The 72,089-nt window shown below is 41.0% G+C and overlaps 1 protein-coding gene across 1 annotated transcript; it reads right to left on the bottom strand.

Moving 5' to 3' along the window:
* Positions 1-35,313: 35,313 nt before the first annotated feature.
* Positions 35,314-71,715, bottom strand: htr7c (5-hydroxytryptamine (serotonin) receptor 7c). The gene is made up of 2 exons (XM_049579970.1): positions 70,702-71,715; positions 35,314-37,502 (listed from the first exon to the last, which is right to left on the bottom strand). Exons 1-2 carry the CDS (start codon positions 71,151-71,153, stop codon positions 36,764-36,766), a joined length of 1,191 nt encoding a protein of 396 aa, XP_049435927.1. The 5' UTR covers positions 71,154-71,715; the 3' UTR covers positions 35,314-36,763.
* Positions 71,716-72,089: the final 374 nt, after the last annotated feature.

The raw sequence follows: 72,089 nt of genomic DNA, 5'->3' as shown, positions 1-72,089 counted from the left end.
TACAGAATTAAATTTGTCATAATGTGAAGTGTATGAAGTGGGCTGAGTTGACCGCTCACACTCACAGCATCAACCCACAACAAGTGTCTGACTCCCACACTTCTGTCAACACAGCGTCAACAATACAAATGATGGTTTTTCTAAGCTTTTTATACCTGGAGAGGGTTAGCTGACAAACTCTTATTATGTGTCAGTTTGAAAACAAACTCTACCTAATTATCTGTGTATTTGTTTCCATCTGTCTGCAGGGTCCAAAGATAACAATGTTGGTTGTTAAATTAATGGATAAATAATGTTGCTTGGAGCATCAAAAAACGCTGCTGCCCAGTGCATCTTTGTGCAGTGGTGTCCGACGCCAAGGTCCACTGACCAAGAGTGAGACTGGGTTGGTTTTGATGATCTATTGACTATCTCAAAACTATTAGCATGATTGCCATTTAATTTACTGGCTGCTCCCCTATAATCTCTGCCTATTTTGGTGACTGAATGATTTAATTTTAGGCTGCTTTCACAAACTGTTTGATAGGGTTCAGCCAAGGTTTAGTTTCCCTGGTTAGTGTGGTTTGTTTGCGGTGGTATGACACTGTTAGTTGTGCAGATGTAACAGCTGGACAAAGTGTGCTTGAAAAGGAGGGTCTCAGTCTGACTCCAAGCATGATCTGGTGCAGTTTGCCAGTGGTTTGAAACCAAATAGACCAACCACAGGATTTAATGATAGTGGATTTTTTATTTTAGCATGATGTCATGAGCTAAACCACTCATAAATCCATCTGCTGGTTGTGAACTGTTTAGGGGCTGATCTTATAATTGATCTGGAAAAACATGTTTACTGTATACAATCATTTGGTTACAACAGGTAAAACATATGTGTGTCACCACATGAGTTCAGTTCAGTTCAGTTCAGTTCAGTTCAGTTCAGTTCATTTATTGGTCTCCTTAGAGAAATTTGACTTAAAAATAAATAAATAAATAAATAAACACGTTACAACACATAGTCACCCAGTAGCCTCGGTGCATCAAATTAAATACATAATATATGCATCAGACACACTCCTCATTAATCAACTTGACTGACACTGGAATAAACGAATTCTTGTACCTGTTATACCTGCAGCATGGTACTCTGTACCTTCTTCCCAACTGCAATAACTCATATTCAGGATTCAGTACATGGTCATGATCAGATACGATTTTACGAGCTTGTCCTATCATTAATTGTTAGCTGGACCCCTAGCTCCGTGTCGTCGCAGAACGGAGTGTGGACAGGATAGGCCTAATTTTTGCAATATTACGCAGATGAAAGAACGCAGTCCATGAAGGAATCTGTGTTCCATGTGGTGTATTCTGTTAAGTCAGTATGTGTCAGTTTTGTTGTTTAGACCTCTGAAAATGTTACAAAGTAAAAGTAGGGTCTAGTAGTCAGAGGTTGGCTGGTGATACATATATTGTACATATATTCCAGAATACTGTTATGATAATCAATTTGAAAATCTATCAGGAGTCAGGTCAAATTAATTTAATCAGGGAAGCTGTGGTTGTTTTAAAATGTTGTCTGTTTCCACTCTATGATAGTTCATGTAAATTCGAAGACAGAGCAACCACAAATACAACCTCCTGTCTGCAAGAGGAGGAGCATGTACAGGTGCAGCCAAATGTAGTAATGGTTTGCCAACAGTTGAATATTTTCAGGAGCTGGATGAGATTGTTAAGGAGAAAAAGATCCAGAATCAGTCCAGTGCTGCTGGACCTGCCACCACCTATATGATGGACATATGATAAAGAAAACATGGGCCTATCATGCACATGGCAGCTTGAGGTTTCAGAGTATATTGATGCAGATGTACCTGAAATCTGCCTGGAAATCAAGCCTGGTACAGGTTACAGTCATCCAGCCCTAAACCAACTTTGACCGTTTTTGTACCTAAAACTAACCAAATCTTAACCATGGTGGTGTCAGATGAGAAAATAGTTTTATTTTTGCAAAGTGGTTGGCAACAGTTTTGAAAGGCAAAGACAAACCATGTCCTGCAGAAAGAGTCATCAGATCAGAAAACACTGTCCTTACAGAGGCCAACTGAACAACCTATTTTGTCATTTTGTTTGGAACACTTGTTGTTCCCAAGCCACTTTGGCACATAATCTCCAGCATTGATCTGCATGTGTAATGGTTATAAAAGTAAAAGTTAAATTAAAATGCTGTTAAAACACTAAAAAAATACTTATGTGAACATGCTAAAAACAGTAAGCAAAAGAATGCTTTAATTCATGAGAGTACATGGTTAAAAACAAAACATTATTCATCAAAGGTAAAAACTGATAAAGGTGAAATTCATAGTGATCTGCTTATTAAGTGATCTGTTACCTACTACTCTGGTCTCCCAGACAAATGAGTATACAGTGATAAATTAAAAAAAAAGGATAATCTGTGTTTAAAACATAAGTAATTCCTGGTGCTATTTTGGTTACTATTGCTATTCTGATTACTATTTTATATTGTTTGCTACAGTGATTCTTTTTCTAATTTCTTTGAAAGTTGTTTCTCTAATCATTGATCGGGTTTTGATTGCTTGCGTTTGAGCTAAATTGTAGAGGGGAAGATGTTGCTTTCATTTGTCCATTACAACACTGAACGTGACTGAAGTAACATTGTGTCTGTGTTTTTCCTTGTATTATCCCCCTTTACAGGGGTGTAACATTTTCTGGAGGCACCACTGGGATTGAGTGAGACGAGGTTCGACTTCTGCCAGCAATGGACGTCCCCAGCTCTCATTCAGTCCCCTTCAACTTACCCAGGCAGGCAGCATCCAGTGGCTTATACTGTGGTGTTGGAGTGTCTACAACAAAGAGCACAAGCAATCTGAGGTGAACTTAAAGTGCCAGGAGCGCTATTGCCAAGGTTTAGCACACAAACTACTACTTCTACAGAACACTGAGTTGTTGCTGCAAGGACAATGGCGTCAACTGAGATAGAGACAGTGCAGATGGAAATACTTGGACTTTTGTGTACACTGCCAGCAGACAATCTAAAGAAGTTATGTGACTTCCTCACTATTGCTGGATTAGCGTTCGAGCATGTGGAAGGAAAGAACAGGGTGATCAGTAATCGCCTGCAGAGGGAAGAGTTGCAAGAACTTGAGGATATGGGAATGAGTAGTATGTGTTGCTGTTACATGTACTGGACCTAGTACTTTATTATTTTCTTGGAAATGGTGCTATGAACGTAATGTAATGTTAGCAGCCTGGTGTTCGCCACGTTGTGTAGCATTGTGTACACGGTGTGAAGCAAGTGTTACTCTGTGTACATGGAAGTGCCGGCCTGTTTGTTGTAATAACGCATTATCCGCTGGGGGGGCGACAGAAGTTACGCACTATAGCTTTAAGTGAATGGGAAAAACTCACCTTCGATGATGATGGCATCTTGCGTTGAAAAACAGCCACACAAACACAACTTGTTCTGCCAGAAAAGTACAAGACAACCGTTTTGAAGGAGTTGCATGATGACAAGGGGCACCAAGGAGTTAACCGGGCCACCTCACTGGTAAGACAACACTTCTTTTGGCCTTATATGCAGCAGGACATTGAACACTATGTGGCTAGAAGCTGTTCATGTTTGAAACAAAAGAAGCCCAGCTAAGAGGTTAGAGCATACCTAACCAACATTGTCACATCTCAGCCCTTTGAATTAGTCTCCATCGATTTTCTAGATGTTGACAAGTGTGCAGGCGGATATGAGTACATATTGGCTGTTATTGACCACTTCTCAAGATTTGCCCAAGCTTACGCCACAACCTGCAAGTCAGCAAAAACAGTAGCAGACAAGCTATTTGGATTCCCTCAGCGCATCCATTATGATCAAGGAGGTGAATTTCAAGATCAGCTCCTCACCCAACTGAAGAAGACCTCTGGAGTGTTGGGTTCGAGAACAATGCCGTACCACCCTGAAGGAAGTTGAACGTTTCAACTGTACACTCATACAGATGCTGAGAACACTGACAGAGAAAGAAAAATCGCACTGGAAGGACTCATTAAACAAGTTGATTTTTGCGTACAATTGTACAAGATGTGAAGTCACTGGCTTTTCTCCCTTTTATCTTCTTTTTGGGAGGACCCCAAGACTGCCTGTTGACATACTCTTCCACTTGACACCAGAAACAGGGACACTTGACCACAGAGAGTACATGCGAAAGTGGCGAGAAGGGATGAAAGAAGCCTATGAAATAACAAAGAACAACGCGAGAAAGTCAGCTGAAAGAGGCAAAAGAAACCATGATTGCAAAGTAAGGAGCTCAGAGTTGGAACCAGGAGATCGCATTCTGGTTAGGAATTTGACCCCAAGAGGAGTAACTGGCAAGCTACGCAGCCATTGGGAAGGAACTATCCACAAGGTTGTTCGCAGAGTAAACAAGGATGCTCCAGTTTACAAAGTTGTACCGGAACAAGGAAAGGGGATAGATAGCAGGATACTACATCGCAATCTCTTGCTTCCATGTGATCATCTGCCTGTGGAAGTTCCCCTAAATGTTGCCAGACCACAGAGGAAAATTTTAAAACAGACACATGAAGGGACAACAAATACTCAGCAAGAGGATGACAGTGATGAGGACTCAGAGGATGACTGGTTCTATGACCTACCTCAACAGCTTTCTCAGGATACACATCCACAGGCATGTAATGAAGAGGAACATGTTGACCAGTCAGCAGACTCTGAACCTACAGGAGCACATGTCAGTCAAGGAGAGGAACAAGAAAGACTGACACAACTGAGGGAGGATCAAGGCGGGATTGAGTTTCTGGACAGGGATGAGGCACCAGATGGACTGGAAATTCTTGGAGACAACCCTGTCCAGCCACCTCTTTCACCTCAGCCAAGTGAAAGTCACAGTGACAACAAACAAGTGCAAGAGCAGCCAAGGAGAGAATGACGACCACCAAAGCTATTCACCTATAATGAGTTTGGTAATCCAGTTTGCTACAGCATGGGACTTCCAGGCAGATCCATGTATAGGTGTGACCCTATGCAACACTACAGAGCCTATCAACCAGGGACCATGTGGCCAGATTCTGTCCAGTTCCCCACATATCAACCTTTGCTCCTGCACGGGTAACCACAGACATTTCACGCACTGTTTAACACACATACACACACACTCACATGGACTCTTGTTGAGGTGAGTGCACATTCATACTGACACATTTGTTTCTTCATGGACTGTTTTCCAAGTGAAAGATACACATGAACACATACACATTCATGGACTGTGCAAAAGCCGAGTGCTAACACATACACATTCATGGACTGTGCAGCAGCCGAGTGCTGACACACACACACACACACACACATCCTCATACACTCATGGACTTTTGAGAAAACAGAGTGATACACACAGACACACTCATACTGGCCTGTTGAAGCAGCTTGGATCTGCCATACACATCACATGTTACACACACTCAAGGACTTTGGGTAGACAGAGTGTCTACATACGAACTTTTAGAATATGGACTGTATGCTATGCAACTGCCTTAATCATTCATGTCGAGGACGACATTTATGTTGAGGGGGAGTGTGTAATGGTTATTAAAGTAAAAGTTAAGTTAAAATACTAAAAAAACACAAAAAAATACTTATGTGAACATGCTAAAAACAGTAAGCAAAAGAATGCTTTAATTCATGAGAGTACATGGTTAAAAACAAAATATTATTCATCAAAGGTAAAAACTAATAAAGGTTAAATTCATAGTGATCTGCTTATTAAGTGATCTGTTACCTACTACTCTGGTCTCCCAGACAAATGAGTATACAGTGATAAATTAAAAAAAAAAGGATAATCTGTGTTTAAAACATAAGTAATTCCTGGTGCTATTTTGATTACTATTGCTATTCTGATTACTATTTTATATTGTTTGCTACAGTGATTCTTTTTCTAATTTCTTTGAAAGTTGTTTCTCTAATCATTGATCGGGTTTTGATTGCCTGCGTCTGAGCTAAATTGTAGAGGGGAAGACGTTGCTTTTGTTGTCCATTACAACACTGGACATGACCGAAGTAACATTGTGTCTGTGTTTTTCCTTGTATTATCCCCCTTTACAGGGGTGTAACACATGTTCAGTATATTCCAAACAACTCTGGCTCTCGCTCTGCCAATAAATTTCTGAATATGCAATCTCCACTGGAGCTTTGGAGCTCTGAGGAAGAAATGCTGTAGCACAGCATAGAAATTATTTTGTAAAAGTAGTGAAAAACTATGAGTGTAATAGAAGGTTTGTTTGTTTGGCTAAGCAGTGGTTATGCAGAGGCTTTAAAAGTGATGTCAGTGCATGATATCTGTTATGTTTCTTTGCAGTGCAGAGGAGGCTTTCCATAATATATCAAAAAATATAAAATGTATTCACCATCAGTAAACCCATCAGCCTTAATAGCCAACAAGAAGATGTTTTTACAGAAACAAGCCAAAGTAATTCAAAAATGCAGAGCGATACTTTCACTCAGTTTATCATTTCAAGTCCTGTGTAATAATCCCATAATGTTCCTGTCAGGATGGAGTCTATTAGGTTGTATTGCGTTTATACCAAGTGACTTTACGTTGCCATTTCCATTTTCTAACCTTCGGGAAAAGCCATTTGCTGCCATTCAGCTTTGTCCTCTACACTCACTCTCTGCCTTCACTGCTGATGACGTCCTCATATGCCTCAAGAATCTTTGTATAATTTCACTGTCCAGAACTGTTGGACCTGAAAGGGAGCAACATTTTCATGTGCATACCAGAGAGCAAACTGTGAGGGTTTTTGTGATACTTTCAAATCTCGCAAAAGCAAAGTGTGAAAACTGAAGGTGTCAAGCAGAGAGGTGTTATTTTTTTTCATGCAATTGTGTGATTCATCCTCTTTTGCATTTCAGCACTCAGCTCCATATCAGTGGAAGCAGGATCAGTCAGTTGGTAGCGAGAGATCAAGGTTTGTAGCACCTTTCTTAAAGTGATAATATGATAAAAAAAAAAATTCTACTAATACATATTTTTTATTGATAAGTTTCTACTCTGCATACCAAACCATACCGTAAATACTGGATTCTGAAAAAAATAAAAGAATTTAAAAAAAAAAAAAATAAGGTCAATGACAACATTCTATCTAGTGCCAACATTTTTCTAATTTTTTCTTTCTACAATATCTGCACATGGCAATTACAATATGGTTAAGATTAAGAAAAGATTGTGGTACAGAGAATAACCTTTAATAAATGCATGATGATCTTTATTTAACTTAAACAGCTGGTTAATGTAAGGAAAAGTTCATAATTACAGTTAATGAAAGGTGGACATTAACAGCAGAATTGTGGCAGGACAGGGTTAGGTTAAGTCTAATGTGTACACAGTGGCACTGGACATGAATTGTGAGGTGTGGAATCCTTGTTTAAACGCTTTGCTGAATTGGGAATGGTGCCATCTATATCACACAGTCAACAATAGCATATCTGTGGAATGGAGAAAATATAGGACAGTCTACCCCGGGGGTGTTGACGAAGTATTTTGAGGCGTAAATTGCATAAACTGACTGCAAAAGACACTTTGTCTTTTGCCTGTAATTGCATTAATTTGTAATTTGTCTGTAATTGCATGTTGGTCAGAATTGAGGGTAAAGCATATCTTTGTCATTGCGGTAGTTAATACTGTTGAGTTTTGCACCGAAATAGAGAGGGTTAAGCTTCATCAGAAGTGCTTGTTGGATGATTGAATAGAGATCTCCTCCCTTTATCTTTACAACTTAGGAACTGGGGGACTGTGTCCAACAATGTCTGTAACTTTTCGACAGTCACACCCACCTCATGCTATGATTGACCCGTTGTGTGGCCAAAGGGCATTATCCACATATTTATACAATACTGCATTTCACCCATCTTAATGACGACCGACTTTTCACTCTTGATTTCTGACAAGTGGACAGGTGAGACACATCACTGTTCACATCTGTACACAGTGATTTCCTTACTGCCTACGTCACTTAAGCTAGAGGTTCAAAGGGCCCGGCGCACAGTCATTATGTCCACACTCACTGCTATGCTTGCTAGTAATGTTAGCAGTTGTGTCAGTACACAGTGTATCTTGGTGGTTGGTTACACTTGTATTTAGCACTGTCCACTTGTGATCAGATAACCCAATGGGCATAGGCTCATAGTCATTTACGTGTCTATTTTTAGCAAACTTTTTCTTGCTTGTATTCCATAAATGTGACTCATCCATTTCCTTGGGTCAGTTAATGGATACTTGTTGGCTTGCTAGCCAGTTACCAAACAACCTAAATTCAGTCAGGTACATTACCACCACCCTCTGGGCTGGTGTGGGGCTTACCCAGGTTTGCATGTAGCCTGTAAGAACCACAATGTATTGCAATCAGATCAGTGATTTGGCCAATGGATTCGCATAAATTTGGCTAATTGTATACAACAAGTATATTAAATCACATCTGGATTTGATGTGGATATGCAACATTTGAAATGACAAGTGTAAATTGGGTCCTTGTGGATCAAAGGACACAGACCCAGATCAAGTGTTCACCTGGCCAGCCCATGAATATAGTTACCATTGCCCACGGGAAAATTAGACTATACATATTAAATTGCTGTAGGAGATGTGCAATGCATTTGCACATAGCAACAATAGTATGCATACATTAAATAGAGTGTGTGTGACTTGGACACATAATAATAACCCAAAAGTTAGAGATGCTTCTTTTTCTCTGCGAGCCATAATGCTATTTTAACTTTTTAACACTGAATGGAGGAAGTCACTCAGAGCAGTTTATTTTGAGGAACTTTTGCTTTGTGTGTTGCAAACAGGCACAGTTTACTTCCTCACTGTTAAATAAAGTGAATGTAGAATATGTTGTGGGTATTGTCAGCAATGACATTAATGGCAGAACCTTCATATTTAGTGGCACTCCATGGACCACAGTTATACAAGTACTGTAAATTTACCTCACTCAAAATTCAGGCAGCATGCGCGGCTCTTCGTGCTGGTAAGCACAGGACATTGAAGTCAGTTACACTAAATAATCTAAATTTGAGGCCCTAAAAAATATTACAGTAAAATATCTCCAGTTATCACAATGCAATGAACGGATTCTTTACAGAGCAGGTTCATTCTTAGATCATACAGCATACAACATCTTGTTGGTCTTTCTAAGCACAGCTGGATCTGACTGTCCAACTCTTCATTACGTAACCCAAACATGTCCAAACATTTGAGCTCTTTTGTGTCATTCCATGAAGGGTTGAGGATCTCTTACCTAAGCTGCTGTTCTTGTTTTACTGCTGCTCTGTAGTCAAGTGTCTCTGTGGAGAGCGAAAAAGCAAAGAACAATACCATGAATGCATGATGCACATTTTATCTCATTGTGAATCACATAGTCAGCTTAATCATGCATTTATTTTTTTAATGTTTAGTCTGACATTGGATTTAAAACTGTTTTCTCATGCATGTCAAGTAAACAGTGCAGGAATTGTAGCCCACTTATCTTCTTTGTTGATGCTCTGCCAGGTCTGCACTAAATCTATTCTAGTTCTTGTCTGGTTCAGGGGCTTTTCACCTTGAATCTGCTCTGCAGTGTGTGAAACACTTGCTCAGTTGGACTTGGGTGATGTGAATGGCTTGCTCAGTCAAGAACATACTATTGTTTAGTTTTTTTTAACTCTTTGGTTGCTTTGGACATATTGTTTTGGGTCAGTGTCCGGTTGCATTGGGAACCATTCATACAAAGAGCCATACTGTTTACTAGGGGCGAAACAAATTATAGTGGTATCATATTTGCCCTATAAACTATGAGAGAGCCAAAAATAATTAATCCCATTGCCAGTTACTCTTAATGTTATCATCTGGCATTAAGTGGCTTTGTCAGAGTATCCATGTTCTCTTTTACTTAAAGATAACATGCAAGCTGCATTCAGATGGCATGAATTTACAACTCACATTGATACTGAATGTGGAGAGGGTTTTTTTCAGATTGTGACCTTTGGCCACAAGCAGTCATTAAATAAACTCCATGACTGACGTCTGCTGTGACAACAAGCGGCAACTGACTGACTTCCGAACTTACCAGGAACTCTGCATGCTCTTATCACTCTCTGCTTTGACAATATTTGCTTAATCATTCTAAAATAAATTTCACAGCATACAGTATTGCTTTGACGGCAGAAACATGAGGTCATCTTTAAGTAGGTAATTCACTGAGTTTATTTCTCTGTTTATCTGTTTGTTCTCAGGTATAATTTGGTACAAATTGTGGAGGACTGTCTGAACACTCTCATCTTAAGCTGCTCTATTTCAATGAGGAAAATACACAGACAAGTCCAGATGCTGTACAGTCCCAAGCACACAGCTGGATCTGCAACATCAGCTGCGACTGTTACAGTCCTGATCTGCAGCTTTGGGGGAGCTGGCACTCTTCTTTATTTCAAGGCCTGGGGACTTTTCTTAATTCTTGATTTCACTTGGATATGCAAATATAGTGTGCTCAAGATTTTGCAAATCTACAAGCCCAGCAGAGGCTTTCAGGATCCCTTATGATCTGGGACCCCAAAGCATTACTTACTGTGGTGTCACATATATATTAGACGAGTACTACCAGACTACTAGTAGAAGGAGAACCTCAGAATAGCTGTAGAGAGGAGGAGGAGGGCCAAGAGCAATCAGGCCTTGTGGATTGGAATGTCATCTGAGCTGGTCGAGCCATTTTTTCAGTGCCACTGCTGCTTGACATAGAGGAGCTCAGTTTCTCAAATCTTCTGAAGCTGATCTCTGGTCAGTTCTGTGCAGACAGCTGCCATCTGTCCATGTTTTGGGAAATGATTATAATGAGGATACTCAACTGCCACCATCCTTATAATTTATAAGTGACCAGATCAGATTTGTGTTTTTAGACATTGTAGACATTAGAGACTAGTTGTCATAGTAACAGTGTAGTCAAGTGCTCCGTGACACAGAGCATGAGCTCTGTCAAACACCCCTGGATGCAGACACAAGCCAGTAACATGGATGTCTGGTCGCTAATTTGGATGGACCCCATCTCTGAACTGATTGTAGGATGCACAAGGCAAGAAAAATGTCTTTTCCATAAAGTATCAGAAAAATTGCAGTCAGTGTATACTTTGAGTATGTGCTTATTTGTTCCAAAGTAGAGCTTAGATTCTCTGCCCGGGCCCAAGTCGGGTTGGGCCAGGACCCCCCACCCCTCTGACGGGCCCAGGGGAGGGACAGCGGCTTTCCGTGCCTCCAAAAAATATGCCCTATTCATTCAGTGTTTACCCAACACGCTCAATACATGGACATGCAATGACAAATTGTCATTAACTTATTACATTATAAAAAAAACGATGAAAATATGGCCTTACCCATGTTTAAAATGACCTGTTGAAGTGAAAAAACGAGTACTGACGGGAACAGACGAGTGGAGTCGATATTTAGCCGGCGCAGAGAGCGCAGGAGAAATGCGCTGCCTGTGTGGACAGTCAAGCGCCTGCGAGTACACTCGCAGGACTTCCGCAGCACTAACACACTCAGTGTGTCCTTAGCGTTAATTATAACAGCCAATTTATTGAAAAATGTCGGGTTTCAGTCGGGCTCGGGCCCATAATTACAGTTAATTGGACGGGCCGGGCCAGGCCGGTCCCGGACATAACGTGCACGGGTCAGGCTGAATTTTTTGGGCCCGATCTAAGCTCTATTCCAAAGATCTACCAGTCCATTAACAGAGCAGAGAACTACCTTAAAGGATTATGCAGACTTTTGTGAGTTTGGCCTGTTATATAAAGAACCAAACTGGTCCTTTCTGTGTATAATGTAACCTTTTTATTGCAAATGGCATACTACCACATCCTCACTCCCAACTTGTCATGACATATGTCTCTAGTCTAGTATAGCATGTTACACATACTAGCACACAACCTTGTTATTAAATTAACTTAAATGACTTTTGTTTCCTCACAGAAAAGGAACAGTGGTCTCCCTGCTGAAAGTCCAGAGTTTGTTTGACCACATCCACATCCCTTTCTGCCCACAGTATATGGACTTTTTCACTCTTTATACTACAGCAGTTGCTCAGAGCATCACAAAATGCACACGACCAGCTTCTTCACCAGCTTATTTGATGAGTTAGGATTGAGGCTGGATTGATTGTGTTGAGGTGAACAGAAATCATATGCTGCTTGCAAGTTGGAAAAAAAACAGAAAATCATTTTTAATGTAGATTATACAGAGTTGTATTCACAGGCCTAAAAAGGCAAGGCATAGGCATACACACTGGCTTGTACTGATCCACAGCTGTCAAGTAATACTGTTATCCAGAAGATTGTTCAGAAATCCAGTGCCTTTTGAAAGTTTTTAAACAGAAAAAGATGTTCCTTAAATAAAATGCAGTGTCACGATGCTTGATGCTTTATTGTTGACACAAAGCTGAAGACAGGACTGTTTTGCTGAGCTCATTAAAGTCATTCTGAAGATAAATGTTTTTCATTGGACAGTGCAGGTAATTTTCTCCAAAATCATCATCAAGTATATTTATATACTTGTATATATGTATATTTTTGCAAATATGTTATTTACATATTGTGTGATTACAGAATAAAACCAGCTCAGGGAGATAGGGCTTTGGGGTCAGTTCTGTCATCTTTAGTACAGAGGCTTATCACAATAAAACACGTTTTGTAGGAGGAAGGACAAATGCCCCATGACATCAAATAAAAGTGATGGATAGTGGTATCCATGGTATCTGTGTTTAATTCCTCCCACATAATAACATGCACATTAACTGATTTTAGAGCACTGATGTCTATCAAATATGCATTATGCACAAGTCAGCTGACCCATTCAAGCAGCGCAGGGTTGTCCTTTGGAGGGTGAGTAATACAAGCTGAGCTATCAGCAGAGAGAATCTCAACTACTAAATCTGCTCTCCCGCCCTCGCCTCTTGCATGCAGACGGGGTCATAAATGGAGGCGACTCTAAACTAAATAAATCCTGATTGTGAAACATGCGTTGCCCGTCTCATCTAGGCTTTCTTACATCCCAGTACACCCAATAACCTTGACCAACATAATAGTTGCCACTGCTGACTGAGCCAGGAAGCCCTCACTTCTGATGATATCATGGGTAATGGATGTGGACAATTCCACCTCACACTCTCCAGGTTTGGGGGAAATGGAAGGAAATGGGAACATCACTGAATGAATAGACTGCAAGTCGTCAGCCCAGATGGACATGATTCATTAGTGAGGAGGGTTTGTTTTGTTTGGTGCATTTGAAAGAATGGAATAAAGGAACATTTGCTCATTCATTACCATCCTTACATGTATTGGCATTCAAGGTTTGTGTATAGGTCACTGAAAATACAGCAAAATAAAAATGGGTCTGTGCACTAACCTGTATTAAGGTTAACTCTAAATAACTCAAAATAACCAGTAGCTTTTCACCAGTGATGCCCCAAGAATTTTTTTTATGGGGATGGGCAGGTGTGGCCTCTGAAAATCTTAGGGTGACACACTAAAGCCAAAAGCCATAACTGAATCTAAGGAATACAATAATGCTGTTTTAGTAGTTTGTACAGGTCAGTTGAAAACATATCAATATGGAGAGTTAAGAAATCACATACTGATATACTTTGGTCACTTGTTTTACAGCTATTGTTAGTAGGTATCTGATGTGTATAGACTGATACCAGTACAGTTAACATTTTGAGTTCCACAGCAATCCTGTTTAAATGTTTTATGTATCTTTACATGTTTGTTGTTCTTCAAATAGGCTGGTTGTCCCTCTCAAAATCCTCTCAAGTTTAGGGGAGACTCGTGGGTACAAGGGGTGGGGGAAAAACTCAATTCTTAGGTGCATCGTGATGAGGACGTGGATGATTCAGCATTGATTCACAAATGTCAACAATCGATTATCTAAATGTTTATTAATAACAAGATATTGAAGGATGTAAAAGGGCAAAATTAAAGAAGATTAGTGTAGCCCCTGGACAGCATAACCTATAATTTCATCTTCATGAAAGGTAATGGTTGCAGTGCTCTAATTTAATGTCTAAATAATTACATTTGTCAGGTGAACATGAAATACATCATGAATACTCTCTGTGCCATCACCCAGAGACTAACGTTAATGAACAGTGCAGCAATCGGCATGTAAACCAGCTGACCAGCACATGCTGCAGCATTAACTAATTTAAAACACCTCTATGCCTTAGAAACCCCACACCTGGCCCACTCTGTGTCTTGGCTTTCCCCAGCGCTAATGGAGAGTGAGGCAGCAATTGCACCAGGGGGCCATGGCCCCCCTCTGGGGCCACCACTGTTTTACACCCAAAAATTACAATTGAAGGAATGTATGATGTGTGGAGTGGAATGTGTGTGTATGTAGAGTAGGACAATAAAGGTGTTGATTTGGTATCTAATAAAAACATTATATTATGTATATCTGGCTCACTGTAAAGGATTATAATTAAGAAAACTGCAGAGAAAAGGTTTCACGGTGAATAAGAACAAATCAGTCTGTTTCGTTGATAATGGGCTACAGCTCTATTGATTTTAAGAAAGACTAGGCCCTCTGTGTAAAAAACGCTGTCACCTTGCAGGCTTTGTGGTGCACTTGAATGAGGAGGCGGTTAGTTATTTTTGGTCATGGCTGTGAATCTGTATGCATCTAAGTCATTTTACAAAAACAGGAGAAAAAACCTAGCTTCAGGTAGACAGGGTTAGTGGAGTGTTTTTTTTTAATTTTCTATCCTGTTTATTACTACAGTATGATTGGGTCTGCTCCTCCAGGCTTTTAAATGAATAATCAAAGACCAGCTGACTTGTGCAAGATGCCACATGAAGGCTGAACCCAGGAGAACCAGCGTCTTGTGTCAGTGAGCATTGATTTCTTAAGATGGAAGCGGTAACCAATTCTGTCCTTTGAAGCTTGTGTCCTGAAGGTCATTTGGGCTGCACGAGTTGCGTTCAGCCTCTGCAAGGTACCACTGCCCACGCAAAGGTCATGAATGCAATACAAATATCACAAAGCCAGTGTGTCATCGACAGTATCAAAGCATGGAGAAGGACCTCATAGTGTCAAGGAAATCAATAAGGGGAAAAAATATTGCATTAAATGGCATGTCTGATCAGACAGAGACAACTTTAAAGCTCTAATCTACAAATCGCTTGTATTATTTTTTTTTTCAGCTTTGGGTGCTGTATACTTATTGCAGTGTACTTCTGCCATACAGTATCACTTATTAAACAAAGTGAATGGTAATATCTATGGATGTTCCTGTTCTTTGTCTCATCAGCTGTGATGGCTGGCGCTGCTCAGGTTAAATACTCATTTCCGTTGCCATGCTGTGGACTGGCTCTATGGCAACTTCAATGAGTCAGTCAGTCCACCACTTCGGCCCAGACTGATATAATATTGTACAGACATTCATTAATTAACATTCATGAACCCCAGGGGATGAATCCATAATGATCTCATGACTTTTCCTCCAGCGCCACCACAGGGTTGCCATTTTTGTTTTGTTGGTGGAATGTTGGATAGATTGCCATGAAATTTGGTACCTATCCATGGCAAATAGACAATAAGTCTGTCAATGTTAGCATAGCATACTAATGTACTAAAATGAAAATTAGAATGTTCAATGTTATAGTGAGCATGCTGACATGTGCATTTAGCTCAAAGCACCAACGTGCCTAAGGGCCCTAACACATCAAGCCGGATAAAATGTTGAGCTGTCAGTGAGCGTACGTTGACACTAGTCGGCCCTTGTCTGCTTTTTTCAGCCAATTCAGCCTGTTGAATCAACTCAGACCCAGCAGAGCCTATCAGTGAACTAAATTCCTCTGACTGGCAGTTCAGCTCAGTGCATAAGAGAGGAAACTTAAGTGAGGAAAGCAAACAAACCGCTAAAGTCAAGAGGGCATGAGACCGAAGCAAACTTGTTATGTGAGGTAAAATTATGTTTTTAGCCACTGAGCTCTTTAGCAGAAACAGTTTGTGTTATTGTTCACTAATAACTAGAGTGTGGCAAATATCATTTGTTCTTTCAACATAAGGTAGTGTGGGTAATGTACTAACTGACTAACTAGCATCTTGAATCCATCCTGGCTGTCTTCCAGTTTCCCTTTTAGAAGGGCTAAAGCAGTCTACCCCTGCCAACTGAAATGGAGAGTTATTTCCTCTTATGCAGGAGCAGAACGTACATACTACTTAACCACTGGCTGTAGTTGTTGTGATATGTTGAAGTGTAACTTTTTAGCCAAGGAGACATGAGACAACGCACCAGTCAGCCTTCATTGCCATTAATTCTTCAATTTTGGTTTGGTGTGTCTCGGCTTTAACAGCTTGTCTACACAGGAGATTTTCCAGCTATGTTTCTCACATGTGTCTGATGGAACGGACACGCCTCCATTTTCATCACTGCAGCTGTCTATACAGGCTGCACAACAACTCACGCTATATGTGTGTTATCGTGACAAGATGTGTACTTTTATGCTAAGACTATTTTCTTCTGGTTTTTGTGCATAATTATAGTGTTTGTTTACTGGGTTCTGAGTGCTGCTCTGCTATCATGCTATGCAGTCTGTATAGAGGTTGTGTTAGTACAGCCTTGCAGATCCACTAGCTTGACTTTTGCAGCAAACCAGGATCATAAAATGCGACACTTCTGTGCAATTTTTTGCCTAGAACAGATCTCGGTGTTTAAATACACAGTAGCTTCCATAAACACACACAATAATACAATCATGATTGTGATTTACTGGGTTGAAATCAAGAGGGGGAAAAAAACAGACCAAGTTGAAAATGTATGAAATTATGTCTTCAAGCTTTAATTTTACTGTCCAACACATAATCAGAGATTTGATGGAGAGAGAGATCTTTGAGAAAGACCTTCATCTTCATGAATCCCTGACAGCAAACCTGAGTGACCATGGAGCGGTGCACCGCAGGAGTCGACACGAGCGAACTGAGCTGAGATTTGAGAGCAGTCAGACAAGGTGTCAGGATGAGAAATCCTTGCACTGGCTCGGCCCCACAGATCAGCAACAATGTGCAGTGACAAGAGGCAGGTGCAGATTGACTGCTGCTGAAACTGGCTTAGACAGCACAGGAACACCTGAGTGTACTTGAGTCTACACACTCACAGACCAACTGCTGTCAGTCCTCACTTGGCACCCTGCTGCAGCGGCGGAGCCTTAACAAACTGACATAGGCAAGCTGTGCAATTTAGTTCCCACATCACCCACACCTCACAACTTCACTCAAGTCTCAGGCTGCAGTTACACACACACACACACACACACACTACAATATTTGTGCAGTTTGTGGCAGGTCCCAGGTTAAAAACTTAGCTCTATAGCAGACCATTGATAAAAACCCAGTTAAAGATTTCCAGTGGATGGCAACAGTCAGCACTGAAGTTGAGCCATAAAAAAAATATGCTTCATGAGCGTCCTGGTTAGATATGATAAAAGGGTTTACATAATGTGGATCAGGGCACAGTATACTGTGCTCTATTTACATAAATGAACTTAGAAAGCCTGTAGAGACTAGACTATAAAAATTTTCAGCATTTCAGGAAAAGAAATATGCAAAAGGACTTGAAAGTTGCTCAGTTTTTGGCAACTCAGTAACCAAAATCCAAATGAAGTTAAGATGCAAATTAGACTGTTTATCTCAAAATCTTATCAGCCAGGAAATGAGTTATTTAAAGCAACACAATGGAGTTTTTGAGCCCTCAAAATATATATCCAAGATCCTTATGATGGTACATCAACTCACAATAAGCTGGATGACACCTCCGTCATTGCTTGGCAGTGTCTGTTTCACTTGCTGGCACTATGCAGTTTCGGGGTTCGAGTAGGAACCCAAACACAAAAAGGACTACAAAATTTGGCTGCTTTATGGCATACATCATATACCCCTCTTCCTTTAGAGTAGCATAGCTGAACCGAGGTGAACGAAGTTAGACATGGTTGTCATGGCTGAAGCGACAAAGAAAAGGAAGAAAGTGAAGGTGTTGTCGGAGGAGACAAAGAAAAGAAAACGGGAGAGCGATAAAACAAGAGCTCAAACAAGGATTAATATTGGCCTGGCTTTCATACGCTGGCGAGAGCTGAAAGAGGAGGAGGGATGCCTGACCAATGGTGACCTGGCGCTGTTACTGCTGTCCCCCCTCTACTTAGGAGACTCAATGTCTGCAGGTCGGCTGCCTCAGGTACATTTTAAGATAAAGTGTTAGCCTACATACAGACAGCTTTCATTTTAGTTTGTCTTTAACACTTTGCTGTTAGCACCGCGAGCGTGATGTGCTTGTGTCAACCGCAATCGTAAATCATAATAGCAGTGAATGAGAGACTGCGTACAGAGCAGATTGAAATATGGCTTTCTACATGCTGATCACATGTATTGATAAAGTATTGGCTTGGCTGGCAGAGGTTTTATCTCACTTACTTACAGTAACAAGCGTAGTTGTCGTCAACTAGAGTAATCTTGAAGTTATATTCCCTTCATCTGCACCACGGCCTCTCTGCTGTTGTCTGACTTCACTCTGTCGAGTTTGTGTGTGTGTGTGTGTGTGTGTGTGTGTGTGTGTGTGCACGCGTGTGCGCGCTGTGAGGAGGAGGTCAGTCCTGACATGCAGCGAGCAACTCATTTCTGAGTTTCGAAAATGAATAAATAAATAAAGCAATCAGCCTAATCGTGTATGTACAAAATGCTATAAGACTATGGAGCTACATTAGGGTCAAAAGTTTTGTACTTGAAAAAATAAAATTTGAAACTGAAAAATCGTGTGTTGATCTTGAATTTTGAAAAATACAACAATGTATTCAAAATAAAAATAAGTGTATGAAACGTTTTTTCAGGGTAAATATAATTTTGATTCACTTTGGTAATTCTTTTGAATGAATCATTTATTTTCACTTTTCACTTCCATATATATTTTTACATTTGAGGTCTTTTTTTTCAGTTGCATGTTTTATCTTTTCAGATTCAGATCTTATTTTTTACAGTTTCAAATCTGTTTTTTGAGTTTCAGACTTTTGACCCTGATGTGGCATGGGGGGCATGGCATCAACTGAGAGGGGTGTGGAATCATGAGTGACAGTGCCTTCAGGGAACGTAGGAACTAAAAAAAATTCTGACAATCCTAAAACACCTCCCTACTCACCTGGTGCCACAAAAATCACCTGGAGCCAGGTCAGGTGAGTAGGGAGGTGTATTAGGATTGTTTACTTTTCCCCAAGCTCAAAGGTTTCATCCAGGGGACATGTTTACTGGATGAGGAAGCATCAACAGGGCTGTGACGATGGAGCTGTGGACAATCACACTTTCCAGCTCTGACAAATTCGCCACTTAAAAGACGCCACAAAAAAAAAGTATGTTGTCACAAAAACGACCCCTTAATGTTTGTTATGATTTTCCAAAACTTAGTTAACATTTCTCACCTGTGTGCTGGATGTGTATGGTCTCCAGCAGATTGGCCCGACCGACAGGACACCATCATAGCAAGCGAAGTGGACACTACACTGCATTCACAGTGCTATGTGGAAATCGTATAAGGTTACTTTACCTGTTCTGAAGACATGATGATCCTGCATTACACAGCCAGCTTCAGGAAGTTCGTCGATATCGTTGGCTTGTCAACAAATGCACGCACAGAAAGATTTTTGCGACAGTTGTAACAGACAATACCGTTTTTCGTCTGTAGGGGGACCCCGTGAGGTAAATAGCGCAATCCTCCACTGTCATGCTTTAAAGCACAGCAAAAAACTATTGTCTTCAAGTGCACAATCAGCCCAAACCTAGGGGGGTCCGGGGATATGCTCCCCCAGAGAGATATTTTTTACCACTTATGGCAGCCATATGTACTTTTTTTTTTTTTCAAGCCATTTGAGAAAGAATGCTTAAACCTCTGTACATCATTTGGGAAAACATGATAGCTACAGAAGGAAAAAAATCATACTGTAGAGCATACATCCTATTTTGTATCTAACTGTTCTCCAACTGTCTTCATCATTCTGAAACCAAAAACCCAGCAAATGTTGCAGATGACTAATCTTCACTCCTGCCACCAAAAAAGAGGCAAAAATTATTTTCTATTATGTTACCATTTGTAAGTTACATTCCATAGTTATTATAGGAACTTGGCATAAACAGCATTACTAATTTTGAAACCTATGTTTTATACTACGATGGAGTAGAGTTCACAAATGTCTAATTCACAAATCTGCCACATCTGAATCCATGCCATAATAATCTGGGCTACTCTAGTTGCAAATCAAGGATCCCCAACAATGCCAAGTAAATGTGGTCCTTAATACCCTGAAATGAATATTAGGCCAGTATAAGAACATTTATTCAATTATGTTAGATTTTTTTAGGGAATAATATATAATATTATCTGAATAACACAAAGTTGAGGGCATCTTAAAAACCTAAAAGGTTTTTGAGAAATCATTTAAGGCTAGAGCCCCAGAAGTCTACCCCCTGCTTCTTTGTGAATTTGTCCACTGCAGCTTTGAACTGACAATTTTATACTCTATAAAATCATCAAGTTAAGTGAATTGCAAATTAGTTTGAAAGACCCAACAATCACAGAATACACAGAGTGGCTTTAATACATCTTGTACATTATTATCCCTTGCATAAAAATCCTGCTACTTAAATGTCCCTTAGCACGATGAATGGTAATGCCTTTTAAAGTCAAGCAGACAATTAGTGACAAGGAATTACATCACAACAAATAATGTTCTTGTTACGATCCCATGAATCAGCTCGTGCCAGTGGGATCGAACATAATCACAGGAGCCAGGAGTTGCGATTGAAAAGCATGTTTTTTTTTATTAATCAACAAAATGTGACCAACTCAAAAGACCAAGTCATACAAGAAAAAAAAAACCCTGACTAAATAAGCCCCCCCCCCTCCCAAACTAACTAACTACTGGTGGGCCAGCTGAAAAGAACAAAAGAAAGGGAGCCACCACTGCCCAGCCCACATGGGGCCGGCGGAACACGGTTCTCCCTTCTACCCTAACATAAACAACTACCCTAAACAATGAAAAGAAGCCACGAAAACTGAACCACTGGACCCACCAGAAAAGAGAAAATAAAGGAAACCAAAAAAGCTACATAAGGTCTCACCAAAAAACACTGCAGCAGCTCCTGCTGCTGCTGCTGCCAGGCCAGAGTGAGGAAAAGAGAGTCAGCTGCATTCCCCTCCCCCTCTTTATAAGTACTCTTGATTAGTGTGCAGCCACACCTGGTGGAGAAGAGGCAGACACAGGATGAGGATCAAGGATCAAGGAGCAAAGGGGGGGGGCATGTAACACCCCCACCCTAAGTTACTGAACAATGCATACTCAGAAAAAAAACAGTTAAACAAGGAAAGAACTTACAGTCTTCACAGGATACATTGTTCAGTCACAACAATGCGTCAGCCAGAACATTATCCCTGCCACGGATATGTCTGACTTCCACATTGAAGGCCTGTAACCGCAAACTCCAATTCATCAAACGTCTGTTTTTGTTTCGCATTCTATGTAGGAAAACAAGCGGGTTGTGATCGGTATAAACAATAACAGGAGCTATAGTTGAGCCGACATAAACCTCAAAGTGCTCCAGAGCCATAACAAGCGCCAGCGCTTCCTTTTCAATGGTTGAGTACCATTTCTGCTGAACATCGAGTTTCCTAGAAAAATAAGAAACTGGATGCTCAACCCCATCCGAACCTTCTTGCAGAAGGACAGCGCCGACGCCAGTATCGCTCGCGTCCACAGCCAGCTTAAAGGGCTGATCAAACCGGGGTGCCGCAAGAATAGGTGCATTCACTAAAAGACTTTTGTCTGCTCAAACGCCGACTGGCAGGCATTGGACCAATTAAAGCTTACCTTTGGACTCAACAGATCAGTTAAGGGGGAGGCAACGGCAGAAAAATTTTTGCAGAAGCCCCTATAATAACCAACCATCGCAAGGTAACGGCGAAGCTCTGTTCGGTTGGTCGGAACAGGAAAAGCTTCGATGCACTCCACCTTTGCTCGCACAGGACGAACTTGACCTCCACCCACTACTTTCCCAAGGTACGTCACCGTGGCCTGCCCAAACTCACATTTGGACAAGTTCACTGTCAACCCTGCCTCCTCCAAGCGACAAAACACTGCACGCAAATGTTCCATATGCTCAGACCATGACTCAGAACAGACAACCAAATCATCCAGATACGCTTCACGGCAGACCAGAAAGGACAACATTCATCAAACGCTGAAAGGTGGCTGGCGCATTACGCATACCAAAAGCCATGACCGTATACTGCAAAAAGTCATCAGGTGTAACAAAGCAGAAATCTCCTTTGCCCTTTCAGTCAAAGGACCTGCCAATAACCTTTCAGCAAGTCCAACTTTGTCACAAACCTGGCACCCCCAACACGATCCACACAATCCTCCATTCTGGGAAGAGGATAACAGTCAGGCTTTGTCACACCATTAACTTTACGAAAGTCTGTACAAAAGCGATCTTCACCATTAGCTTTATCAGCAAGCAAGCATGGGGAGCTCCACGCACTGTTACTGGGCTCAGCAATATTATGCCGCACCATGTACTTCACCTGCTGCTTAAGCCGACGACGCTTGTCTGGGTTCACTCGACACGGATGCTGTTTAATCGGGGTGAATCCCCACATCAATATCATGCTTCAACAAATGGGTCTGAGAAGGAACATCAGCAAACAGTGACCTGTTAGACTCAATTAACTCAACAAACTCCGAGCAATGTGGCTCAGGGAGATGAGACAAACGAGCTGGAAGATCATTCAAGATCTCAGAGTTTGACAACTTTCCCTTAGTCAGGGCCTGAGACAAAACCCTGTCATCTGTTTCAGCACTAGACAGCGCTGAGACTTTCCCTGTCACAAGACTAACACATGGTGCAGCAACTTCAGCACCGGACAGCACCACAGGTGACACAGTGACCTCACCTGCCTCAGAACTGGACGATGCCTGCACCTTCTCCCTATCATAGTAAGGTTTTAACATATTAATGTGACAGAGACAATTTCTGCGATGCAATCTGGAGTGGCTACAAGGCAATCCTATCACCCACCTTTTCCTGGATCAGGTAAGGACCACTGCAGCGAGCCTGCAGGCTAGACCCAGGGATCGGCAACAACACTAAAACCTTGTCACCAGGCTGAAACTCCCGGCTTTTAGCACGCTTATCAAACCATCCCTTCATCCTTACCTGCGCCACCTCGAGATTATTCCTTGCTATCTCACATGCACGGCGCAGCTTGAATCTGAAGTTACTCACATAGTCCAACAAGTTCTGCTCTGTCCCCTCACACAACCACTTCTCACTCAAGAGCTTCAAGGGACCACGTACAGAATGGGCAAATACCAACTCCGATGGACTAAACCCCAGAGATTCCTGAACCACCTCCCGTATGGCAAACATCTGCAAGTGAACCCCGTCATCCCAGTCCCTCTCGAACTCCAGACAATATGCACGCAACATGGTTTTCAATGTCTGGTGAAAACGAGAGCGCCCTGGCTCTCAGGGTGGTATGCACTGGAATGACAGTGTTTAATGTTTAGCTGCTTTAACACCTGAGCAAACACACGCGACATGAAGTTTGAACCCTGGTCTGTCTGTACAACTTTCGGCAAGCCAAACAGCGAAAAAAACTTCGTCAGAGCTTTCACAACAACAGGAGTCGTGACCTTACGGACAGGAAACACCTCCGGAAATCGAGTAGATGCACACATCACTGTCACCAAAAACTTATTGCCTGCTTTTGTGCGAGGAAGTGGGCCCACACAGTCAACCAAAACACGTTCAAAAGGCTCACACACTACTGGAATCGGATACAACGGAGCAGGAAGAATGGTCTGGTTTGGTTTCCCAGCCACCTGACATGTATGACAAGATTTACAATAGCGTGCCACATCCCTCTTCAATCCTGGCCAAAAGAAATGCCGCAAAATGCGATCATATGTCTTCTTAACACCCAAATGACCAGCGAGGGGATTATCATGAGCCAGATTCAAAATTGTTGCTCGGTATGGAACAGGAACTACAATCTGAGTGACAACACTCCAATCATCTGCAACCGAGGAAGTCAATGTCCATTTACGCATCAGCCACCCATCCCTCACAAAATAACCAGTCGACACAGAATCCACTGCATCCCCAGCCATCACAGCTTCAAACAAGGGAGACAAAGTAGCATCATTTTTCTGCTCCACAATCAACTGGTCACGAGTCAGGGACAAATGATTAACCCCAGAAAAGGCCCTACATCCACACCTCTACTCACAACAGCTTCTGGAGATAGCTGGGAATTACCCCCAGGATTGCAAATAAAACTGTCACTCAGATCAACCTCAGCCTCGTCCTTTTAGAGCGAGACCGAGTAACAGCACAAGCTGCAAAAACCTTTGGAAACCTCACAGCGAGCTCATCAGGAGACTGCCTAACAGGGACTGGCGTCACTTCAGGGGTAACCAGCACCTTTCCTCCAGCCAGATCATTCCCAAGCAAAGGAAACCCCCTGAATTGGGAAACCAGGACGCACTCCCACAGTCACTTCACCTGAAACAAGGTCAGACTCCACACAGACTCGATGCAAAGGCACACCTATGTCTTTCATGCCAAAACCCAACACAGGAACATCAGAACCCACAGCAGACTTGTCACTGAATGGCAATACTCCCTCCAAAATAAAAGACTGGGAGGCAGCAGTATCCCTCAGAATTTTTACAGGAACCTTACAACTGCAACCAGGCATGGAGACAAAACCATCCATAACAAATGGAGCAAAATCTGCTAGGTCACCGGACACTGCAGGGAACTCATCCAAGGCGTCACCAAATTTGTTGACCAAAGCCACCGGTTTAGAATTCCGCTTTTTCAACACAGGACAGGTTGCCACAATATGCCCCTTTTCCTTACAATAGAAGCACATGACATTATCTCTTTCCCTCAACTCCTCCTTCTCAACCTTAACCTCAGGTTCTGAGGGACCAGCACTTCTGACCAGCTCAGACTCCACAGCTGTACCTCTAGTACTATCCTTCACAGTACCATTTATGCTCTCACCAGGCTTACTACTGAAAACGGTCTTATGAGTCAGAACATACTCGTCCACTAAGACAGCCGCCTTAAACACATCAGAAACCTTCTGCTCATTCAAATATGTTGACACTCGCTCAGGGAGACAATTTTTAAAGTCCTCCATCAACACCAACTGCCTAAGCTGCTCAAAATCATCAACTTTGCTGGACGTACACCAGCGATCAAAAAGAGACTCTTTCTCCCGAGCAAACTCAACAAAGGTCTGGTACCCCGGCTTCTTCAACCTACGAAACCTCTGACGGTACGCCTCAGGTACCAGCTCATATGCTCCAAGCACAGCAGCTTTTACTTTATCAAAATCAAGGCTATCATCTGCTGGAAGAGATGAGTAAACCCTCTGCGCTTTACCACTCAAAACACATTGTAACAACAATGTCCACACATTTCTCGGCCACTTCAATGTTGATGCCACCCGCTCAAACAAGACAAAATATTTATCAACGTCCCTTTCATTGAAAGGAGGAACCAAGCGGATGTTTTTACTCACATCAAAATCAGTGGTTCTACTAGGAACTGGAGAAGCGGCACCAAGTTCTAATTCACGCATGCGGATCTTAGTTTGCTGTTCAATTTTTTTAGTTTCAAGATCATTAATATAGTGCAACTCCTTCTCTTTCAAAGCCAGACGCTGCAACTCAACCTCTAACTCCTTAAGTCTTACTGCCTCATCAACAGACCGACCTGACTGCTCTGAAGTACTCTGCACCAGGGGCAAAATACCTTTATCCACCAAGGCAGCATACAACACTGCTTTAATAGCCTGCTTTTTAGCCTGCTTTAAAACAGCTACCTCATAATGGTCAGCAATTAACACCAAATTAGCCTTAGTACACTGATCAAAAACCTCCAAAGATGGAGAATCAACAAACTCAGCCAACTTGAACTCCATCTGAAATGTCTCCACAACTCGGCCTACAGCACAAACACAGACACACTACACAGCCTCAACACCACGGCAACTCTTGACCCACAAATCACTGCACACACAGTACAGCCACGACTGCTGCTACCACAAAGCCCACAAAACTGTGTCCACAAAGTTACCAAACACACAAAAGGCAACACACAGTACAAAAAGGCTACACCCATAAACTACCAAAACATCCCGACTTACACAGGCCTACTGCCACTAAGCCACCAAAGCTAGATGTCACAAAACCACATTGAGAACTTAAAAGTTCCCAACTAGTTAAGGCAGGCCCCCAAATTATGTTACGATCCCATGAATCAGCTCGTGCCAGTGGGATCGAACATAATCACAGGAGCCAGGAGTTGCGATTGAAAAGCATGGTTTTTTTTATTAATCAACAAAATGTGACCAACTCAAAAGACCAAGTCATACAAGAAAAAAAAAACCCTGACTAAATAAGCCCCCCCCCCCTCCCAAACTAACTAACTACTGGTGGGCCAGCTGAAAAGAACAAAAGAAAGGGAGCCACCACTGCCCAGCCCACATGGGGCCGGCGGAACACAGTTCTCCCTTCTACCCTAACATAAACAACTACCCTAAACAATGAAAAGAAGCCACGAAAACTGAACCACTGGACCCACCAGAAAAGAGAAAATAAAGGAAACCAAAAAAGCTACATAAGGTCTCACCAAAAAACACTGCAGCAGCTCCTGCTGCTGCTGCTGCCAGGCCAGAGTGAGGAAAAGAGAGACAGCTGCATTCCCCTCCCCCTCTTTATAAGTACTCTTGATTAGTGTGCAGCCACACCTGGTGGAGAAGAGGCAGACACAGGATGAGGATCAAGGATCAAGGAGCAAAGGGGGGGGGCATGTAACAGTTCTTTACACGTCAACACATTTACTGTCATTTCATAAGCAGCATACTGAGGCTGCTGGGTGAAAAAACTAGTCCATTATCCACATTCTCAACAGACTGCTTTTCTTTCGCTGTTCTCAAAAGACAGTATTTGAGCAGGTAACAAGTAGCTCACCTGACTTGGTGACTGTGTGTGAGGTGTACAGACAAAATGATGGGAAACTAATGTCCACTACACACGAGTTTTTAAGGGACACTCCAATAATTTTATACATATGTTTTATATACATAAGTTTAGCTGACCCGTCATGAGAAGTACTACTCGGCCTGTGAAAACAGTTGTATAATGTTGTCTGTGGCTCTGGAGGCAGCTTTACAAAGTTTAAGAAAATAACCCTGATGATGTCATAAAAAAATGCTACCAAGTTGCATTATGGGAATCGTAGGATCCAAACTAGTGAATAAAAATCCAGATATCTCAACCTCTATTGCTTCCAGTTGGACCAGTTGTCTGACAATCTCTCTTTTGCGAGTTCCCAACTTTATGTAAGTGTAATACTTCATTGTTCCAGTTCCCATTCAAAGGTCTAGTGTGTAGGATTTAGTGGCAGTGTGGTTACTAATTGCAACCAAATGAAATTTCCCCATATGCCAAGCGTGTAGGAGTACGATGCAAAACTGCAAAAACAGGAATGGCCGTATCTAGAGCCAGTGTTTTGTTTGTCCATACTGGGCTACTGTAGAAACAATATGGGGGAATTCATGGAGGAGGACCCCTTCCATGTGTGAATATTAACAGCTTATTCTAAAGTAACAGAAACACAATGATTCTTATTTCCAGATGATGATAAACTAATGAAAACATAGTTGTAAATATTATATTCAATTTCTGCTAATAAATCTCTCTAATTCCTACATACTGGACCTTTAAGTCAGTTTGATAAAAGCAATATTACTAAAGATGACTAAATATCTTCATTTGTTTTACATTAAAGACTAAAGTAAAGACTTTGTTTTTAATTTAACTTGATGATATATGATGCAATGGTATATACATAGTATAGTGTACATTTTTGTCTTACAATATTTTTATGTATTTCACAATAGATTAAACAGTATTTTTAGACAGTAATATGTGGCAGATTATATTTAAAGCAGCCTTCCCAATTTTTGGAGCCAAGCGGTTCCATTGTGTAGGTGTTTTAATTTCTGGAAAATCAAACAGCAGGAGCTTATTATAGATCTGCCTGAAAAGTCAGATTTACAAGATGCCTTACATTCCTGACTAAAGATTTTTTAAAGGCATGAGATATTCTTCTCTAAAGTTTCCAGTTAATGAATAAGTCCAATTTTAATTTAATGGAAATATGGATAACCAGAACTGTGACAGTATCTTTCAACACTGATGTGCATTGGTTACAGTGTATTCAATTAATGCACAGTAAGCTCCCTGAAAATCGGGTGACTTAAGTGTAACTACTTTGGTAAACTTAACATATTAAGTGAATATGGAGATAGCAGTATTAGAACATATGGGTGGCTATCTACTTCTCTCTCTCACACACACACACACACACACACACACACTTACAGATCTGTATCACAGATGCAGGGCAACACAATGGACAGACTCAGCCCATACTCGTTGTGTAGGAGGTTTCTGATTCTTGGCAGTCTGCGTTGTGAACATGTGTGAAAATACAAGGCAGTGAGTCAACACTCAGATACTCAACAGGAAGAGTAAAACACAACATACATGCCAGTAAAATCAAGAGAGCGTAAGCAGGCAGATATCTACTGTGTTCACTTTGAAGTGTACAGGGGCGGGTGCCCTCGTGTACAGTTCCTTTGATGCTGGCAACCTTAAAAAGCATGCATTTACCTTCCAGCAGTATGAAAGAACCTAATTACAGAAAGCTGCCTCCAAAAAAAAATGAGGGGAAAGAAACTATTTTGGCTGTCACTTTGACACTTTGCAGATAACTTCTCTGCATGTGAATCTGCCACAGGCCCATCCCCGCAGGAAGTGGCACAGACTAATAGAAGACTCTTGTGCTGTGATTGGCCACTGGTGGTGGCCGTGGGAGGGAGTTGATATTTCAGGACACACCACATAAATCGGATTATCACATAATTGACATGTTTACTGGGGTATTTATAGCCTCCATTTGATTGGAAAGTAGGGAACAAGGCTAAATTCACGGCCCAATTACATTTGAGGATATAACTGCTGGGTACACATGTGCCCAAACTACCTTACAAATCTGATTTACACCGCTCTGTGCTGGGAATTAATTGAAGGTGACCTTGATATGATGTAGGTAATTGAAATATTTCTTGCAGCTACAGTTAAATGAATGGCTGCTTTTATGTTGAATGTAAATATATTATAGGATAATGTAATAGAAATGATGTAAATATATGAGCATCTTATAGCTGAAGACACATGGGCTGCAAGAGAAGAACATTTAATGCAAATGAGACACTGTAAGTGTGTCATATTTGCCTAAACTACATTTTGTATGTCAGTGCCTACGGAAAATAACAAATAAAGCCTTTACAGTAAAACACAAACTAAAAAAACAGGAAGATCGCTGAGATTTCTACCAGTCTTCAGCCTTAATCATTTTTTTGGTTTGATAGACCAGCCTAAAACCTAAAATGATATCCATGTTCAAAAGTGGCCAGACACAGCTGCCACTCACCATTCAGAACCAGCAAAGATCACAGTTGTTGTAAAATCCTTGTAGCAAAGTGGTTGTGATTTTGCGCTGCACTTCCTAGTGGTCACTTGTCAGTCGAACAGTGTGTACAATTCAAAAGTGTAAAAGATCTCACTCCCTGTTGTCCACAGTAAATGGAAGAGCTTTTCTGTGAAATCCCTTCAGGGTTCTTTATGCAGTCTTTCTACCACAAATAGCGCTATGGAGCAATGTTTCTATGACTGCTATCATGCAAACATGCTAGCATGCAGGCAAAACAAGAGGTCATATGTTCCCAGGGTTCTGTCTGGGTCCTTTGTTCCCCAGATTTATATGACACAAAATATGAATCTGAAAATGATGTTCCCCAGCTTTGTATTAGCTTAAGATGTCATGGGCTCGGGTTACATTAGGGGACTTTAATCATGATCACTGGGGTGTCCCAATAATTACTCTTTTGTATGGAAACATATTTCAGTCCTAACTTTAAAATAATGAAAATTAGTCAACCAATTAATTAACCAATTAAAAGAGAGGAAGAAAACAAAAGATGAAAAAAGGAGAAAAATAATCATTAAATATTTTAGAGTATGGTAGTCAATAGGCCGGTACTCCATTGACTCAGTGGAAAGCCCTATCCATTTAGAGGTTGTGAAATTTTAATGTTTTGTGTTGTCACTGTCTTGCCTTTTAGTTTAGGTTCTTTTGGCTTTGCTGACAGACAGCTGGCCAGACAAGTTAACATGTGGGAAAATGATAAGAAAAATTTTTAGGATTTTGACTCTTAGAATTAATTTTTTTCTTATTTCCTACTTTGGTAATCATCTTATGATACCAAGGTTGGAAATCACTGTTTTAAGCCACAAAATTAATAATATAAAATGGTATACTTCAAAGTTTGTATGTACTGAACATATTGTAAGTGTTATGCACACACTCTTTCAGACAGATTTTATATAAGATCAAACTAACACTATGTGCAATGTCTTGAATACGGTAGATGAGTATCTTGTTTTGTCATTTTTCACTCCTTCCATATGACATCATCAAATATAACACATGTAGTCCATACGTGTTTGTGAGATGACTACCACTAATCAGTTAAGTATTAACTTAATTGTTTCATTACTGTTCTTCTCTTTAAAAGTCAGCATTAGAGATTAGTAAAATTGGTAGCAGTTATTTACATGAAAATGCAGCAAATGTTTGCCTTTATCACTTGCTGGTCACCACAGTGTAACTGCTGTGGAAGTAATCACACGAAGGCTCTTTCCTAATCATACAGTGTTTACGTACGATCGTGTAAGGGACACATTGCAAGATAGTAAAATTGTAGCACTCCAGATCTCTTTCTCCATGCTTAATCAAAGCTTCCTCACTTAATTACTGGGGCAGATTAAAAATAGCAAAGCAAGAGTGTATGTTCCCCCGTCAGCCCCCACAGCCTGTCAGTGCTGGCAACTGAGCCTGTGGGCAGCATATGCAACATAGACTCATCTGCTACTCTCCTTTCCCCTTTTGATGAATAAACTACATCACACGTGAACATTTCGCCCTCTCCTCCCGTTCACTGATAGTGATGACACACATTGGGAGCCAGCACAGGAGGCTAGCCGCGCTGAGTGAGGGAGCAGGCACTCCTCTTAGGTACAATGGTGCTCATTCCCCGAGAGTAACGCCTGTTGACATGGCTGCTGGGAGTCTGGACGTCTTGAGAGAGTTGCACAAGGGTCCACAAGGGCTGCCTGCTATTTCATGTGCTAAAACAAAATGTCAACATGCTGGCCAGGACCATGTTCCTGCTCTTTATTTAGGGGAGTTTTAAACATTTTTATGTCACTGTGCCCCAAATAGACACACAACCACAAAGCCCCTTTTAAACAGGTTTTGTCCCTGGGACTCTGATATGGGTTTTTGTTAATGTTAAATTAGTGCTGAATTATGTAACAGTGTTCAGTGGACTTGGAGCGATACTCAGGGTGACAATAAAAAGTATAATTAGAAAAGTCCTTATGCTCTAATTGGGAACAGCCAGACCGAATCATTTGACAGACGGCAAAATGCAGGAATTGTCCAAATGTAACACCAACCCAAACAAGCAGACAATTTTTGGAATATTGTGTAATGACATAGTAAAAATATTAAAAAACCTTAGGAAATTTGAACTCATATTTAGGCCCTTTTTAAATAAGCCAATGCAGGTAGCAGCTACGAACAAGTAGCTACAGAAATGCATTTTATGTTGTGTTTTTAATTTTGCTTGGAACACCTCACCTGTAATCAAAATTTATATGATAACAATGGATCAAATGACTGTGTATTTTAAAAGGGATCCTCTGTAGTGATAAACCCACAAATACTTCTCACCCAACTATCTCTGTAGTTCCTCTCAGCTCTACAGAACTTTAGATCATTGTTTTGGTTGCATAACCTGCAACTGTCACAGCTCTTGCAGGGGATGACGTTTTTCTCTAAACTGACGTGGAAGTTAGCCTCACCCTTGTTCCTTCATCAAAAAGGTCACGGGATTTTACATTGGAATTTGGATTATTGCAGAAAAAAGCTCTGTGGCCAACAAATGTTTATACTTATATGTTTTGTTTGGCAAGATAATCTTCACAAATAAACACCACTTTTATGATTTTTGAAGCCTAAATGCAATTGGCAGAAGTAAAAAGCTAATGTTAGGCTAAATGAACTACACCATGATTGCATGACTTAACATCCCTACCACAACAAGGCTGTAAAGCTGTGTTCAGCATGACAAAATGTTCTGTAGTCTCATTTACTGTAGCAACTTGTTAGCAACCACCTTTTTTAAGACACATAAAAGCTTAAAAGTTGTGAGTAGGGTATTTACTAAGGTTTCTTAAGCTTGTGTTAACCACAGACCTTGATTTCGAGACAAGGGAGCAGGGAGCAGGCCTGCTGTCAGGGGAGGTCAAAGGGTACAGATGACCTCAGCCCAAGGCCAAGAGGTGGGTTCATGAAAAGGTCTATGGTTGACCTAAATTGAATCAAGCACACTTACTACTTACTTACTGACTTATGACAATACAATTTATATGTAGTTATATGATAAATGAATGTATTATTACTATTAAAACACGCGCCATCTGATACTCACATCCCCTGCAGGCATTGTGAAATGGTGCAGTCCATCTGACAACGGGGGTCAGATGCAGAGAACTCATAAGCACTGCTAATGTAAACATGTGGGGCAAACTGCAGCCTGACTACCTAAGTCAGAATGCCTCACTAAAAATCAGGAGCTCCTTAAAGAAAAGCCAGGGTGCAGAGGGAACAAGAAAATGAAAGGAGCAGAGAGGCAACTGCCAGGAGTGAGGCAGACTAGTTTTTAGCAAATAAAATCTGTTGTATCGGGCTCTGTTTCAAAGCTACAGTGGAGGCACATGTATCATATTAAACTAGAGGACCTAAGCAATCCATTAGTACCAACCATGTTATGTTATTTTGGTGCGGGGAAAAGGAACATTGACATTGGGGACATGGGGTTCCTTAACAGTCTTGCAATTACATAGATTGGGTATGACTGGAAAATGGAGAGTGGACAGCCATATCCTCTCCACATTATGTCAGTTCTGCACACTTTGACCAGTGTTTGATTAAAGTAGTATTTTTTCAGTCATGATTTGATCTTATGATTTATTACTTTGCAGTAATGTCTTCAGTCAGTGTTTGATTTTACATTTTTCTAATATTTCATTGGTGGGGTTTTTTTTTGCAAAAACATTTAATTTCATTTCATTTCATTTTATTGTCATTCTCTATACAGCAGTATACGTATCCAGGTGCAGGAAAGAACATAAAGCAAACACGACTATCAACATGGACATGACAACATTAAAGTGCATTAAAGTGTAATTGTGAAGACTCGTGAAAATTAGGACCCGGAGAAGTTGCTGCATCTGTGTACATCACCACCTTAAAATGGCATGTGGAAATATGATTTACTGGATTATATATCATAGGAAGTATAACATTTTCCATAGTGATATGTATACTGATTTGACTGATTTAGTGTAGTTCTTAGCCGCAGCACGGCTAAAAAGCTGATAAATCCACTGTTCCCTACCTGCCCACCACCAAACCCCGGACAAAGTTAGAAACTAGCTAGTGAACATAGGGGACCATATAGCCGCTATAAGAGTCACATTTTTTTCCCTCAGGAGTTGGTGAAGACCAAAACAGACTGTAAAGACGAGTTCATATTGGACTTAAATTCACACGGTGGCCAGAAACACAACTGGCTATCTGCTGGATGTGTAAATAAGTAACTGTTTGCCATATCAACTTAAAAGGTGATGATGACAGCTTATATTTACTACCCCAATGTGGCCAACAAGAAACAAGTCATTGAAAGTTTAACATTGTCCTTGGCAGCATAGTAGAATGCTGATATTAGCATGTAGCTCAACTACTGTGCCTAAATATATAGCCTCACAGAGCTAGCGTAGCTGTAGTCTTGGCAGCCTGAATAAGCCTGTGCTGCAATGGTTACATATAATAGCACTCGTAAGCCTTGTTTCCACAGCAGTCCAGTGCAGTTCAGTTCGTTACACATTAGAACAGTTAGTTTTGCATTCCCATTGTCAAAAGTTGTGGATGGTACCCATAGAACCAATTCAGTCTGTCCCATTTTTTGGTTACCCCTCTGTTGAGGTACCTAGCAAACTGAACCAATACTTAAAGGTAGAGCTAGAAACACTGCGTTGATTGACCAAGACAGAACTATAAGTCTTGCTCAAGAAGGACTCAATGCACAAACCTGCCATTTTTAAATATTCCATCGTTTGCAACAGAAACTGAATCATTCCAGCCTGTTCTTTTTTGTTCTGAAAATATTGGCACACAATCCAGTTCCATGAGCAATCAATAAAATACAGGCATTTCTCTGCATCATTAAGCTATTTACGTGGCTGATACAGCTATTACCATCCAGTAACAACTCCACCTACATTTAACAGTAGGCTACTGTCTTCAGCAAACTACAGATCAAGGGTTTCGGTACATGTCAGTAAAGGTTACATACGGGTCCTAAGGGTACTATACCAGAATTGCTTGGTGGAAACGTAGCTTTACATCTGACTGTTTACCCCAATTGTTTTCTTTTTTTTAGACCAAGTGTAATGTTCCCTACTGGTTTGAGCATTTGAACTACACGTCTGACCACGACACAGTGCACATGTCAGACTCTACCTCGTCCTTGTGTCTCTACAGGATAGTTTTAGTCATGAAAGGAAGCAGACAGCTGTCACCCAGACGCTGAATAAAAGATTTTGCTCCAAGCAGAGAGCGAATAAAGGCGTCTTTTTTGGGTCACCATCCCCATGTCTCCAGAGTCCTTGCAGTAGCATGACGGCCTTGGTGCTAATTCTTAAGAAATGCCACATTTCACCATGTTTCAAAGGCCTCTAGCAGACCTTAAGGTGTGTCTTTATTCCTCATGATAGACCTATCAGTCTAGTAAGTGAGGATAATGAATTTTGTATGTCAAACTATGCATTAGGCTTTTGATGGGGATACACTCTGTGGGGCTAGACAGCAAGGAGACCTGTGCGGATTGTCTCCTGTTTGAAAATGAGATTCCAGTCTAAAGAGCCAGGTATGTGTGTTTTGATGTATATCATCTGAGGTTATCAATGTAGGCCACAGTGACATTTTAACCAAGTGTGTCTTTATTTACAAAGTGATGAAATGCTTTGCCACTTCCCCAGCCTGTTCCTGAAGGTAATGACAAAGCAGTCAAACAGAGCAATCACAGAGCAGTTGCAGACAGATTGACCTCACACAATATAAAATAGCAGTTAATTACAAAATGATGCAAGACAACGGTACATCTGTTTGGAGGAAATGTACAGAAATCTCAAAAAATCGAGGTAGAAAAAGCACACACTGCTCGACTGATGACATTTGACACAGGTTCATACAGGTCACCAAAGAGTTCATATGGGAGCGATGTCAGGAGGGAAGTGACTGCGTCCTGATTCCAAATTTCAATAGAAATAGCATTGACAACCAATGCAGCAAAAGAGTCTCAAGAACATGTGAATTCTTAAAGTGAAACTGCAGAGCTCAACCGGTTTGTTTAGCTGTATAACACCAGTTAGGTCAGCGGCCAACTGTGGTATGGAACCAATCCAGGCAAAATAATAAGAGTGAAAAATCTCCACAGTATCATGGTTTCTGAAACATACAGCACTGAGTTCATTCTGAATTCAAGTGTGCAGGTGAAACATGGAAACACTTCTGCCAAACTGTCATTCACCATTCAGTGTGTCTTATGATTCATGTATACAGTAGCATGTATGACAAGCATGTTTCATGCAGACAATAAACAAACTACTTTCAGTTTCTTTTTATAGCAACAAACACTGAGAATTCATGAATGAAAAATGATCCCTTCATGTTGCAGTTTAACACCATTTTCCACCCACCTTCATTCCTTTGGCATCACCACATTTTAAACATCTGTGAAACATTTAATGTGCTCCTGTTAAATTTAGTGAGAGGACCAAATTGAGAAGTATGACTGGAGAAAAAAAAAAAAAGATATAAATAATATCAAATCCTGGCACAAAGCACAATACACCTCAAAGTGTTCAATTGCTGTTTGAAATTAATCTGGGTTGTGCTCAAATGCATGTTTATATAAAGAAGTTCAGAAGATACTGTGCCACAAAACAAATGTTTTTCCTTATCAAACATCGATTTTGTTAATATACAGAAATCTGTCTGCTTTGTGTTCCCACAGAAAGCCCTAGGATGATTGACTGTGTTTACATGTCATTTCCTTTGTCACTACATTATCCTTCCATAAATCCGGAGCCAGGACAGAATTGTGGCATATGCACAAAAGCAGTGTCGACTTGAATAGCCCATCAAATATGCTCTATGATTTTCTTTCCCAAAATAGAATGACTGAGTCACACACACAATGAAGTGATCGTGCTGTCTCCCTGCCTTTGCAGAGGGGCCAGAGAGCCACCAACAGTGACTCCCATTCTGTCAGTCTTTGTCTTATCTACAGGCCTGCTGTGTACACGTGGCCCTTTAAGCACCAGGCGTACAAGCACAGGGCCGCCATTCCCCACTTTCTGAGAGTCAATAGGCTGTTGTAGTATCCTGTTTTAAACCTTGAGAGCCTCATGCACGCCCACAGCAGACAGTCGGCGGTTGATGTTGCGATAACGACAGCGAAGAAGGTCACGATAAGTGGAGCGCAGGTCTCTGTTGAAGAAGGCGTAGATGAAGGGGTTCATTAGGGAGTTGGCGTAGCCTAACCAGAGCAGCGTGCGCTCCAGCCAGATGGGCACACAGCTACACTCCACTCCACAGATAAAGGGCCTGGCAGTGGACAGGATGAAGAACGGCAGCCAGCACACAGCAAAGACCCCCACAATCACCCCAAGTGTCGTCGCTGCTTTCTGCTCCCGCTTGAAGATGGAGATGTTTCTGCGCTCACGGTTCAGCAGGCGAGACAAGGCCGCGCACTCCTCCGCCACACCGGGTGGCTTCAGGCCCTGCATTCGCAGTGCCTCATTAGTCACCGTTTCGAGACGCTCACGGCGCGAAAAGTCAGTGAAGCGGTGTTTGGCTCCACTCTTGCGGGCTGCCCTGAAGATCTTGTAGTACATGACCAGCATGACCAGCATAGGGATGTAGAAGGCTACAGCTGTGGAATAGATGGTGTAGCCAAAGTCTTGGCTAATGAGGCACACACCGGCTTTGTGGACGTTTTTGGCCCAGCCACAGAAAGGTGGCAGGGTGATGGATGCTGACACCAGCCACACTCCCAGGATCATCTTTGCCATCAGCTGACCGTTCTGCCGGGCTGGGTAGGTGAGGGGCCGTGTGATCCCCAGATATCTGTGAGGAAATGAGACAGCAGAAGTATCAGTACCAACCTCCAGGCAGATTTTCAACAAAGGACTAAAAGCAGTTGACGCTTCCTTGATGTTTTATCTAAAACCCTTTAATACCCTGTCCAGTGAAGTAGCTTTATCACAACAAAAACAAAGATGATTATTCACCTATCATATATGATGCACCCAGGTACTCTGCTGAAGCACAGAAACCTGCTGCCCATCTTCACTGGGACGAAACTGCAGTGTAGTATTATCAAATACATGTCCACTCATTTCAAAGACAGACATTTCAATGAGAGGTCATAAGCTCTGTCATTGCCTGGAGGGCCATTAGCTGCTTTTCTTTGGCTTTGTAGGAGCTTAGCAGGTAGAGAGGGAGCCATCAATCAAACAGGCAGCTCGGCAGTTTCAAATAGCAGCTGGAGGTGTCAGGAAAATAAAGATAAAGTGAGGTGTGAAAGGCTTGAATTTGTACAAAACAGGGAAAATAGCCACTATTCTGGCAAAATGATAAATCTGTGTGTACATGTCAATGTGTGTTGGCTGCATGCCCACAGCCTTCATCAGCATCAAATGCGTCATTGATGAAAGCTGTATACTTGACACTCCCGGCTGTTTTCCTAGTTTCCGTCTCCACTGTTAATCACAAGATAAAAAGCTTTAGAGATGCGATCAGCACTGTGGACATCAAATTCCGCTCAGTTAGCCTGGGTGGGATTCTTTACTTCTTCAAAGCTTTTAGATGTTGAGTTTATATGTGTTAGGTGTGATCTGAAGGTGTACACATTTCCCTTAATATTTATAAAGCACAGATTGTGATTGTGATTGTTACAAATGCCATTGGACAGTGCAAAATATGTACTTAATATTCTGTTAATTTCAGATTAAAGGACAGGCAGTTGTTTTGGTTTGAGTCACAGAGTGTTAGAAAAATCAACTATAGAGATGTCTGCCTTCTCTTAAATAAAATGGAATTAAGATGGCACTCAGCTTGTGGTGCCCAGAGCACCAAAAAATACATTTGAAAAACTCGACAGCAATTTCTCTTTCCAGAAATCATGACCGGGTTATTGAAGATAATCCACAGACCTTGTTGAGCAGTTTAATGTGGGAACTATTTTCATTTTACGGAACTACGCCTGTCAACCTGATCACCATGCAGAAGGAAGCATGCATCTACTGCTAGTTCACCTAGCACCACTGAGCTAGCTGTTGTTACAACTCAGCCAAGCAGGACACCATTCATGTTTACATATTGCACTGTAAGGAGCATGAGCCTCTCGTCCATGAGTAGATGCATTCGGTCTTCTGCAAGGTGATACATTTTGTGGGTGTAGCTCTGTAGATAGAAAATAGTTCCTATGTTGGACTGCTCACAACAAGGTCTGTGGATTATCTTGAGTAACTGGGTCATGATTTCTGGAAAGAGACATTGCTGTTGAGTTTTTCAAATGTATTTTTTTGTGCCATTTAGTTCCATTATATTGAAGAGAAGACAGACATCTCTATGGCTGATATCTCAAACATTCAGCAACTCACACCAAAACAATCTAGATTGATAAATGGCACTACAGGTAAAAGGGAAATATATGTATTTTAAATTTTTGGGTGAACTGTGTCTTTAATGCCAAAATGACTCTGAAATCCTCTCCAGTTCTTTTTAAAACTGTATGGGTACACAGTAGCTACAGCAACAAGAAGTTATTTGCAAATACAAAATAGTAGTAATCCAAATTTTTCGTTTGCCACAAGCTAGCTGGCCTCAGGAAATATGGCACTGTAGTCCAACATGTCTGCTGCACGCTGTAGCTTGTTAACAACTGACAACACAGTGCAAGTGGTATTGATCAAGATCAGAATCAGTTGGAAAGGACAATAAGGCTACAACTGCACTGCAGCTGAAAGCACTCGATCATATTCCCACCGTACCACCACACACACACACACACACACACACACACAGAGCAAGAGAGAGAGATCTGACACAGATCTGATGTTTTTTAATCAGCTTAAAAAAGCCACACAGAGTCACGATTTTTTTCTCTTTCAGTTCCTATCTGGACCACATGTATAATTCGATGGGCACTTGAGGCATGTGACCTACATGGCATTCATATCAGATTTTGTCAGTGTTACCATGACAACAAGTGAAATGTCAATCATTTATCTGAGACAGGTGTCATTATTTTGTCGCCCCTGGCAGCTGGAGTGGACGAGTGGTGGCACAGACGACCATGAGACACTAGAACGGGGGAAAAAGTCAAGTACACTTCCCTCATTTCAGCCAAAACTAAACTCACATTTTTTGTGTTGCGTTGCTGTAAGTTAAATTTGGCATGGGATATAAGTGACAGCGAAAATAGAATAAATACCATTCATGAGAAATCACATATCAGAAGCCTTGACAGTAACTTTGTGGTTCCCAGTTAAACTATTATTAACACTGTTACACAGTCATTCCTAAAGATCCCCTTGGCTCAGGGAGTGATGTCAAGTAGATGCAAAACAGATCCTGAGATGGGTACACTCAATGCTGTGGGAATTCTTTGGAATACATAATGAAAACTCAGTATTGCAGCACTGTCTGAATGCACTTTTCAATAATGAGGAAGGTGGTTGTGTTGCTTTTTTGAGGGTGATTTGTGTGTCTTGGGGGGGGGGCAGTTCTCCACAAACCTATGACTCATCTTCAGCCCTTTAGAAGGCAGAGCTGTTTTCAGACACACTCTCATTGGATACAAAATCCTTTCACCATCCTTTAGAGACAAACAAATGCCAGGTTGGATAAGACAGCACGCATTCTGACACTTCATTACACAGCTTCCTGCTTGTATTTTAGCAGAATGAGCTGATACAAACGTCTGTGGGACCTCTGGTTGGTTTTATCTTGTTGGTTTTGACATAAAGGGATTAAAGGGACAGTTCAATCCCAAATCAAAAAAGACACATTTTCCTTCTTACCTATAGTGCAACTGATCAAACAGGACTATTTTGGTGTGAGTTGCTAAGTATTAGAGATATCAGCAGTAGAGATGTCTGCCCTTGAATATAATGGACCTAGTTGACGCTAAGCTTGTGGTGCTCAGAAGGCCAAAAAAAATTGCTTCCATCTGCATGGCCATTCAGTTAGCAGGTGCAGTTTGATAATAGTTCCTACATGAAACTGCTCATAACAAAGTCTGTAGATTATCTTGAGTAACCGAGTTATGATTTCTGGAAAGAGACAATGATGTTTTTCAAATATATGTGAACCAATCTAGTTTCATTATATTTGAGAGAAGGCAGACATCTCAATGGCCGATATCCCTAACACTCAGCAATTACACCAAAACAATCTAGATTTAGTAATAGCACTACAGGTAGGAGGAAAAATATGTATGTTTAATTTGGGGGTGAACTGTGCCTTTAAACTTTTCAGACCTGTGTGAGCCAGTAACAGGATACAGCATTCATGAAAGGTATGTATGAGCATCACAAAACTATGTTATCATATACACAAACAATAATGACAGCACAACAATGTAACAATAAACATAAAAAGCATGTACAATATGTAAATATAACAAACTAATGTAAATGTAACATGCAACATTAAAACTGCAAACAGATTTTTTTGGCCACTTGGGGGCACCAGAAACAACCTATAAACACAAAACTGACATATTAACACCTTAAAGTTGACAGGAAAAAGTCCAACATTCACTCTGCTTTTAGCTCTGTTTTTCTCTCCACTAACTCCTAAGGGAAATACCTGACTTTTCAGCTGCTAAACGGCCCATTATGATCACCAGCTAGTTGCTAAAGTTGTCTGTCTGCTGCCTGGGGATGGGCAGGAAGTGTACAGTGGGTTTTTAGAGCTTTTTATCTGAAAACAGCAACCTGATGTGGCTCAAATGCTAATGAGAGCTGTGAGAGTGACTCTAAACAGTAAAGTTGTGGACCATAAAACTAAAACAATGAGTCCTAAGATAATAAAGGCTCAGTAGCGCTGAGAGAAATTGCAAAAAGCAATAACCTCCGTAGTTTCCAACCTACAAGCGAAAGCACTTACATTGCATGCAGTCGTTTGATCCATTGATAATGTCAAGATGAAATGAAAAATGCCTTTTAACCCTTAAAGGTCACATTCTCTGACATTTTGTGCACCTATTTAACATTATACGCCTAAGGAAAATTACAAAAAATCCATTTCTTCATATTCCTATATCAAAATCCAATAATGTTTTCTCTCTGTAAAACAAATACGACATAAGCTAGTAACAAGCAATTTTAGCCAATAAAATCACAACATCCACCCATCAATCACTTTGCAATGTTTAAATTTACAGAGTGAGTTAGCTGGCTAGCAACAACATAGTACGTCAGTGTGTCTTTGTTTCCCCAAAATACCGTGGTAATGGGTCTGCTGGTTAGATTTCATTTACTTGAGGAAAGTGGTAGCTGTGATGGCTCCATGTAACATATGAAGCCCCTCATGTAGAGCATACAGTGGGCTTCGTCACTTTCTATCTCCCTACGCATTTGGGAGAAATTTTCCTTGAGGCCTTTCTATCAGCAAGGGATCTCTTGGTTAAGGTTGGGAAAAAAGTTGTGGTTTGGGTTATAATGAACTGACCAATAGGGAGACATTTTTAGGTCATGTCTACTTCTCAACGATCATACCTTTGTTTTTATTTCCCAAACAATGTGGCTGAGGTCTAATTTGTTCATCCATTTAATGAAATGAATTAATTCATTCATCTTTCCCTCATCCTTTTCCTGATCTAATGCTGAAGGAGGTGTGTGTTGAGCCAGCAGTCCTCTGTAGCGCTGCATCACACTACACCCAGTCAAAAACAAAAGATATGATTTAAATCCCTCTTGTAACTGTACACTGATCAAATATTCCATTTCACTGGGACATACGTCACAGTACCTCTGTGTTGCTGCGACTTTAATAGAGAAATATTTATAGAAGCAGTTTTAAGGAACATTATTTTTCAGCATTGTATCTGCAATATATATAAAATGTAAAAATATACAAAATTGTAGCGTATTTTACAAACATATTGTAAACCAAATGGGAAACCTCACACCTCAGAGGAAGCACATAATAATCATGCAAAAAAACAGTGGCAAGGGATTATAAACACTTCTCTCACTCTAAACAGTAACAGTGACACACACGGGGAGTTTAGAGTGTGTTTTTTCATATCTCCGGAGGATTTGGGACATATCCGCAGCCACAGCAGCCCTCGGGGATTACCAAGCCACTGACAAACAGTGTGCCCGAGCTAATGGAGAATTCCATTACTTCCGCTAGGCTACCAGCTAGGGCAGAGTAAAGTGAAACGCTGTAAGCGGCCCCGGTGTGCAACAGTCGTCAGTCATCTCCAGGAGCACTTCTCAAACCTTTTATGTCTGAGAGGGGATACACAGTGAAATATTTACCAAGCTGCAGTTGGCTTGGGTGGAGGAGAAGTAAATTTAGAACAGGATCTCCTAAAACAGAAAGTAACAGGTCTGGGGGGAAGTCTGTAGAATTACATTTTTTTTCCCCACAGAAACTCTCCACTGGAGATTCCTCACTCATTCATCTCACTGAGGCATTTAGAATTCCTATGTCTTAAACTTGAGGGCAATCCATAATTAGCCTGTAAAATAGGGCAGTATTGCCCATTTTAGGGAGAGGATCTTTTTATTACAGTCTGTGTGAGTGAAGTGGGCACAGAAATGCAGACTTCACCAGGAATCAAAGCATTTTGGTTGAAGAACTGTCTCTTCAAGAACTGAGAGGTGCAGTTTGGCTGCTTTTCATCCAGCAGTCAGTGTGTATTCATTGCCTTCATGCTCGGTTTGTTTTACATAAAGTGAATGAGAGCGCTGAGAAACGGGGAAAATCTGAAAATACCCCAATCCATTGTTCACTCTCAGTATAAACTCTTGTTGCTGCAAAATATTTGAAATAAAATCTTGTTTTCTTATTGATCTGTTTTGGTGTACAGTGTTTTAATAATAGATTTTACCATCTGCATTAATTCTAAACCAGAAAGGTTTAGGTAAAAATATAAATGTGTTCTTCTGTGTTGAGTTTGCATGTTCTTCCCATGTGACATGGGTTTCTCTGGCTTCCTGCCACAGTCTAAAGACATGCAGGTTAGGTTAACTGGTGACTCTAAATTGCCCGTAGGTAGGAATGTGAGCATAAATGGACTAAAACATAAATGACAACTGAATTGAAACAGTGTTTATTTCAACAAAAGTATCATCACAGAGTATTTATTCTGAGCTACCCTAGATGGAAAAGTACTAAATTTGTCTAGTGAGAGTTCTGGGATTTCTCTGACATTAGACAACAAACCTCAGTCCTCAAAGAATGCTTCAGCTCTCCTATTCTATTTGAGGAACCTCCGTAAGACAGAAATTGAGCTGCTTCTCTCACAGAGCACACTGCACAACATGAGCTGAGCTGTAATTTCCTCCTCAACAAGGAAGCAACGCAGTAATCCCATCTGTTTCATACTTTGCACAGAATTCAGCCTTACTCTTTTTAGATCAAACAAACCTGTGCCTGTTTAGTTGAGGTCCTGTTTTGTTCTCTGACTTCTGCTCAGATTAAGGTTGAATGAGCGAGTAAAATAGCCACAGTAGTTGTTTTCTTGTTTTTTCTTTCTCATTTACACTCTTACATAAGCCAAACTGAGTCATCCCTGGACAGACGAACTTCTTCCCTCAGATACGTCTGTTAACTCCAGCCACAGGACTGCCAGCTTAGGTCAGACTGGTGTCAAATAGTCTGTGAACAAGTGCTGGCACTTACTTTAGCTGACATGTAAAAGAGGATGCTTAGAAATAGCCACCAGAGACAAAAGAAATGTTTATCAGAAGGTGTATATGTTAAATTTTTGTATACCTTGTGATGACTAAGGACCCAATCTATGCTTAATACATCTTTATGATAAAATATGAAGGATTGGAGGGATTGCATTACCCTAGTATCAGAGCAATAATGCTGTATGGGCTGTTGAAGACAAGGATAGATTTTCATTCATTCTGGTTTTGATAAAACAAACCACTGAACCTTAGTATTTCTAGCCAGGATAGCTGCATGGGATAGGGATAGCATTGTGAGTCGGTCAGTTGGTCCAACCCTTCGATCCAGACTGAAACGGCTATTAAATGTAATGCCATGAGATTTTACGGAGACATTCTGCTCAGGAAATAGAGGCTCTAATTTAGTTATCACTTAGCTCTTCCTCTGGCAACCCCTGCAAATCATATTTATATATATTCAAAGTTTTTGTTTGTACGTTTACCTATAGAAAGTAATGCACCACAATTTGTATATAACATACATAAAAATAAGCCAGTAATGTGTGGTTATCTCATGTAATCAGAAAGGCTGAGATTACGTGACCAATATGCTGATGGGAAAAAAAACGTAAGTAGTATGACGAGTAAAAGTCTGCGTAAGGTGGCAGGTTGGCTTGGTGAATGGTTCAAACAAGAATTTGAGTTATTTTAATGTACGTCATCACCATATCTCTTTTCCTAAACCTACCAATACTTTACTTGTCTAAACCTAACCTACGTAACTTAATGTTCATATTGTTATTCATGGGGCACTAATTCTTTAGATATCATACAAACCATAGTATGAGAATATATTGTTTTATTTTGAGTGCTAATATCTGAATTTTAGCATGCCAATATGCTAAAATATGATGGCAAACACTGTGAACTTTATACCTGCTTAACAACAATTAAAATATGAGTAAATGATGACTTCTATAATTTAGTTAGAGCCAACTTTCCCTTTAATTTTCATCAAATATGATACTGTTAACTTTGAATTTTTATATGGTCATAGGGTCATTCTGAACAAGGTAACACTGAAATTTTCAGCAAACCTCTTAAGGAAAACATTTATTTATTCAATTTATGACAGTTTTAAAAACATCTTTAATGTGTTACAGTAACATTTGAGCTCACTTTCCATGTACAGTACACTACTTGAAATTTTATGGCTAATTTGGTCAGGGACATTTATGGTAGAAATCCATTGTGCTTCTCAGCAAACCTATTATACCTTTTAAATCTAACCAGTTTTATCAAATTAGGACTTCTTTCCTGTCGTTGTAACTTGTTATTTATATAATGTGTCTTTCTTCGTCCTTTTGGCCAGACAAGAACTGGTGCCATAAAAGCACAAATAGATGCACTTCTAAATCCAAGCGGAGGCTAACCTGACTAGGTTTTACACAACGCTGTTGCACTGTGCTGCTCTGACTGTCTTTCCTTGTGTTGTCAGTGTGTTCTTTTTGTTCTGTGATGTTACCAGTTATACATTTGTTTTTCATTGTGTGACAAAAGTCACACAGTCAATGCCTAAGAGTTTGCAGTCTTGGTTTTTAATCACCAATTAGTGTAAGAATTCCAGGGGGGGACAAGGAAAAAAAGTTGTAGCCTGTCTTTTATACAACATCTTTTACCACAATTTGACGCTTTAATCTTTTCTCTATCTCTCCAACAGGCAGGCATAGGACTTTTCTTAGCACTGGCTGAGTCCACCTGCACATGTCCAGATTTAAAACAAAATGACTGAAATCAAATTAACATGTACACAACGACAACAGTCAGGTGCGCCGTGCTGTCCAAGGTGCTGAGTGTGTCTGGAGCAGAACAGTCTCTGTCTCCCCGTGCGCAGTAGTGTGAATATTTATGCTATTAAGTAAACAGAGAAAAATCTCTCATTGTTTAATAGCAGCAAAACAATAAGGCTTCATTCATCAAAGACCGAAACTCGATCTCTCTCCTTCTCTCCCTCTTTTTCATCTGGCTCAGGTGTGTGGAATGGATCCTTCATCTCTGCCTGGCTGCAGCAGCAAACCGTTTTGTTTGTTTTTTTTGTTTTTTTACCAGCAGTGAGATAAACATTTCCTGCAATTAAACTGGTGAACTGGTTTATAAACAGTGTGCTGTGAGATCTGTCGCTGCGCACCTCAAAACCGTGCGTAATAATTGCACATAATGGCCGCTCCTCATCAGTTAAACTGCACGTATGTCATGTTTGTCTCACTGACAGGTGGAGAGCCTACACATATTAACTATGAGCCGCTCCGTCACTCACTGCTCTTGTCCTGTCCTCTCCCTCTTCTTTCTCTCCTGTCCTCTCTGACTATCACTAAACTCTGGCTTTTGAACAATGCAGGAGAAATGTTGCAGACAGTTTATATTATCAGCCTGGGCCTGGGGCTTGTTGTAACAGTAAATGGGATGTGTTGTAACTTGTGTAAGTTAAACTGTATCTGCGAGAGTACATCTTACCCCGCACAATGTGTCCAGCCACACGCTGCAACTGCTGCCAAGTACTAACGGCTGCTAGCCCCGCCCGTTGGAAAGAGTGTGGGATATACCACTACTAGAAATGGGAGGGGGGGGACTAAATCTTTTAAGATTTAAATAGCACATTATTGTGCGATTATAATGAGCACCGCTTACATTGTGCTTTTAATAAATACTACCGCATTGTTCAAAAATTATTAATTGTGTCTCAAATTATTCTAGGGGGTACAGCTTTATTGAAGGGGGAGTCATGTCCCCCCTGCCCCCCCCCCACCCCCCCACCCCCACCCCCACCCCCACCCCCGGATTTCCCTGGATGAACAAGAAATGTAAGCGAAAGGTCATTCTACTTCTCTTTCTCATCTTACTATAAAAGAAAGTGTTGCTAAAAGAGTTTTTATGGCTTGTCAGTTTCTACTTGACTTGTCAACACACACCTTGAAATGATTATATTAAATATATTTATTCTTCTACAGCACTGAATTGCAAGATACTGGTTTGATATCATCCATGGTGAATTTGAAGATTATATTTTCCTATAAGCACCTCTAACAGTGACCACACAAAATAAACTACCATCCTGAGCATCATTCAGGATCTCAGGCCACTTGTGGCTCCTTAAATAATTCTGTTTTTCAGCCCCCCACATATGTTGCTCCTGCCTACCCTTTAAAAACGAAGCTTTTCTAAACAGTCAGCTACTTAAATTTGAATCATTGCATGCACTTGAAAGGCACTCATAGTAACAACGTTTCCACTCCTCTGACTTTCAGTCCTGACACCTTTATGATGTCTACTTTACTTCCTCCTAATTGCTTTAAAGCAGCACTGGGGATATTTTATGGCCTCGGCCGCACAGCACACCACCTGTCCCTATAGGCTGTTTACTGGCTCTCACAGCAGTAGAGATGATGGGCAGCTATTAGTGCCACAGTGATAAATTGATTCCCCTTCCAACAGTCAGCATGTCCATCCCTGTCAGAGCTGGGTGTGCTTGGATAACAAAGCAAATACTTTAAGGGCTCTGCAGAATAGAGTCGGGTGGAGAATAGGGTCATAGAATAAAAGAGATATGGCACTAAAAAGCTAAACATAAACTCAGCAACACAATATACACTGTAAGGTAGTTTACTTAAGCCACAGATGAGTAGAGTACATCTCAATTACAGACAACAGATGAAGGTGATTCTTTCAGCTTTGTTGAGCAGAACAAACAATCCACTGAAAAAAAACACAGCAAGGTGACTTAACAGTGGGGTATACAAAAAGTTAACTAGTTCATTTACTATGTCGTCCAACCACAACAGAACACATCAGAGTTTATAGCTGTGCCAACTGGCCACACGCCAGAATACATTGTCACTCCAAACTTGTCAAATTCTGATGCTTGTTCAGTGGCCCAACACATCAAACTATGGTGCTCTAGGTACCCCTCCAGCGTCAGTTCTGGACATTCAGGGACAGAGTCATAATTTACTCTTATTACACGCACTGAGTCTTTTTAAAATAAACTTCTGTTTTCACAGGAAATGCACACTTTCCCCTGGTTGCGACCCATACAGCCATAAAGCCACACATGGGCTGGCACCCCAGTACATTGCTAAACTACTTTGCCCCTACTCCAAGTCCTGACCTCTTAGATCTTCAGAACAATGTCTTTTAACTGTCCCATATTTAGGTCTAGAGAGTAAGGGAGATCATGCCTTTGTGGTAGCTGCTCCAAAGCTTTGGAATAGCCATCCACTCTCAATCAAATGCGTCACCTCCACTGACAGTTCTAAGACAAATCTTAAGACGTACATGTTTTCAATGGCCTTTGATCGCTCTTGGTGGTTTTGATATTTTAGTATTTTATAATCTTTTTACATATGTAATTATTCTTACCGGTGTTATTCTGCTTCATATTTGTGTAAATTTTATATTGCTTTATATTTGTGTCATTCTTTTAGTTTGTACAGCACTTTCGTCAACTGCAGTTGTTTTTGAATGTTCTATATAATTAAAGTTGATTTGATTTGATTTTTCTCTCTTTTCAAAATAAACTCAGAACTCAGGTAAAACACTGTTTTTTGGTTTAATTCCTTGGGTTTAAGCAACAAAAGTATGTCATTAGGTAAAGAGAAAAACATAGTTTGCCTTTAAAAAGGTAATATGTATAACGCCATGTGACATGCGTGACATGTCAGACGACATACCTCACTAGCTTGGCATGCTATACATACAAGCACACAACATCATCATTAAAATTACTCGACTGACTTTTGGTTTCACATGGAAAACAAATAGTCTTCTCCTGGATGAAAGTCCAAAGTTTGTTTAACCCATCCACTTCTCCTCCCACCTGCCCTGTGTGGACTTTCTCACTCTTTGCACAATGGCAGTTGCTTGGAGCATCATAAATGAAGCTGCGTCGCATACCGCTGCTAAATGGCACCTCTGTGCATTGTTGTCTGACACTGAGGGCCACTGACCAAGTGCTGGTATTTGACGAGTTGGCAGTGAGACCTGGATTACAATTGGAGGTTTGAAAAGCCTGCCAGATGGGTAAGACACAAAATAAATTCAAACAGAAATTAAGGAATCTTTTGGGGCGGCAGCACTCATTTATACATAAGAAAATTGATTATTGATTCACTTCCACACACCGTGGCCATGATTGTCTGTTTTAGAAACTTACACAACTCTCAGGTGCAGCTCCCCCAATTCCAACATTGGGAAGGAGTGTGGGAAGGTGCATGTGTTTCAGACACTGTTAGACCATCCGACAATATTGACCCCCGAGGTGGCATATTGAAATGTTGACAGAGAACTAGCAGTTCATTCCCAACTGAGCAGAGAACAAATTCAGCAACATCTCATGAAGGCTCGTGAAAGAGGCACACACTCAATTGCAAATTGCTCATTGTTGACAGGATTTGTGCACAAACATGATCCTTCAATAAAAATGCAGCCAAACTCCACTTAAGGCAAAATGGTGCATCATGCAAAAAAACACTTCATGTCAAACAATAAAAGGATGGAAATTTCAAGTGGTACTTCAGTTGCTTCCTTACGGCGGCAGATTGGAAACCCGATGTTTTCGGCATCAAATAATCATCTCTGCAAGCCTTCACTGGTGAATCTGCTCCTCCACCACCACAAAGTACACTACACAAAACCATTGATTAGGCTGTGTGCATTTGATAGTACAATTTCTTGAAAATGTAGGCAAAATGTTATAAAAGGGATATCTCAACATTTTTTGTGCCTTCAAGAGTTCGTGTCGATATGCTACATTCCGTCTACCAGCACCAAACCCAAGTGTAAGAGCAGCATATTGTGGTTTCACAGGGGTTAAATGTAAGACTAGTTCTTGGCACAGAGACTTACTGCAACCACACAATGTGTTGTTTTTACGCTGGGTCACTGGCCAGTAGCTGTCATTCTCTATGAGGTGAAAATGCACTGCCATCCGTACAGAATATGTACAGTATACATATATAAAACACAATTCCCATCACACACATTATTTATTGTTGTTCTCTTTTTGGCTCACTCTTCAGACTCCCTGTCCCACTGGGCTTTGACAACATCATCTGGCCCTGATCTTTTACGGGTGTTAAAACCTTTTCATTCTGATCATGGCAGCCTCTTCCAGTCCTCAAGATACACTGAAAGAACTCACACATGTGTCTTAATCTGTGATCTGTCGCTTGAACAAACTGGGTCAGAGTCATCTGACCATATTTCCTTATTTCCTATGGTACACAGCACTTCAAGATGAGAATGTTTCCGACCAAGAATGAGGGTTATGCTGTAAAGTGTTAGACACTGTTAGACAACTATAGGCCAAGGCATTGGTTTCATTGTGGTTAAAGAATATAAAAGGCTAAATACCTCTTTTTTCCTAGAGTCTTGTGTTTCACCTCTATACACACATGTATGCCAATCATTTTATCTTTGTGTCTGTATAAAGATTATTTTTTATGGCTTTTGCCTTTATAAGACAGGGCAGTATTGAGGGTGAGGAAGGGGAGGGGATGACATGCAGCAAGGGGCCACGGGCTGGAATTGAACACATCGTCTGTAGTTTTTACCTATTATATGGTAAAAATGGTTGAATATGGAGGATGTGGTTTTTAACTGTCAGCACCTTACAGGAGGAGCACTCCTCATTTTGCTTTTGTTTTTTATTAATACAATGACAATGAAAGGTATTCTGATTCTGATTGTGATTCTGAAGGGCACAACATACAGGCAAGACTCCATTCAGAAAATACAAGTAAATGTTGTGACGAGAAGACTGTGTTCTCAGTTCATACTGAAAAACATTTAGAAAACACATCACATGCTCCACCGCCCACAAGAGCACAGACACAAGGTATGACTAAAAGTTTATGGTGACTGATAAGCTTCCCAACAGTGCTGGTCAAAAAATAACACATCTTTGTTGTTCATGCATATGTAAATTTTTGTGTTAACCTCATTATTTTGCTTACATAATAGTTATTTATAGGTGGGACCATGAAAATTAAGGTTGTGACCAATTTGCTTCTGCAGCAGAATATTAACTACAAGAAAGAGTAAGACATGAGAGGGAAGAAATCATAGTCTTGGTTTAGAGGAATTCCGCTGTGACTTGAAACAAGAGACAGAACATGTTAATTTGGTGCTTAAACCTAACAACATAACAGGACTCAGGATGGGAAGTCCTGCACTCTGAATGCCTGGGATGGTGCATAAATGGTAGTGCTTTTTTCACTAACATGTAACCACAACCTAAGTGGAAGAACAATTTCATAACATATAAACAATATTTTTTGGAGAGAGGGAAGTCCAGAGAGAGAAAAAATACTTAGGACTATAGGACTAAAGGATAAAACGTCCATTATTGTTGCAGCCATGGTGACCACATTTGTAAAGAAGCTACAAAGCTTCTGTAGTCCTTTCTTTCTACCACGAAAATTACATTTGTACATGTACATGCATGCCAGTGCTGCAGAATGAATTTTAATGTGTGTGTAACATGGCATGCGAAGTGCTATTACTGCCCACCAAAATTTAAATTTACCGTGGTCAGCATGCCTCTAACAGGCACAAATCTGCAAACTCATTTAGTGAGATCCCAAAACGCTCACTCAAATATTAATGTGTGCTAACTCTCTCTTCACTATTATACAATGAGTCAAGTCTGTTAGTGGAAGGTGAATAAGTATGTGCCAGCAAGTCCATCGTCCTCTCTTTTTCCAGTCATGATGATGTGAGAGAGCGAGTGTGAAGAGCCCCTCCATCTTTGTCACCTTCCCTTTGGTTCTGTCACCGAGTGCACTCGCTCTCTTAAAGGACACCTCGAAAATTAAATAAGCTTAGAGGAAGTCTCAGATGTGGGGGAGGAATCTAATTCTCCACTTCCTCCCATTTTACTTCTGACCTTTCAGAAAAAAATGTTGAACAATTTTAGTTACCAAGGATACCACAGACAGCTCCTTTTTGAGCCGACTCACTTTCTTCCAATTTGGCATGTAGCCAGCAGTTAGTGTAGCTGAAGTAGCTGTGTGGCCCATTATATGTCATCATTTTGTGGCTCTGCAAATGGAGAAGGACAGTGAGGAGGAGTTGTATCCAACTTGTTCCTGATTCACTAGACAATACCATGTAACACAAAGGCAAACATTGAGGGCTGTGCTTTTTCTCCACCTCGTATTCTCTCACTGACCTTTTATTTTTGGGACATGGAAATATCACAGATATTTAAAAACACAGCTAAGAGCAAGAAAATGCACCTGATACCTGTATTCTGGCTGAACTCTATTTTTCTGAATGCTTTATCTGAAGAATTTATCTTGTGCAGGCACAGAGAAAATATGAGTCTCCATCATATAGGTCAGCTACGTTACAATTCAAGGTCCACACATGTTGTTTATCGCTTAGGATTTTTTATAGAGGATGAATCATATTTTCAATTTCATATCTTTCATATACCTTTTTTATGAAGAGGCAAAAAACAACACCAACAGACCAAAATCCTTAAATTAGACATGTAGCCTACAATGTATCACTGCAAAGCATGGTGTGTGTGGAGCCACACATATCTTTCTTAATGCCTTTTATGTCTTAGATGAAGGACTTTGAAATGCTTTATTGTTGAAGTGCTATACAAATAAACCTGCCTTACCTTCACTAAAACTTCTCCCCATAGATTTACCGACAACAACAGTTGCCTCATGACTGTGTGTTTAAATATTAGCTAATATTCAACATAATTTACAAAGACATCTAACATTATCAACAAACAAAAGCTAATACGTACAAGTGTTTTCTTGTGTAAATAACTTAATCGGGCAATTCACCCCTAATTTAAAGCAAAAATTTATCAGTCTAGATTGTTTTGGTGGGAGTTGTGAGGGTTGGAGATATCAGCCGTAAAGATGTCTGCCTTTCCACCAGTATAATGTTGTGTTCACACCAAACACATGTGTTTGAAGGCTACAAATTTTGTGTTGAATCGCTTCATACATGCGTGAAATCATTGAATCAATGAATTCTTCCACCAGTTCAGATGTTTTAATTCTGGCGAATAAGCTTATGATGCAAAATTGCGCTACTTGCTTCATTCGTGATGCTTCATTTCCATATGATGCAAACCTAATGGAACTACATGGCATTTGGCACTCAAAGCACAAAAAGAATACATTTGAAAAACTCAACAACAATGTCTCTTTCCAAAAATCATGACTTGTTTACTCAAGGTAATCCACAGACCTTGTGAGGAGTTTCATGTAGGAACTATTTTCTTTCTACCGAAATACACCCCGCCAACTGTATCTCTGCACAGAGTGAAGTGGCATCTACTCATGGATGAGAGGCTCATGTTCATGACAGCACAAGATATAAACATTAATGACATCCTTTTTGGCTGAGCTGTAACATTTCCTAGCTCAGTGGTGCTCGTTGAGCTAGCAGTACACGCACGCTTCCTTCTGTCGGTGGGTGTAATTCGGTAGAAAAAAAAATTCTCACAACAAGGTCTGTGGATTTCTTGAATATTTGGGTCATGATTTTGAAAAGAGACATTGCTACTGAGTTTTTATGTTGTTTTTTCATTTATTTATTTAAAAAAAAATTATTTGTGCTTTGAGCACATGAGTGTCATCTAGTTCCATTACATCTCAACAGCCGATATCTCCAGCACTCAGCAACTCACAACAAAACAATCTTGACTAATAAATAGCACTAAAGTAAGAGAAAAAAAGGTATTTTTGATTTTGGGGCCAACTGTCCCTTTAAGCAAAAGCAAACAGCTCATTGGATCTTGACATAATGTAGACTTCTGCATTTTGTGTGTTCTCCAGTATTCTCAACCTGAACAGTACAACACAGGAGATTTGAGGCCTTTGGCGGTCTTCTAAATGATTAATTGGATCTAAATTATGCCTTCAGCCTTCAGTCAGATGTTAGGTGTGTCATTTTAATGGAAGATATAAATCAAACAATTAAATAGTATTCTTTAAGAAACATTTAGATAAAACAAATGAGAAAAGTGCACAAAGGGAATACTTTATGCTAGATATGCCAGAAGCAATGATTCAAGCAAAAAGGGATGATAGCAGCTTTGTGCTTTCATCAGCAACACTTTCCCAGAGAATAAAGTAGATTGAATATAATTTGATTTTGCACCAGATGACATATATCAGAACATAAGATATGGAGGTGGAATATATGTTCCTGCCTGAGCACTACCCAGACAAAACTCTGAGTGATGACAGGAATATTCATCACAGAAGTTATTAAGCCCTTTCTACTGGCAAAGCACATTTATGTACAGTAACACATTTGTACATTTCCAGGATTCATCTTCACGCAGGCTAATTTGAAAGCTAGACAAACAAAATACCATCATGGGTGAGCAAGCACAGCTGTGACAACAAGTTAATAATACTGATAACACTGATTCGGTCAACTAAAGGTTATTGTTGTGTTGCCAAAGCAGTTCACATAATAATGGGTTAGAAACAGTCAATCTAGTCATAGTGCTGAACCGCACAATGAACTAAAAATGAACAAAAGAAATGAAGCTGTATAATTCTTGACAGCAAAAGCATTTTTAGTCTGCTTTGGACTAAATATCATATTGTTGTACAATCATAAAATCATTCATCTGAGAGTCTATACACCAGATTTTAAGGAGATTAAATGACACTGAATTCCATCTGTGCTGGTCAGATCATTTGCTCCTGATTCACGTGCATTGCAGTATGTTGACCACTAAGCCTTATCGGTTGAGCAGAAGAAAAGAAGTCCTTCTTGTGATTCTTTTTGAGAGATTTCTTATATTTACAAGTTTTTATGCCTCTGCGCTGGTGATAGCTGTGACCAGAGGCATTCTGTTTTCAGGTTGTCCACCCATACATACATACGTCCGATTCTCATGAACATGATATCTCAAGAACACCTTAAGGGAATCTCTTCAAATTTGGCACAAATGTCCACTTGGACTCAGTGATGAACTGATTAGAACTGATTATTTCAGTCCAGACTAAAATATCTCCACACCAGTTGAATACATTGTCATGAAATTTTGTACAGACATTCATGTTCCCCAGATGATAAAGTCTACAGGCGGTGGTGATCTCCATATTTCTCCTCTAGTGCCACCAGCAGGTCAAAGTTCTCACTTATGTAATAATATATCTCCACATCTACTTGATGGATAGGTGCAAACATTTTTACAGACATTCATGATCCCCAGATCAGACAAAGTGCTGTAAATGTGCTAGTGCCCAATTGGAAAAAAAAAATAGTGGCACCAACAATTAGAAAAATGCTTTCTTTACTTCTCCAAAGAGCAAAGCCAGGATAAGAACACATCTGTGCCTTCAGGTCATCCACAGGGAGGGTGAAAATGGTAAACTGTGAGATCCCTGTGTTAAAGACTTCGTCACAGGTTAGTTAATGATGTAAAAGTCAACAGTTATAATGTTAAAAGTCAAAGTAGTGAATGTCGATGTTGCACTGAAACAGCAGCACACAGAACTGTCTACTGTCTACATTATGGGAGACTGTAGAGCGGTCATCCACTAATCAGAAGACTGAGTGTTCAATCCCTGATCTCAGTTTACAAGTCAAATTGTCCTTGGGCAAGACACTGAACCCCATATTGCTCCTTTTGACTGTTATCACTTCTAATGATGTTAGCATTTCATGCAAAGCACCACTGGGTCTGAGTACAGCCTCACAGGGACACTAGTGTGGCTATAGACTCTTAAGCTATGTTCACATTACAATCAAATTTCATTTTTTTTTTACATGTGGTCCTAAATCAGATACATAGCTCATCACTGGCGATGAGACCACTGTGAGAATGGTCATATTGGTAAACATGTGCGTTTTTCACATACACCCATGGTATTTCCATATCGTTCTTTACTGCACATGCACAGATCACCCACCATAAGGTGTCAGAATAGCCCGTTGAAACTACAGAAGGCTGCACACCCTAAAATTTTAGAGGAACTGTTCCTCCTTGAAGCCCTTCACATTGTGGCCCCACCACTCCTGACTTCTCCCGGACACACACCTCTCTCCCCACGGAACTACCAGCAATAGCTGCTAATAGAGCAATGGCTATGGCTTTTGCCCTACTTTGTCATGCCATTGTTTTGACAACTCATAATACCGTAGCCTCAACAGTCCAAAAAATGTCCCAATGGAACGAAAACCCATTTTACAGCAGCCTGTTATCCCGAAAACAAACGCAAATTGCTCCAAAAATAGCCAATGGTCCAATGATGTCCTTCTGCAACATCATTTTCCATGTGATTCTGTTTGGAAGAGTGCCATCAGATATGGCCCTTCAGAACAGTAGGTAGCCCTCTCCTCAACATATGATAAATTGTCATGCAACCTCCGCAGCAAATCATTCCCCAAACGTCTGTCTCACAAATGTGGCGTATTTTTTTGTTGATGTTCCAACAGACATGTGCGTGACATTATTGGTTGTATGTAAGGCATTTCAGGACAAAGATACATTCACACTGATGTCAGATATGGGTCACTCCAAACATGAATGTAAACAGTTTAGGCAGAAAGATCAGATCTGGGGAAAAAATCAGAATGGAGCATTAAACCCCATAATATGACTGTAGCCTTAGTCTTGTTGAGAGACACCAAAATCAACTTTGTGCCACTAAATCACAAGCTCCATTTTCACACTGATTGATGGTGAGCCGCAACATAAGCATTTAACTCAGTGGTAAGACAATGGAAAGAGTAGTGCTTGTAGTTTAGCACAATGGCTCTTTGTGAGAGGTTACTGGAATTTACACAGAATCACACAGTAACAAAAACAGAAAATATGACATAGGCCAACTCACTCCTGTCTCCCTGGGGCTGATCAGATATGTAGGCCTACATCCTCACAGACACAGACACACCCACACAATTCACCAACACTGGTACACTGCTCTGAGCACCAAGCTAATAATATTTTTTATTCAAAGTCTACCTCTACTTTGAATAAACTGAGTTTCCTATTCAACATGCTACTGTATGCCAATGTGTTGTCATGGAGATTTTAAGACTAAAATCTGTTCACAAAGACAGTCAGATCATGTGGGTGTGTGTGCTTTTCACAACTTTTCCTTAAAACTTGATATGTTATCCTTATGGTCAGCATATGTTCAAATGGTACAAAGATGTTGCTACAATTGGTATAAAATAAATAAATAAAAAAAAAAACATTAGTAGCTGTGGTGAAGCTCCTAATCAACTGGAATTTGCCCAGTTGAATTGTAAATGTTCTAGTTTCCAATTTTTATGAGTACTTCAAGTGTGGTGTGATATAATTGAAAGCTCAAAAACAGCCACTAATAGACCTTGTGGTGAGATTGTTTTGGTCAGCTGCTGTTGAAAATGAACTTTCAATATCAGCTACTAATGCACTGGGTTATATTTGATGCTGCTTGTAACTGGAATTTTTCTATTCCCAGTATGTCCCATACACACTCCCGGGCATTTCAAAGAGCGCAGGGCTGCCTTCAGTGCGATGACCCAGTTAGTGGTCAGCTCTGGGATTCAGTGTCTTGCTCAAGGGCAGTTTGGCAGTGATGGGTTGCCATAACTCAATTTTCTATTTCACAGCTGGAATACAAACTCTGTGCAGTGCTGGGGGTGAGATCACTAACTTCTCAGCTTCCACCTGACCTGAATATGAGGAAGGATTTCAACTGTGAAGTCATAACATTTCCACTATACATTAGTGTTGGATAATGAGTTTAGAATGAACTGACAACTAGACAGATGCACAGCAGTGAACATATATGAAGAGTGAAGTGTCAGTGAAAGAAATGTGAGGCAAATAATTAATGTCTGCTTGACTAAAGGGATTGCTTTTATGAGCTGTTGCCTTTGGCAGCACTATGTTCAAATAAAGACACATGTACTTTACTTCCTTTAAACATAAATACATATAACTGCACAAAATTGGTCACTAATTTAACCCCTTAGTGACTGTTTATAGGAGCATTCATGCCTGATTTAAAGCAACACTTACCTTTCTGGAAATTTTACACTTTTCTTTGTTTTGGTTAAAATGCTATTAATACGTTGATGGCACACTAAAATGTAAGTGAATTCCACCAGAGATGAAAACTCATAATTATACCATTTTCATATGGTTCTAAGAAAACACAGACCAATCATTGCATTCGGACCGAATGCAATGATTGGTCGGAGTTTTCTCCTGTCCTGTCTGTCTTCCCCACGTGGAGGCCTCTGACTGACGTAACCACTCGCATAACCACCCCCCACACCCTCCACCCCTGAGTCTGAGACAACAAACAGGTTAGTAACAGGGACGCTTGTGGATATAAACTAGTGACAGAGACCCTTGTGGATATAAACTTTTCTCCGTAACAAAAGCAAACAAATGCGGACCACAGCTTCCACCTCCAGCCGCTCCAACATAGCTGTCAAGTCTCCCGTTTTGGCCGGGAAACTACTGTATTTTACCCCTCTTTCCCGCCGTCCTCCCGTATTAGTATTTTCCCGTAAATCTCCCGTATTATAATATAATTTTAAAAAAAACACAAACATTCCTCTGCCTCTCCAAACTGAACTCACTAGCCTCGCGAGAACTGCCACCTGCAATAGCCTGGGTGGCAGTTGTCGCGAGGTTAGTGTCGACAGCAGGTCTGGTTGACAAGTGGTTATTTTAGATTTCCTGTACACCCAGGGACGGGTTTTGCTATGGGCAATGTGGGCAACCGCCCACGGCGCAATCTATATGAGGGCGCACTCCACCCCCCACCCCCCCCCAAAAAAAAAAAACTTGCCAGTTTTCTAGACTACCGCTCATTTCCATGTCAAGTTAGTGGAGTGAGCGCTGGGGCACCCCTATTACCACGTTTCAACCAGGAGCAGAAAGGAAAGGCGAATCCTGGCGGTTGTGGGTTGAACAGGGGTCACAGACAGGAATACGGCGGAGGCTCATAGTGCTGTGCTGCGCAAGACAACAGCTTACCAGAAGTCTGACTCCAAGTCCAATAATTTCCTCTTTCGTTGATGTCATGACTGCCCAGTAGTACCTGGACAACCGAGCCGTGGCCCCCCCCCCCCCCCCACATGTTAATCACTTATTGATGCTGTTTTTGAAGTATGAATAAGTCAATAAGTAATTTATTAAATTGAAATATCATTGATGTATTATAGAAAAGTGATTTATCTTTTTATAAATGACAAAAGGCACATCTGCCTCATTTTTGCCATGGTATCGTGATACTACTCAGAACTATGATACTTTCACTGGTATTGGTTTCGCAGTGGGCGCCGAAAATTTTCCCTTATTTTCAAATCCAAAACTTGACAGGTATGCGCTCCAACAGGGAAATCAGTTGGCAAAAGAAATAAACGATGCAACAAGAAGTAAATTCTTCAGTGCAATACAGTCGTGAGTTTCTAACAGACATTAGAAACTGCTGCAGAGATCTGACGCTACAACCAAGAGAGCTCAGGATGTGTAGCAAGCTTGGCCTGCTACGTCGAGCTAGCCCTGAGATGACCGTGGTTTCGCCTGGAGCTGTCCCAACGGGGAGACGCCAGCAGCGCTCTGACAGTACGCGGGAGCGGGGGAAGCGCAGAGGGGTTAGCTAGGCTAAGAGCTAACCCCATCAAACCAGCTGTTCCCAGTGTCCTTCTGGCGAATGTCTGCTCACTGGACACGAACATGGAATACATCCGACCATGGAGATCCACTCACGAGGAGTGAGGGACTGCTGCATCTTTGTGAGAGCAGAGCAGACAGGACAGCAGCATCATCTGGTAAGCTCCATGGTGTATACACAAACAATTCATAGTGCTGTGATCTGAAGAGGATATCCCAGTTCTGCTCTCAGTATGTGGAGTTTTTGACTGTGAAATGTAAATTCTTCAGTGCAATACAGTCGCGAGTTTCTATCAGACATTAGAAACTGCTGCAGAGATCTAACGCTACAACCGAGAGAGTTCAGGATTTGTAGCAACCTTAGCCTGCTACATCGAGCTAGCCCTGAGATGACGGGGGAGACCGCAGATCAAACCAGCTGTTCCCAGCGGTCTTCTGGCGCACGTCGGCTGGCTGGACACGAAAGTGGATTACATCTGACTGAGGAGAGCCACTCACCGAGGAGTGAGGGACTGCTGCGTCCTTGTGTCCACTGAGACATGGATGAATGGTAACATATCAGACTCCGGTGTTGAGCTAAGGAGGATAACACTGCATAGAGCAGACAGGGAGGCTGCATCATCTGGTAAGCTCCGTGGTGGCGGTCTGGCAATATACACAAACAATTCATGGTGCTGGGATGTGAAGGGGGTCTCCCAGTTCTGCTCTCAGGATGTGGAGTTTTTGACTGTGAAATGTCGACCCTTTTCATCTTACTATTGCACTATATGTTCTTTCTTATATATTGCACTAAATTGTTTTTCAATGTTTTGTTTCTTTTTGCTTGGGGTATGCAAAATGTCATTTTGTTTTTGTGCTGCGCATAAAAATGACAAATAAAGAAGTTCAGTTCAGTTGATAACGTTATATAGGCTATGACAACATAGAATCCAATTGTAATGGCTAACGTTAGCCTACTGTAACGTAGCCTCCGAAACATTAACGTTACCTTCCTTGTGCGTTTCCACTTACTAGTAACATTAACGCTACTATCTAACGTTTGCACTGTAACCTTATTCTAAAACTCATCAGTCATCACTGACTCCGGTTGAGTTTTAAAACTCCAGGGTTGCGTTTGACTGTCTTGGTTGGAACATTACACTCGCTCTCCTCTTCCATGTATCTAACGTTACCTTGCCAATGCCTACATCTATCAGAGACATAATGAGGACGTAATGGAGGAGGGGGAGTAGGCCTTTGGAGGGAGGTGGAGTTGCAGGGGGAGGGGGATGGGTATTGGAGGGAGGTGGGAGTTGTGGATGTTCAAATTTTTCCTAAGTGCTGTGTGAAATGCAAGAAAGGTAAGAGTTCCTTTAATGGACAGTATAAATACGCAGTTCATGTGCTCAAATAAACCTAATGCCAAAACTTGAGTTGCATAGTTTGTCTTGCAGCAGTGTGCTTGAAGTTCAAAACATATTATCTGCAAACCACAGCATGATGCGTGTTTGTGTGTTTGCAGACTCTCAGCTCCATCAACAGGAAACCCATTATCTCACTGCTTGGTAAATGCTCGTTGGCCCTTTGTTCAATCTTGATGAATAATGGACCCCACCTTTGTTATGCCAAACACAAAGCATGATTTATGCCAAGCTAAAGTCACTCAGCACTTTGCCCTTTTCTTCTTCCTGTCCCTGGAGATTGCTGGGTAAATAGGGTGACAAGCTGGGAATAGCAAAACTCAGATCTCTATCTGTGGACTGCTTACTAATCCATCATCCTCAATGTCAAATTGTAAATGAAATGCAACATACTAATAATGCTGCTGACGTACATAAGTTGGGTATCCCCACCTTTTGAGGAAACATGAGATCCATGAGTTTCCCAGGGTCATGAAACTCCTTCAAAATATTGATAACTATGTATAACTTCAGTTCAAGGAGGTCAAAACAATAACATCAAATTGAGGTCAGATGTTTTACTAAAAACGAGTAAAAATCTGCAGAACAGCCCTAAAACAACCCCCTTTGTAAACTAATTTTCATTTATGAAAGCACTTTGGCTGGATATTTTAATTTTATTCTTTGATGCATCAATACCACTGCTACTATTCAAATAGCCTATGATGCATAGCTGGATTTGGTTCAAGAGCTTACTAATGACAATGTGTCATCAGTGAAGCAAGAATCTCTGTGCCATTTAAACACATGTAGCAGTTTCCAATATTTATTTTCTGTACCATAAATTTGAAGTCTCTCACAGGGGAAAGGGCCAGTCTATCTGCATAAAGGCCCAGACACACCAAACTGACATCAAAGAACTATTGGCAATGAAGGCTGACTGTTGCGTCACCTCATGTCACCTGTGTATCAGCCAAAAAGTTGCACTTGAAAACACCACAAAGATGACAGGCAATGGCCACCTAGCACATGCGCTCTGCCTCTGCATGAGAGGAAATAACTCTTCATACCAGCAGATGGCAGTAGTTGGTATTCTTCATTCAAAAAGGGAAACCAAAAGACAGACAGAATACGCCAGTTAGCTAATTAGGACATTAACAACACAACCCAGTGTTGAAAGAACAAATGATATTTACCATGAGCTAGCAACTAATGGGTCCATGTCATTGGTTCGACAGCCCATTGGTTCGACATCCCATTAGTCCGACTGTCCGCGGTGCTGAACGGCCCGCGGCGGGCGTATGGTGAGCCGTGACCGGCTTGATGCGGAGCAGGCTCACGGCTTATGTGTTTGTCACTTTCTTTTTCATTTTAACCCACACCATGATCTTTTCCTGACCCTAACCAAGTGGTTTTTGTGCCTAAATCTAACCAGACCTTAACCACAGGGCATCATGATGATTTCAGAACGGACTTAGGAACAATGAGTTTAATATGGTCAGAACAATGGGATGTCGAACCAATGGGAAGTTCCTGCAACTAATAACACAAATAGTTAGAAACCTTTCTCCTTAAGAGCAGATCTTACCTAATATAACAACTTTGTTTCGATGTCATAGCCTCTTGACTTCAGCCGTTTGTTTTCTTTCTTCACTTACGTTTCTCTTCTCATCTGCTGGCCTAAAGTGAAAGTCAGAGGGATTTCTTTCACCGCCATCTCCAACGCCAATACAACATACTGAATTAGCCAAAAAAAGGCAAACAAGGGCAGACTCGTACTAATGGTGTGGGACACACAGAAAAAACTAGGGCGACGGATGCTCACCGACAGCTTGACATTGACCAATGGCCAAGCATCGACTTGGTGTTGAAGGGCTTTAAGGCTTGTCTCAGTTCTGCCCTTTAACCCCTGGCCCCCACCACCTCCCCCAGCCCTCCACAGAGCTAGAGCATGGATGTGTAAAGATAATCTTGTTACAGTGTTGGAGCTGGCACCCCATTCACTCCTATGAAAGTTGCACAATAGTACATATAAGCCCAAAAATTAATTCCTTTAATTCCAATTGCTTGGGTTCACTCACATGAATGACAGTAGGAGAATAACTCTGGATTTGGCTGTTAATGAAGTTTACAACTTTTAAACATAACTATTTAAATAAGGGCTTTTTAAATGTTCGTAAACTGTTGGAAAACCACATGTGCAGGGTTATCATTAACAATGCTAGCAGCAAGGCTCTGGGGATGGCAACATTAAATTATGATGGTGAAAATGTCACATTATATCTGCTAAACATCAGCATGTTAGCATTGTAATTGGGAGCATGTAAGCTTCCTAACATTAGCATTTAGCTCAATCCACTCACTGAGCCACTACCATCGCTGTTGACTCTCCGTCTTGTTCTCTCCTTCTTCGTCTTGCCTTGTTTATCAGATCACATTCAGTTTAATGTTGTAACTCTACCCTTCGCTGATTACCCTTTTTCTTGAGCTATTTGCAAATTAGAGGAATCTCTTAACAGAGAACAAAGTGAGAATCCAATTAGACAGTGAAGGACAGGGTTTAATGAAGGCAAAGGGGGAAATGGGATACATGGTAACCATATCATTCACAGTGTGCACTGTGGTTTAGTTCAGTATCTCTACCTCTAAAGCTGTGGTAAGGCGCTTCGCCCTACCTTTATCAATTATCTGAGAGTGAAATATTTCCTGTGGGAGGGGAAATATTTGGCCATCGTATGCAAGCGTGGCACTGGCAATCAACAACTCACGACAGTGCTAAAGAGTGTAATTTACATTTTGAGCAAATACTGACCATGTTCTCTGTAATTAGGGTTTAGTTAGCTTAAATTATTGAACTGAGCTGCCAATGAACCACTGCTGTTTGCTTTTCAGGTATTTCTGTATAATCAGATATTGATTTTCATTTAAAAAGATATGAGATTCCTCATCTTAAACACTTCTATGCACAACATTTGGCATATGTAGGCTACAACAAATGTAGTTGATAAAAAAAGTGTCTTTCTGTTATTTCACGTCAGTAGGTATATAAAGCACAAGCTTCCTTTCCATTGTAATGCATTGCTTCATATTGCATATAACAAGAAACATGAAACCTGAACAAGTAGAAATCTGCTAAATATGGTAACTTCCATGTGGTGTGAATGCAGCATATCATGATGGACCCATGCTGGACCTGCTGTAGCTGCCATAGATTTGACAACAAGCCAGAGCTAAATATATTTGTTTTTCTAACCAACCAGTGACAAGCCCTCAAACCGTTGTTGCTTACAATGTACTAGATATATTGCTCCAAATCTCAAGTGAACAGTAACCTTACTACCTTTTCAGTGACCGTGACCTCATGACTCTCAGTGACAATACCCTGGTGAAAGTAAATATCAATCACAAAGAGATAAACAACAAGCCACTGCCATCAATTTTGCTCTTCTGCCTTTGACTCTCTGTTCATAGTCATCTCAACCCCCCTTGTCTCCATTCCCACACACCCCACCAAATCTGGCCACATGATCAGTGGACAATTTGTCCCTCACTTCATGTGCTGCTGTAATATAAGTCAAACAGACAGTCAAACAGGATGGAAACTGAGCTGCGGTTGATAGTACAAGCAGCACTTATCAATGATTAACTTGCTGAATGCCTTCTCACAGCATTTTTATTTAATGGTGCTCTGATATATTTTCATTGACAGCAGTTTTGCTCTGGAAGAAGTGCTTGTTTTCAGGATGTGGGCAGTGGTGGATTTTAAATTTAAATAGTGTTTCCTCTTTAAAGATGAGAGTAGTTTGCCTTCTCTGTATGAAAGAGCTGTAGTGGCTTGTAACATTAAATATGTCTCTTGTGGTTTTCAAACCCTCTAAAATGTAGCACTCTCTGTAAACTAGTTGTGATCACAAGATTTAAGGATTCAGTGTAACATCCCATTTAATACCGAAGCACACTTTCTGTCCCGATTTAGCATTCCTTTACAAGCATGAGCTGCCTTTGATCTGATCGCACTGGCCTAGCAGGAGATGTCCAATCCTCCACATTTCAGCGAGGTGGCCGACAAGTGGGAAGTGAATAGTGCCTGAGAGAGGGGAGCTTAGGCGTCACATCACATTACCAGAGGATGCGTCAGCTAGGTCAAGTCATCTATGTCTGCTGCTGCGGGTGGATGTTCCCCAGCTGCACTAACCAAGCGCTGTTTCTCACAAACGTACTCGCCAACCTCGCAAAAACATTATCAAACGTAGAGGGCGGGTCAAAGTGGGAGCTGTGTGTGAACTCGTCTCATCATTGACACACCATTTGGCAGAAAGGATGTGAAGGCTGTGGCTAATCCTGCTGCCATCTAAGGGCCCTTGCTTGCATGATTTCCTCCCTCAAATCCCCTGCAGAAGCTTACGGGTGTGATCACACCTACACCGTGTTTTCTTTAGCCTGAACCTTGGTGGAAAAGTTTACTTTACTGCAGTTACATGATTTATGTTTTTTGACCTACATCTTCCACATGTTCATTGATAGTTAAGCCAGGTTATATTTGATTTGCAAATGTAACTCTGTCTCTTGCTATACCGAGCTCCTCCATTCCTTTAGCACTATCTTTTCTTAGACGTCTGAGGAAGTACAGAAAAGGACTCCCCTCTCCTCCCACTGTTGTGAATAAATCATTCATATTTGACTTTTGAATTATTGAACATACAACATATTACTCTCAGCGAAGGTAGAAACTGACTGTAGCCAAAAGAGATACTAACTTTTTGGAGAAGTGGGCATGAAAGCCTTTGCCAAAAGTGCATGCTGGGATGTCTTGTGAAAGAGCAGACCTACATTCATATATAACTTCCATTTTATTCACTTCCCAGCACTCAGACTGGACTCCTCTGCTGTGACTGGGTCAATGCTGCGGTGTGTTAGGTTCAATTTGCAGTTGTTGAATCTCCACTTGAAGAGGCTGGAGGTGCTGAATGGGTACTCATCCATAAGCATGGCTTTCATAGCCATAAATCAACATTTACACACACAGTAAAATCAATAGAGTATTCTGCCATTATTTTGATATGACCCCGGCCACAGGACAGGTAACCTTTTCTTTAAGTCTGTCAATTGCTTGCTATTACTGAGTGAGAAAAGTTACCCAACTAAGATTTATAAGGAACTTTATTGCTATAGTAACCATAGCACATAAGCACCAGTTGGACATTGAGGTTTGAAAATTAATCAAGGGTTATTTTGATTACTTTTTAAGTGGCATGTCACGATATAGGGTATATAACCTTGTCAGCTAACAATGATCTTATCTTATGCCCTTTGTCTACCATTTCTGAGTGTATTAGGCTATTGTGGGAAGTTACAAATTAGTTAGCAGGGCTATTAATTTTTTATATGATTTTGTATAAATGTGATGAAGTACTTTGATATACTAGAATAAAAACACTGAAACAGGGTGTATTGTTATTTTATCCATTCACAATTTCTCCGTTGATTTTCCAGAAATATGACTGTATTAAATAATGGCATTAATACCATGATAAAAAAAAATTACATATATCATGATAGAGAATATGACTGAAATTGCCCACATCTAATATTGAGATGCAGTATTCACTCCCCTAATCCAGATGATGCTATATGACAGTGGTTCTCATACAGTGGAGCGGGGCCCCCTAAGGGGACATAGAGCCAGTGCAGGTGGTACATGGATAATCAAGGGAAAGATATGGAGTGAAACAATGTTGAATGAATATGATTTATGGAGGGAAAATGAGCAAACAAGAGTCTGCCAATGCTATCATATTGACCTTTATTTCACAAAAATTCAACATGGATCCTTTTTTATCAGTAGCTTCCCCAATTATTGTTAATGACTGATTGAAGGGCACGACAGAAAAGTGAGAACCACTGCTGTATGGTAATGTCCGAAGTTTAAAACTGCCAAATAACAGTGGGAATTTTATTTTTTCACATCATTTTCTGAGACAGGAAATGCATATTTTCTTTCTTAAACATTGTCACCTGTTAAGACAGACTGCTCAGAAAGTGTAAACAGTCTTTGAAAACGTCTTTAAATTTGCTAAAATATTTAACATGTCTTTTAAAGGCACCATTTAACCACAAAATGGATGCATGTGCAAATTTAGTTGCAATACAATGACACTGTAGAGTGAGACCAAGGCTGAATTAACTGGGCAAACTGGACAGCTGCACCAGGGCATATGTGCAGTAGGTGATTTGACAGGGGATGAGGGGGGACACCCTCCCCCTTGTTAGCAAAATGGGCCCCTCTTGTTAACCTGACATCCCTCCCTGACATAGTTAATACCTGCACTGTTAGAGGATTTCTCTGTGGATTTTACACATCATGTTTAGTTCACAGTGAGTACTCAGTCCTTGAAGAAAGGTATTCATTGGTTCTAAGAAGAGCTCTCTAAAGGTGTAGATTTTGAAAGATGTGAGTACTTACTAGGCGAGGGGTCTCTAACAAATGACACTGTTGACTTGCAATATGGAAAACATAGGATTCAGTGATTTGACTAACAGCCAGGATAACTCATACTCTCCTGCATTGATTTTTATCACATCTAAAAATAACTCTTGTCCTCCAGCTTTATGTAGGTGCAATACTACATTGCTGAAGTAATCCTTAAACCAATCTCCTGATATTTCGAGGGTTCTGGTGTAACCAGCAGATATCAGGGACAAGACTTCCTCTTCTGCGTGGTGGTCATGTCAGCTAATCTCTAGAAACAGATATTTGCATATGAATACAGATTAAATAAAGAAAGGAAAAATAATCATCGTCAGGTTGCATTTTGGCTAATGCATTCCGCCTTTTCCACCCGGACTGTTTACCCGCTGCTCAAACATGATGCCGACATACACAACAAATCTTGTGCCGTTGCTTTCATTTTCTGCATACATATACAGATATATGTTCATAGAAACTACTCTTAAACTAATCTTGATACACTGACTAGTAAAATATAAGGGCCCTGTATCAAAAAATACTGTTAAATCTGTATTATTTAAGTTAATATTGCACAGGTCTCATTTTTGCCCTGGGATCCCACAGGGTTAAATCCAGCACTGACTAGACTCGTGTTAAAGTTGTTAGTGTCAGAGATTCTGTGTTCCATCAGGATGACAGCAGGTTCTTTGAGAGCATTTATTGATGCCTGTCAAGTCCCTGCAGGATCATAAATTTATTGGCCCCATACACTAGGGATCGCTCCTCTAGCACCACATTGTCCATATTGGCATATACATATATGCAGCATCTCCCCTGTAAAGCTCAAGGAGCTCTGAGAGACAATCAATATCCCTCAGCAGCAGAGCACCTACTCTTCAGGGACTGTATAACCCCCACAAACAAACCTGTTCAGTCTGGAGCCTCATTTGCAACACTCCCTACTGTTCATCCTAATTTTACAATGCATGTCCTTGGGAGTCCTAAATGACAGCGAGAGAGCCCTTATTACAGCTAATCATGTGTCTAATTGGCAATTCCCACCCTAATAAATTATCTCTATGATTCCAATTGTTAATCATGTGCCAAACACCCTCTGCATTGTTGCATTCAAACGAGCCTGTTTTCATGGATGTCAGGGCAAACAGTTTACAGAACCACTGTACAGCTTGTGCAGGGATGAAAATAATCCCAAATTGACTTCATAATTATTTAAAATCCTCAGTTAGTCTTGTAGTCGACAAACAGCAGGAAGACTTGAAGAAGATCATCTACAATGGTATGGTTTAGTGGGTGTGCACTTTGATTTCATGGTACTGGATTCATGCTTGCTTACAGGTGGGTGCATTTGTTTTGTCTGAGTATAGACAATGACCAATTCACATCCCTTGTCACAAACAATGACCATAAGTCCCAACAGTGCTGGTTTGCCGCACTCCCACTTATGGTCCACCAAAGAGAGAGAGGCCTGGTTCAACATGCTGACATCTAAATAATCTAAATCTAAATGATGTCCTCCTTATTTCCTGGGGTTATGGTGGGAAAACATATATATATGTAATTATATAGGGGGGTGTAGCTGGTTCTGTAGTGACTCAAGAGGTCAACTAATGACCTCAGTGGAGAGAGTGGCCACAGATGATGTACAAACACTGTCCCTCCATCTTCAATTATCATTGTGACCTCTGTGACCTCTAATCTTACCCCCCACCCCCCACCCCCACCCCCCACCAAAAGGGCCTGTTAGCTTCTACTCAGCTAATCTTGTTACCCTCTGTTCAACCAGGCCCAAAGCACACCCATACCTCTGTTAGCTTTACCACAGCGCAGAATGATATCTGTGATCCACTTCCTCCCATAATATCATTAGCTCCTCAGGCGTACTTACGTCCCTTGTGCTCCGAAGCCACAAGCAGGAAACATGCATAATTGTGGGTGTAATGCACTGAGGTAATAATACCTGATTGGCAAGCGGGAGGAATAATCAGATCATCAATACTAGAACAAGCCTCTGTCTTCATTATGGTTACTGGGGCCGAACAAGGACACCAATCACTTGACTTTTATTTCACTGTGGATTACAGTAGGAGCGGTGGACATGTCTCATTTGTCACAAGCCATCAGGCTAAGCTCTGGCATTATACATGAGCAGTGACGCCAAAGAGCTTGTGTATACCTGGGATGCACAGTGGATCATGGAGAGTGGGGTGTACTTTCCCCATTTTAGATGTGCAATTTAAAGCAACTCACTGTGGGGCATTTGGCAACTTGAATGAATAATTTAGGAGCAATGTGTTAATGCAAAACACTAGGGTGGTAGACCTCATATATATGTAGTGGGACAAAACAAACAACAGTTGTAGTTCATTTTCTCAGAGGGGAACTTTAAATCTACAGCACTTGAATTTTTTTATTGTTAAAGGGGCGTGATAATGGAGAGCAGGTGCGGTGTGTCCTCGGCAGACACGTAGGACGATGGTAAATCATGTATCAAAGTCATAGCAGCTGTAAGGTCGATGTGCGCTGATCCTAAATGCGTAATTACGGGAAACACTGCTCATGTTCCGGTCAAGCAAATTAATTCAGCGTGCTATAAATTAATCACAGTCTGCGTATTAATTTTCTGGATCAGTAGCTTCAGCCACACAGATAATCAGAGGAGCGGCTGATCTGGAATCAGGCATTTAGTGCCATTCTCTGACGCAAAAACAAAATCATTACTCCATGAACTGTTCCTGCATTCAGTGTCCTTAAATGGTTTAGAGCTGCTCATAAAAGACCATTTATCTTCTCCGCGTCATTCTAAACGCACCGCGTGCGTAATTTTGGTGCCACTGCAAATAGACAGGCTTTAATATCAAATCAGCTTTAGTTGCTAACTTTGGAAACTTACCTATCGACGCTGATCACACACAGTGTCATGATGGAGGCAGTGCAGCACATTACATCCATGCCGATGAAGATGTTACAGAACACCTCTCCAAAAAGCCACTTGCCCCCGGTGAGGTCCGTCACTATTACCAATGGCATCACAACTATGGCCACTGACAGGTCCGCCACTGCTAGAGATACCAGAAGGTAGTTTGAAGGTTGCCTTAGTTTCTTCACCACGCACACCGCGATCACCACCAGCGTGTTCCCCATGACCGTGACCGCCGTGATGATCGCCAGCATCACTCCGATGATGATCTTCTCCGGGCGCTCGAAATCCTGCAGCTGCTTCCCGCACGACTCGTTCCACATGACTGTGGGACTGGTAGTAATGAACTGCAGGGTGTCATTGATAACTTCGAAAACATCCTCTTTCTTGTGAAAAGTGTGCTCAGTTCCCGAAGTATTGAACATCACGACAACAGTATCTCGGAAGGGGTGCAAGGGACGCCTCGCCAGTGCACTCCAATTACGCGCATATTTGGATATGTGTAACCTGCTCTCGGCTCCTGACCAGCGGTTTTAGATGGAGGCTGTTGCAGCTGCACCACATCACAGCTGCCGACAACTCACTCGGGTTCTTGACTGCTTTCTATTTAAGAATGATCCGTCTGAAGTGTTTTAGGTGCGTGCTCCATCCCTACAGGTGAAAATAACTTGTACTCCAAAACTATGAAATGGAAAAAAGTTACAGAATCTGAACAAATGCTCCCGGAGTGCTCGTTACTCAGTTCACTAAGCAGACAAATACGGACTATTTGGGGACTTGCGCTGCGCAAACCGCACCTATCCATGTGACGCATGTCTTAGGGCGCACAGCCTTCTAACTAAATACGCGACGTAAGAGCAGCGGTTTCAAAGTGGATTCAGAGAGCGCCATGCGTGCAAAAGCATGAATAGTTTATTTGGTGGTTATTTGTGCATTTAGGCACGGGGTTCCCTCTCCAAAACCTGTACCCACCCTTGACAGTTAATGTAGACGATGACGCCAATGGTGACGATTGTGTTTTGATGGCAGAGATGTTGATTTGAGATGTTTTTAGCCTTTACTCTGTCCGTATATTTGTATTTATATGTCATATTCTGCTGCTTTATAGTCCATCTGCTTTAATATTTTTTGATGTCATTGCTGTTGTGCTGTGAAAATTTGAAAGTCTGACACTAGTGACTAGGGGAGACAGGGGTTGACTGACACACTTTGTGCTCTCTGCCTCACCGGCATAACTTATGTTAGAATATTCTGACCAGCAGCACATGAAAGGCTAAGGTCTCAGCTATACACAAATATGTTGTAATGCACACAAATGTTTGTTTAAAAATGATTTAAAAAGTGATTTGTGATTAAAGTCA

This window comes from Epinephelus fuscoguttatus, linkage group LG6, assembly GCF_011397635.1.
Source record: "Epinephelus fuscoguttatus linkage group LG6, E.fuscoguttatus.final_Chr_v1".
NCBI lineage: Eukaryota > Metazoa > Chordata > Actinopteri > Perciformes > Serranidae > Epinephelus > Epinephelus fuscoguttatus.
The sequence above is the reverse complement of the archived record's forward strand: the minus strand, read 5'-3'. Positions and strand labels throughout refer to the sequence as shown.

Bases quoted from the DNA above. Each gene is read 5' to 3' on its own strand.
- htr7c (XM_049579970.1), bottom strand. From the start codon at position 71,153: ATGTTCAATACTTCGGGAACTGAGCACACTTTTCACAAGAAAGAGGAT. The intron at 37,503-70,701 runs GTAAGTTTCCAA...ATTTCCTCACAG, and splicing joins TGTGTGATCAGCGTCGATAG to ATATCTGGGGATCACACGGC.